At 38.4% G+C, this 62061-nt stretch overlaps 5 protein-coding genes across 5 annotated transcripts; all 5 read right to left on the bottom strand.

Moving 5' to 3' along the window:
• Window positions 1-7986: 7986 nt before the first annotated feature.
• On the bottom strand, window positions 7987-8989 carry LOC104817590. Its single transcript, XM_010546840.1, has 5 exons — window positions 8807-8989; window positions 8546-8710; window positions 8418-8471; window positions 8173-8319; window positions 7987-7992 (listed from the first exon to the last, which is right to left on the bottom strand). Exons 1-5 carry the CDS (start codon window positions 8987-8989, stop codon window positions 7987-7989), a joined length of 555 nt encoding a protein of 184 aa, XP_010545142.1.
• Window positions 8990-14357: 5368 nt separating this feature from the next.
• On the bottom strand, window positions 14358-19540 carry LOC104817589. Its single transcript, XM_010546839.1, has 9 exons — window positions 19421-19540; window positions 19051-19215; window positions 18902-18955; window positions 15917-16003; window positions 15488-15724; window positions 15235-15399; window positions 15087-15140; window positions 14844-14987; window positions 14358-14744 (listed from the first exon to the last, which is right to left on the bottom strand). Exons 1-9 carry the CDS (start codon window positions 19538-19540, stop codon window positions 14358-14360), a joined length of 1413 nt encoding a protein of 470 aa, XP_010545141.1.
• Window positions 19541-23813: 4273 nt separating this feature from the next.
• Window positions 23814-26035, bottom strand: LOC104817134. The gene is made up of 7 exons (XM_010546209.2): window positions 25793-26035; window positions 25543-25629; window positions 25204-25437; window positions 24901-25065; window positions 24711-24764; window positions 24451-24597; window positions 23814-24368 (listed from the first exon to the last, which is right to left on the bottom strand). Exons 1-7 carry the CDS (start codon window positions 26018-26020, stop codon window positions 23991-23993), a joined length of 1293 nt encoding a protein of 430 aa, XP_010544511.2. The 5' UTR covers window positions 26021-26035; the 3' UTR covers window positions 23814-23990.
• Window positions 26036-32936: 6901 nt separating this feature from the next.
• LOC104817588 lies at window positions 32937-35163 on the bottom strand. Its single transcript, XM_010546838.1, has 8 exons — window positions 35157-35163; window positions 34776-34861; window positions 34583-34669; window positions 34242-34472; window positions 33746-33904; window positions 33615-33668; window positions 33385-33531; window positions 32937-33308 (listed from the first exon to the last, which is right to left on the bottom strand). The coding sequence occupies exons 1-8, from the start codon at window positions 35161-35163 to the stop codon at window positions 32937-32939; spliced, it is 1143 nt and encodes a 380-aa protein (XP_010545140.1).
• A 14465-nt stretch (window positions 35164-49628) lies between these two features.
• On the bottom strand, window positions 49629-50712 carry LOC104817586. Its single transcript, XM_010546836.1, has 5 exons — window positions 50566-50712; window positions 50349-50435; window positions 50007-50234; window positions 49735-49905; window positions 49629-49658 (listed from the first exon to the last, which is right to left on the bottom strand). Exons 1-5 carry the CDS (start codon window positions 50710-50712, stop codon window positions 49629-49631), a joined length of 663 nt encoding a protein of 220 aa, XP_010545138.1.
• Between the last annotated feature and the right edge of the window lie 11349 nt (window positions 50713-62061).

Here is a 62061-nt window from a genome sequence, read left to right as displayed (position 1 = left end):
AAACCGTCGCTAATGTTTGAACACGTGGCCATTAGCGACGGAGTATCTTATTTAACGACGGAATCTATCCGTCGCACATGGATTTTAAAATTTTCAAAAAATTTGCGAAAATTTCAGAAATAAAGGGCGGAAAAATACCGATGGATACCGACGGATAATATCCGTCGCAAAATAGAAAAATAATTAAAATAAATTAAAATAAAAATACACACATTACATAATTAATCAAATGAACCATACGATGATGTTTCCGTTGTTTCGGGATTGGTGTCTTCACTGCTATCGCCTTCTTCATCGAGGTTTCCAATTTCTAGTTCTTCAACTATCCCTTGTTCGGGTACATCCATCTACAACAATTGCATAATAAATCTACGTATCCATTCATATACATAATTAAAATCATATAGACAATATTAATGTATATACGTACCTAAACTGAACTGGACCGCCGAGTTTTGCTTCTCGTGGCAGATGAATTGGCAGATGTTCCATCACATCAAAAAAAGATGGTGGGAATATCTTCTCTAAATTGCACAAAATTAGAACAATATTTTGCTTCATCAACTGGACGTCTTCATTTTTCAATGTCCGACTACAGATTTCCCGGAAAAAGTTACTAATTCCTACGGTTCAAAAACATGAGGTTATAAATACAATATCAACATATAACTAAATCACACGTGTAAAGATCTTAAGTAATATTAAAATCGCTACTACGAAACAAAACATACCTGATATAGCTTGGTTGACATGTTCTGGAAGTATCTCTGCAAATGCAATAGGTAACAATCGTTGCATGAAGACGTGACAATCATGACTCTTCATACCTGTTAACTTTTTTCGTCCGAGGTCAACACATCGCCAAATATTTGACGAGTAACCATCAGGAAATTTCACATCTTCCTGTAACCATCTAAAAAAGTTCATCTTCGCTTCTCCAAACACACGGAAAATTGGTACCGGCGCCTTTCCATCAGGTGTAAGTTCCAAATCCTTCCTCGAACAAATCAACCCTATATCCTTCCTTGAGTTGATATTGTCTTTTGTTTTCTGAACAACGTTCAACACTGTATTAATGATGTTATCGAAAAAATTCTTTTCGATATGCATAACATCAAGATTGTGTCGTAATTTATGATATCTCCAATATGGCAATTCCCAAAATATACTCTTCTTATGCCAGTTGTGATAATCACCATATCCTTCAATCGGTAAATGACCGTTACCACAACCACTGATGTAGTAGATAATCCATGTGACCGAACACATTCTTCGATTCGTTCAAGTAAAATTTCATCCCCGGTATGTTCAAGTGGCGCAGAATCAACAACAACTATATTTCTTCGAAAATTCTTCTTGTTGCATCGTAACACGTGATTTCTTGGTAGAAAAAATCAAACCAACTCATTTTTCGTCCGTGCAGCAACCAAAATGCATCAATTTCATCCATACAATATGGACACGCTAGACGACCATGTGTTGTCCAACCTGACAACATAGAGTAAGCTGGAAAATCACTAATCGTTCATAAAAGAATTGCTCGAAGCAAAAAATTCTGCCTCACCGACACATCGTATGCAGTGACACCTACACTCCACAACTCATTCAACTCTTCTATCAACGGTTGAAGAAACACGTCTAAACTTCTTCTAGGATGTGTAGGTCCTGGAACCAGTACTGAGAGGAACAAAAACTCTCTACTCATGCACATTCCGCATGGTAGGTTGTACGGTGTTAGAATCACCGGCCACAAAGAGTAGTTCCGACCCGACATTCTAAATGGATTAAACCCATCTGTGCATAACGCTAGATAAACATTTCTAGCCTCTTGAGCAAAATCAGGAAATACCTGTTGGAAATGTTTCCATGCTAACCCGTCTGATGGATGATGCATTTCCCCATCTGGAGTACAATGTTCATCGTGCCACCTCATATGTGATGCGGTTTTCTCAGACTGATATAATCTCTTCAATCGATCTGTAATAGGCATATAAAACATTCTTTTCAATGGAATCAACTTGCCTTTTTTGGATGCTTTTCGTCGTGGCCGATACCGATCCTTCCCACAGAACCGACATTGCATCAATCCTTCGTCATCCTTCCAAAAAATCATGCAGTTGTTTTCGAAAACATCAATCTTTTTATACGGTAGCCCCAACTTCCGCATCAGACTCTTCGTCTCATAATACGATTCTGTTGCAGTATTACCTTCTGGTAGATATTGTTTGAACATCTGACTAAATCCGTCCATACATTTCTCCGGAATATTGTAATCAGTCTTCATGTTCATCAATTGTGACGACAACGACAATCTCGATAGACCTTCAATGCATCCTTCATATATTGGAGTGCTCGATGTATTAAGGATCTCGTAGAACCTTTTAGCCTCGAAATTTGGCTCTTCTTCCTCCCCGTAAGACGGTTGACCGACATTGGGAAACGCATCAAACACCATTTCTGAATACGGATTTCTTTCTCCTTGTTGAAATTCGTTTGGCTGCTCATCGATAATGACTTGATTAACTACACCATATGAAGACGTCGTGTCCAATGTTTCTCCGTGAGCTAGCCAAATAAAATAATTGGACATGAACCCTCTTCGATATAGATGATTCCAGACTTGTTGAATACACTGCCATTTCGTATTTTCACACTTCACACACGGACATGGAAGTTTCGACCCTTCGATATATGACGGTTGAGATGTAACAAACATCATAAACGCTTGCAACCCTTCTTCAAAATCTTTGTATATTTGATTTGTGTATAGATCTATTCTTTCATACATCCATCTTTTTGCATTGAAAGACATTTTTTTTGTGTTTTTTTTCGTTTGGTGGGATTTTTTTTTCGCTTGCTCGATGGTGATCTAAACGCGTGGGGTAATATTCTTGAGAATTGCGACGGATGTGCGACGGACTTGCGACAGATGTCGGCACACGTTTTTCACCTAACCCTACGACGGATACCGATGGACAACCGAACCAACGACGGAATGCGACCGTTTGCGACGGACATTCTGAGCAAAAAAAACACGTTTCTTACCTAACTATACGACGGAGACGGTGCGTCGTATATCCGTCGCTAAAAACGACGGACTGCGTCGAACTTTTCCGTCGTAACACTTGCGACGGAGAAGACGGTCGGTATCCGTAGCCAATAGTTACGACGGATAGTCCGTCGTATACTTCTGTCGGAAGTCCCTCGTTTTCGGTCGCAAAGATTTTGCGACGGAATAGTCCGTCAAATTCCGTCGTCTTATGTTGCGACGGAAACCTACAGATCAGATTGTTTTCCGTCTGCATTCCGTCGTTAGCCGTCGTTAATTTTAGTGTGACGGACATATCCGTCGCAATGTCCGTCGTATTTTAGCGCTTTTTTTGTAGTCATTCTTGGTCATAAGTCACCGTTTGAGATGTTATTCGGCTCTTATCCCAACAATTCCAAACTCCGCACCTTTGGTTGCTTATGCTTCCCTTGGTTGCACCCGTATTCCACTCACAAACTCGACCCTCGATCATCCCCTTGTGTCTTTGTCGGTTACTCCTTAACACAGAGTGCGTTCTTGTGTCTAAACCCAACCACTTCTCGAGTCTATACCTCACGACATGTGACCTTTTATGAATCCACATTCCCTTTTTCCAACCTATCATCACCATCAACCTCTTCTTCCTCACAAGAATCTGACCCGTACATCCCTATTTCACCTCACTCATTGGTTCCTTGTGGTCCACTCATATCGACATCTCTCCCGACTGCGCCCCTGGCTCAAGCTTCTTCTCTTGTCGATGCAACACCATCACTATCAACGTCCATACCTGCGTCTTCACCAACCTCAGAACCTATGTCTGTTGCTCACTTCGACCAAAACACAAGCAACCCGTCAAATACCACTATTCAACCTATCCACTCCACCGGCGACACCATTGAACCAGACACATATCCTCAGCCTATATCGATTTCTTCATCCCCACGCAACAACCATCCCATGACAACCCGGTCAAAAAATAACATTACCAAACCCACTACCAAATACGTTCACCATTCGACCGTTACCTCCCATCCCGACATAGAACCCACAACCGTGTCCCAAGCTCTTAAATCTTCCCATTGGAGGCAAGCTATGACGGTGGAGTTCGATGCTCTTGTCAAGAACGGCACGTGGGAATTAGTTCCATCGGACCCTTCCTATAATGTCGTCGGATGTAAGTGGGTGTTTCGCATTAAACGTCATTCTAATGGTTCTTTTGACAGGTGCAAAGCTCGACTTGTGGCAAAGGGATTCCATCAAAGACCGGGAATTGATTATCATGACACATTTAGCCCGGTGATCAAGCCCGCTACCATTCGCCTTGTTCTAAGCATTGCCATCACCCGAGGATGGACTTTACGTCAACTAGACGTAAACAATGCCTTCCTACAAGGTACCCTTCATGATGATGTCTACATGATTCAACCTCCCGGTTTTGTTGATCGAGACCGGCCGTCTCATGTTTGTAAGCTGCACAAGGCACTCTATGGTCTTAAACAAGCACCAAGGGCATGGTACACCGAGCTACGAACATTTCTACTATCCTCGGGATTTCACAACTCATTGGCCGACACATCTCTCTTTGTTCTTCGGGATCGTGATATTGTGCTCTATGTTCTTGTCTATGTTGATGATATTGTCGTCACCGGCAACAACACATCCCAATGCCAAAAGTTCATCAGCATGCTCTCGGACCGCTTTTCTATTAAAGACCTCGGGGATTTGACATTCTTCCTTGGCGTCGAGGTAACTCGAACAACCGCCGGTCTGCATCTTTCTCAAAAGAGGTATATCTTGGATCTTCTTGAACATACGCATATGGCAAATGCTAAACCCGTAGCTACTCCAATGTCTTCGACCACATCATTGGTTTTGAACTCGGGTGACCTCTTGGATGATCCATCCGAATACAGAAATGTTGTGGGGAGTCTTCAATATCTCAACTTCACTCGCCCGGATATTGCTTTTGCCGTGAATAAGTTGTCCCAATTCATGCATCGGCCCACAACCGATCATTGGCAAGCGGTTAAGCGTGTTTTGAGATATCTTGCTGGATCATCATCACTTGGCATTCTTTTGATATCAAACAACTCCATGCATCTCCATGCTTTTTCGGATGCTGATTGGGGTGGGAACAAAGATGATTTCACCTCGACTAGTGCTCATGTGGTCTACCTTGGCCGTCATCCCATATCATGGTCTTCGAAAAAGCAACGCACGGCTGCGCGGTCCTCCACCGAATCTGAATACAAGTCTGTCGCCTCTACAGCCGCTGAATTACAATGGCTATCCTCTCTTCTCTCGGAACTCGGCATCACCTCGCTACCTCAACCGGTAATTTACTGCGACAATGTCGGTGCAACTTACCTTTGTGCCAATCCAGTTTTCCACTCCAGAATGAAACATGTCGCCATTGATTATCACTTCATTCGCGGGCTAGTACAGGACGGTTCTCTACGTGTGACACACGTCTCATCTCAAGACCAACTCGTGGATTCTCTCACCAAGCCGCTGCCTCGAGCACGTTTTGATCTTCTTCGGGTCAAGATTGGTCTCGCACACGAGCCACATCTTGCGGGGGCGTAATGGAAGAATATCTTCCTGATATCTCTTTGATATTTCTGTTTCTATATTGCATCCTAATCTCCTCCTTATTTTATGTCGTTTGGTTACCTTAAGCGTAACATACACATGTGTATATATGTCCTTCTTGTATGTATCACAAATCAATGAATTTCATTCTTCCGAAACCCTAAGTCGTTTAGTGACTTCTTGGGTGTCATGCGCAGCAAAGATATTTGAAGAAGACATATTGTCCGGCGAATATTGCACAGATTAGGCGGTGGAGATGACAAGAAGAGATGATGGCGCCGACAAAAAAATTAGGGTTGACTCTGATACCATATAATCAATAAAAGGAAGCTTGGTATTATTAATCACATATGAAGGTATTTATACAAATAGGTTAACCTAATAATACACATGTAAAAATACATATTTATCCCTCTATACAAAAAATCTATATCATCACCACATCAACACCATGTCATAAAAAAATACAAGGTTATCAAAATATATCAATGATATCACGTCATTAATTAAAAATAAATTAATAAAATATAAAAAAATATTTAAAAATACAAATTTCAAAAAATAAAAAAATAAAAAATTTGTTTAGTTTTTTTTTAATTATAACTATACCATTAAGTTCGTTATAAAAAAATTAATTTTTATAACAAAACATCTAATAGCATATAACAAAACATTTGAAACTTATTAGAATCCAATAGATCATCCATCTTCTCACTACTCCAACACAATCTTCTTAATTCTAGAATTTTAATTAATATTCAACCACCTACGCCAAGTTAAACTCCTGATAGTATATAACATTAATATATATACATGTACTTATATATATACATGATATATTGATATGTATAAATACATATATACACAATATATATTTATACGTATCAATGTTTAGATATATATATATATATATATATATATTTATAAACAAGCATATATAAAATATATGTATTTAAACATATATATTCGTATACATATTTTTAAATTTATTTTTTCAACTAAAATCTAAATTTTCAATCGATATTCGTTGGATTCCATTGGAATTTTTTTAATAAAAATTTCCAACCGAAATCCGTTGAAATTTTTTTCTAATTGACATCCTTTGGAAATACCGTTAGAATTTTCAACCGAATTTTTCAATTGAATACGTTGAAAATCCATTGAAAAATTTTCAACAGACAATCCATTGAAAAAATCCGTTGAAAATCTGTGATTTTCTTTTTGTAGGGATGTTATATCAATTTTGATTTTGACTCACCATTTCCTTCAAAAATATTATTAAAAAACAAAATAGATATATATACATATATGTATATATTATGTATATATATACACGTATACGTATATATATATATGCATGTGGATATTTCTATTTCTATTTCTATTTATTTTGTTTTTATTGATTTCTTTTGAAATTTTTAATTTTTTTAAAAGAAGAATATATGTATTTTGATCATAACATGACAGTTGATGTGGTAAGTTGTAACCTTCAGTGAAAGTCCAAATTGACACAATATGGTTCGTAAAATACCACGTAAACTATGTTGGTTAAATATGATTTTTATTTTGATAGTTGAGGTTTTATTTTGTCAAATTTGACAAGTTCAAATATTATTCTTCTTATTTTCCTCTCTTTTATTATAAGTTTTATAATCTAAATTATGATGAATTTAAGTGTAGGATTTCTTTTTGCATAAGTATAATTAATTATGATTTTTTATAACCCCACAATATTTTCAAGATTTAGTTTCAAATATTTCGAGATTTAAAACTATATGCACCAGTTGTATCATATGCTATAAATTTTTAATTTTACGGATTGTCAAATGAATTTAGCGACTAGAATTTCCGCAGTAGCCATGGATCCATGGATGGGTATTGCAGATGAAATATGTGAACAATTATGCAATTAAAGCTTTTGTGATTACATTTTTATTACCGTGGATGGAGTTACATATTGAAATAATATGATAAAATGGTTTATTAGATCGGTTCGGTGAGGAATTGGATCAAAGGAAGGAGAATAGTAGACCTAAATCCCCACCAACATATATATATATATACACATACATATATATATATATATATATCCCTTATATCCCTTATAATTACGATAGATGTGGTTATGTGTTTGCGCAATTTAACAAAGAAAGTGGAAAACTAATACAAGCTTTTATTATCCCTTTTTAATACGGTAGATATGGTTACATATTGAATAATATGATCAGTGGTCCGTACAGAGTCCTCATCATGGGCACTCTGAACTTTTGCCCGGACCTCCGTAGTGGTGTGTTGTCCCTTACCTTCATTCACAATCTCACCTCCAAATTCAATCCTTTTTGCAAAATCGCCCATTCCCTTTACTATTTCTGTGGTCCAGTATCCCACGGGTACCCCATTAAACACCAACCACCATTGTTTGTTTACAGGATCCTAATTACAAGAGATTTTACTATTACTATTACATTTGCATGACCATGCAATTTGAATTGATGACTACGTACGTACGTCATAAATGATATCTTTTGGTAAAAAGAAAAGGCACTTACCCTTGAGATTTGGAGTATGAATTCTTGTTGATCACCATCATAGATAGATATGGGGCTCATGACAGCACCTATGACGAACTCTCTGTTCGTTAGGACAAATCCGGGACAATTAGCATTGTAGCAGCCCGTTTGATTGTATGAATCATCCTGTTTTTGGTAGAATGTGCTTGCTAATTATACATCTCGTTCGAGATAAAGATATATGACAATGGAACGAAACATTTGACTCGTCTAGTGAAACTTACTGTCCAAAATATGAAGAAATGTGGCTCTGTATCTCCAAACCCATACGGGTACACCTGATATAAGAACATATAAGAAGCAAAAACATGTTGATATTATGAAACAAATATTTTTGTACAACGAGAAGTACCTGCCAGCCAGCTTCCAAGGTGCTGACACCATTGGCATGATCCTCACTCACGGCCCACATCTGAGCTAAGCTGAATTCGTCTCTGCCCCACTCGACATAGGGTTTCCATACTGCTATGCGCACCTTTCCTCCAACAAGTGGACCCCAATTGCGTAGTATTGCCCACTAATGCCCCTCGAACAGGTAAACATTCAAGTTCCAAATGGAGAATGAGCAAGTAGTATAGATATATTTCATGTGCGTGTGTATGTATATGTATACCTCATGTTCGCTTAGATCATCGGCAGCATAAGATATGTTTTGTGGTGGAAGCCGCTTCTTCTTCTTAATGGAAACTTCTCTTAACAAATCTTCTCTTGTCTGCCGTATGATTGGAACGGTGTTCTTCGGGCATTTCCCATCCTTTCGCCAAATATGATTCCACAACCCCAACGGTTCGTCCATTTTGCGGTAACCATCTTCTTCTTTGAAACTATTCATTAGAAAGGCGCTTGGCCTCATCTATTTATAGTATTGCAATCAACACAAAGAAACATGAGATTTGAATGATTAGCTTATGAGAAAGGAGTTTTGAATGGTAACACCTTAAGGACAGCACAACACAAACCGCATTGTAAAATATAAGAGAAATGATTAGCTTTTGAAAAATCCCAACACAACTAAAATTTGATTTAGAACTAACTTGGACGGTGTGGTTTCTGAGCAAAGGATGATCCAAACCCGGTTGATCCATGATATGAACACAATCTATTATTCTTCCATCTGGACCCTGTCCGAAAGTGAACGACAACAATTACACACACAACATTACAAGTTGGTTACTGATTTTTTTTCTTTGTTTATGCATTTTATATATCGTGAAATATATATGTTTGCTATACTTTTGTATACATATGTGTATGTATAGATATACCTGGATGGATTTAAGAGGAGTTTTGTTGCGTTGTTTCAACAATCTTTGAATTTCTTCTTCGGAGATTTTGTGTTTTCCTGCAGAATCTACGATTACATTTGCTATAATCACAAAGGCCAACAAAAAAGTGGCTGTCCAATTATTCATGATTATAACAAAATGCTAACGATATTCAATCTTTCTCTGAATAATTTTCCATTGGCTGCGGGTTATATATACAATGTAAGTGTGCAATATATGGAATTGAATCTTTATGTTTTTAATATAGGGTTATATAGATGTAAAGAGATCTGATTCTGATAATCAGAATAGGTACGATAAATATGTAAATATTAAGAGATTCAATGTGCATTTTACAAGAGTTCAATAAAAAAAAATGAAAAAGGTAATTTCTCTTTCCGTAAAATTAACTATCTTAACAAAAATATGGAATTGAATTTTTCTTTCTTTCTTTTTTTATTCTGAAAAAAATCAAGAAAGACGAACTATCCATTGGATCAAATGGAACAAAATTTCCCTTTTGTCTCAACAAATATAAATTAGTTGTTGCGCCGCGTGATTTATTTTGTAAATTACCTTATGATGAATTTTATGATTAATTTACAATTGGGAATATCCTAAAAAAAACTTTCAATTTTGTAAAAAAATTTAAAAAAAAATTGTCATTTTTATCAAACACCACCACACAGTCTAATGTCGTTCGAAATTTGAAAAATTAATTATTAATACAATTAAAAACTAAAATTTAAAATTAAATATATAATATAATATAAAAACCAAAACAATAATTTAAAAAAAATAATTATAATTTATAAAAAAAATTAGTTATAAATATATTTAAAATTTTAAAATAAAATCTAATATAAAAACAAAAAACAAAATTTAAAAATCAATTATAATACATTTAAAAATAAAATATATATATATATATATATAGATACATATATATGTACATAAATACAACACATACATATATATACACATATACATACATATGCATGTATGTATGTATGTATGTATATATGTATCAAGAAGAGCAATCTGATAATCTCAAGACGAGTAACGAGACCAAACCTTCAATTCCAACACATTGTTTTTAGCCTTTGATGACGAGTCTTGTCTTGCATCGATGAGAAAACGTTCGCTCCGATGGGTTTATGCCTTTCTAGAAATGTAGTCAACTCTCATGTTTCATTCGTCTTAATAGCCTTAATCTCCCCATTCGTGGACGTGTTCCACTTTTCGTTAATGGTTCAACAAAATCGATATATCGGTTTTGTGTCTGCAAAGAGACATCCTATTGTGCTCAGTATGGAAAGGTTAGTGACCTTTGTATGCAATTCTCTTCACAGTACTTCTTGAACTCATTCCACGAAAACTCACCGCAACGATCAGATCTTACGAATTTAATATCAAAACCGCTTTGTCTTTCAATAAGAATCTTGAATCTTTTGAGTGTCGAAAACACTTCCATTTGAACAAAACCGGCACATCCCACTCAAGATTGGGTGACTCAACTGGTAAGGAAGGGAGCAAAACTCCTTCTCAACTCGGGTTCGAGTCCTCATTTGGGAAGGAACATTCACATGCGTTTCCCTGATTCTCTAGGAGATGTAGCTGGGCCAAAAATCCTGTGAACTTTCATATTATAAAAAAAGGCGGATACATCCCTTTGAAAACACTTCTATACATCTCGTTCCATATAACAGATAGATGACAAAGGGCGAAAAGTTTGACTCGGTTCATAGAAACTTTCGGTCCAGTATATGAAGAAACGTGACTCATTATCTTCGTATATTGTTGGGGAAATCTGACACAAGAATACGTCAATATGAAACAAAGATGAAAAATGCGACGAGATAGCCTAAAATTGATATTTACATTCAATTGCTTTTTGTAAGAGTTCACTGTAAAATGAAAAAACGAACCTTACGTTTACTAAAATTAAAATGCAGTATAATTTAGGGATCTTGATCTAACCAGAATGAGTTTACAAGAAATGTATTATAATGTTCTTTATACAATATATAAAGCATAGGTACATGGATATGATTTCAGTGTATGTTATCACTTTTCTAAAAACGTTTTTTTTCCATATACTAACACATAGATCTCTGAAACACTCTTTTTATTTTCAATGGATCGTAATCCAACGAAAGAGACGATGTCGAAATGGGGTTGCAAATAAACCATCTTTGTGGGCTATACAACATCCATGACGAATCTCATAACCACGTGTTATTCGAGTGCCAATACTCATATCCTCTATAGTAGAGTGGCCATTTCGGTTAATAACCGAATAACCGAACCGAACCGAATTGAATAAGAGCGGTTTGCTTAATAACCGATCGGTTGAAGAAGTTTTATAACCGTTCGGGTTCGGTTCGGTTAGGTTAATAACCAAATAACTGCGGTTATCCGATCGGTTATGAGGGTTTTTTATAAATGTTTTAAGTTTTAATCTTTCCTCGTTACTTTTCTTACAGCTCGCTTTTAGTCTTTTACCATCCCTCTCTCAGACTCACGCGACCATCTTCGACAAGCTCCGTCTCTCGTCTCGTCGTCGCTGTCGCCGTCACCGTCGAGGGTCTGAATCGCCGTCCCCTCTCGTCTCTCTGTCTCCTCTTGTCTCTCTGTTGCCTCTCGTTTCGGATTCGTGGGTAGGTTGCCGCTTTCTTCTCCAGATTGTCGTCGTCTTCCCTCCGTCGTCGGTAGTCTCATCTCTCTCAGTCTCTGCCATGGCTCTCCATCTTCTCAGGTTCGTTGCCTCTCAATCTTTGTATCGAATCTGTTGACTGGTCCGTCTCTTTCAGTCTCTGTCATGGCTTCTCCGATTTATGTTCCTGAGTCTCATCGGTGGTCTCATCTCTCTTAATCTTTGTATTCCTGAGTCTTGTTCGTCATCTCTTTTGTGTTGTTGTCTTTCGGTATGATATGTTTGAAGTGAAGTTGCCGTTTTTTTAAGCAAAACCTCATAAAGGGAAAACACTTATGGAGCATAAAACACCGAGGGACAGGCAGTTGGGCGTGGCGTAAGCTTCTCAAATTGCGTACACTTGCTGTCTCTTTTCTGAAGTGCAGGGTTGGCAACGGGGACACTTGCAAATTTTGGTTCGATAATTGGCTATCAATTGGACAGTTGTTATCATTCACCGGTGAATTGGGGCCTCGCATGCTGGGAGTTCCTCTATACTCCACGGTTGCCGAAGCCTGCTCTTCCTCGGGTTGGTTGTTGCAACCTGCTCGGACAGATGTAGCAGCTACAATCCATCAGTCCCTGCTGCAACATGCTCACCCTTGCTCCAATTCTGATGCCGACAGATTTTTCTGGTCCGAAACACACTCAGACGGCACCATGCCGAGATTCTCAACCAAGAAGACCTGGTCTTGCATATCACCTCAGTCACCGCAAGTGCCTTGGAGCAAGGAGATCTGGTTCCAACATTCTGTTCCGAAACACTCGTTTATCACTTGGCTGGTGGCTCGAAATAGGCTACCCACTCGTGACAGGGTAATCTCTTGGGGAAGGAATTCACCAAGCAACTGCTTACTCTGTCAAGTTGGCGTAGAGTCAGTCGACCACCTCTTCTTTGTCTGCTCGTACTCCTCCCGAATTTGGCAGCAGGGATTAGCTCAATCGCCCATTCGCCCGTCGTTCCTAACTACATTCTTGGAGACCCTGTCATGGTTGAAGACTTGTACTACCTGCAGGCTTCTGAGAATCATGGTACTACTATTTTTTCAAGCATCTGTGTACTATATATGGCTGGAACGAAATTGCAGGGCACATGACGCGTCTTCTAGGCCGGCAGAGGTTATCCTTAAGGATATTCTCAGACATACTAGACGTAAAATATCATCCTTTCGACCTGATTTCATGGCTAATCCTGACGGTGATTCAATGCTGAGTATTTGGTTCCATTACTTTGACCGATTGTAATCCGCTTTTGATTTTGCGTATCAAATTGCGATGTAACTCGGAATTCTCTTCTGTATTTGGGCAGCGTACATATATACAAATTTACCGTTTAACAAAAAAAAAGAAGTTGCCGTTTTTTATAACGAAGTTGCTGTTTTTTTATAACAGAATTGTGGTGATGGAATTTGAAGTTTTTGTAGACTTTTTTGTCATTTCTTAAGGATTAATCATTCTGTAGACTTAATTTGGGATTTGATCATTTTGGAATACCTCATTTTGGAGGGTTATATTATGATGAAATTTGAAATTTTTGTAGATTTTTTTGTAATTTTTTTAAGGATTACTCATTCTCTAGACATATTTGGATTGATCATTTTAAAGTTTTTGGAAGATTAACAATCTTTCTTTTTTAAATTTATCATAACCGAATCGAATCGATCTAAAACCGAACCAAATAAACCGATAGATTTAATTGTTTGGTTATAATTTAATTGTACAAAACTGAACCGAACCGAAACCGAATCGAACCGAACTGATTAAATCTATATAACTGTTTGGGTATGATTTCTTTGTAACCGAAATAACCGAACCAAAAACCGAAATGACCATCCTTCCTCTATGGATAATGTTGTGTAAGAGATTTGAGAGCCTCAATCCCCCTAGACATTGGGATCAGATTCTCCGGTGCCTCTTCGGGTCTTGGCCCACTAGGTTCCACAATCACCTTTCTGCTGATGTGATTTCTTTGTTTGGTGAAGCGGGCAAATCTCTTGGAAGAAAACTCGTAGCTCTAAGACTTACTAAACCTTCTTTTGCAAGTGAATTGTCTCCCATCTATATTTTGTAGAAATGATTACACGATCTGAACTCTCTCTTGTACATTTTTTTTATTACTAATACAAATATCTTTACCTAAGAAAATAAGACAACGGAAAATTAGTACAAGCTTTTATTATCCTTTGTCCTTACGATAGATGTTGCTACGGGCACTCCGATCTTCTACCAGGACCTCCATAGTAAAAAAAGGCTCCCCGACCACCAGGACGACGGTCCACCGTCCCACCAATCAAAGTATAACAATTTCCGTGAGTGAGTAAAGGAATGAGATTTTCGGCACCGGAGCGGGTTTGATTCGATGTGTCGATTGTCTGTATATTCGAGAAATAAGCAGCTCTTTTAAAGCCTTCGTCGGGCAAATGTCCACTTCCCATCTCCGTAGTTGTGTGTTGTCCCTTACCCTCATTCACAATCTCACCTCCAAAATCAATCCTTCTTGCAAGTTCTCCCATTCCCTTTACTGTTTCCGTGGGCCAGTATCCCACGGGTACCCCATTCAATGCCAGCCACCACTGTTTGTTTACGGGATCCTAATTTACAAGAGATTCGATTATTACATTTGCATGCCATGCAATTTGAACATGACGACTACGTAATAAATGTTATCTTTTGGTAAAAAAAGGACTAACCCTTGAGATTTGGAGTAGGAATTCTTGTTGATCACCGTCATAGATAGATGTAGGACTTATGACACTACCTAAGACGACCTCATTGTTCGTTTGGACAAATCCGGGACAACTATTGTAGCAGCCCGTTTTAACGTATGAATCATCCTGTTTTTGGTAGAATGGGTTTGCTAGTTATACATCTCGTTCGAGGTAAAAGATTTACGATAATGGAACGAAACGTTAGACTTGGTTAGTGAAACTTACAGTCCAGTATACGAAGAAATGCGGCTCTGTGTCTTTATATAGAGCTGGGTAAACCTGATATAAGAACATATAAGAAGAAAACATATGTTGATATTATGAGATGAATATTTTCGTACAACGAGATAGTTTAAAAAAGAAAGAGAAGTACCTGCCAACCAGCTTCCAAGGTGCTGAAACCATTGGCGTGATTGTCACTCACGGCCCACATCTGAGCTAAGCTGAATTCGTTTGTTCCCCACTCGACATAGGGCTTCCATACTGCTATACGTGCCTTTCCTCCAACAACTTCGCCTTGACTTTGTATTAACGCCCACTACCACCCCTCGAAAATGTAAACATTCAAGTTCTAGATCGAGAATAAGGAAGAAGTATAGATATATTTGCAGTGCACTTGTATATACCTCATGCTTATTTGAAATGCCACCATAAGATCTGTTTAGTGGTGGAAGCTGCTTCTTTTTCTTAATGGAAACTTCTCCTAACAAATCTTCTCTTGTCTGTCGTATGATTGGAACGGTGTTCTTCGGGCATTTCCCATCCTTTCGCCAAATATGATTCCACAAACCCAACGATTCATTCATTTTGCGGTAAGCATCTTCGTCTTTGAAACTATTCATTAGAAAGGCGCTTGGTCTCATCTATTTATAATATTGCAATCAAAACAACACAACACAAAGAAACATGAGATTTGAGTGATTAACTTATGAAAAAGGAGTTTTGAATGGTATTACCTTAAGAACAATACAAACACAAACCGCATTGTGAAACATAAGAGAAATGGTTAGTTTATGAAAAATCCCAACACAACTGAAATTTGAATGAGAACTAACTTGGACGGTGTGGTTTTTGAGCAAAGGATGATCCAAACCCGGTTGATCCATGATATGAACACAATCTATTATTCTTCTATCTTGACCCTGTCCGAAAGTGAAAGACAACGATTACACATACACAACACCACAAGTTGGTTACTGATGTTTTGTTTTTAGTTTATGCATTTTATATATCGTGAAATATGTTTGCTATACTTTGTCTACGTACATTTGTGTACATATAGATATACCTGGATGGATTTAACAGGAGTTTTGTTGCGTTGTTTCGACAGTCTTTGAATTTCTTCTTCTGAGATTTTGTGTTTTCCTACAGAATCTACGATTACATTTGCTATTATCACAGAGGCCAACATAAAACTGACTGTCCAATTATTCATGATTATAACAAAATGCTATTCAATCTCTCTTTGAATAATTTGTGACGGGCAGGGGGTTATATATGCAATGTGATCGTGCAATATATGGAATCGAATCTTTATGTTTTTAATATAGGGTTATAAAATGCAGAGAGATCTGATTCTGATAATAAGAATAGGTAAATGTTTAAGTATCGAGATAAATTCAATGTCCATTTTACAAGAGTTTAATGAAAAAGCTAATTTCTCTTTCCTTTAAATTAACCATCTTAACAAAAATATGAAATTCAATCTTTCTTTATTTTCTTTTTTAATTTTGACCAAAAAAATCAAGAAAGAGGAACCATCCATTGTATCAAATGGAACAAAGTTTCTCTTTTGTCTCAACAAATATAAATTAGTTGCTGCTCCGTGTGATTTGTTTTGTAAATTACCTTATGAGAAATTTTTATGATGCAGTTACAATAGGGAATGTCGTAAAAAAAAAGCAAACTATCTAAAGTTTTCAAATAAATAAATAAACTTTTCATTCCGTAAAAAAATGCAAAAAGTTTTGTCATTTTTGTCAAACACCACCACATAACCTAATGTTGTTAGACATTTGAAAAGTTAATTCTAAATATAATTTAAAAAAGCTAAAACTAAAAATTTTAAATATAATATAATATAAAAACGAAAATAAATTTATAAAAATTTAAAAATAATAATAATATTTTAAAACTTAATTATAAATATATTTAAAAATAAAAAGTAAAAAATCTAATATAAAAAAAATTAAAATCATCGTTAGAGGTATTATTAACTTTCAATTAGATCACATCTAACTTTTTTCGATATGGATAATTATAATATCATATTAGAAATCGCTTATGATTTATTAATCGAAATTGGATCTTGGGTTTACATCCGCCTAAAAGGTCAAACACATGGGATTGACGTGTACGTGCGAAAAGGTTGGACAGGAAAAAACGGATATTTCCATGAGTTTACAGCTAGTTCTGAACAAACTAAAGTGAACCATGGGATGGATGCTGTAGATATCTCAATTTCGAGGATTCAAATTGAACCATCATGTGAGATTTCAGTCATGGATAAAATCCAATGACAATTTCACGTACAGATGATCATCCATCAAACCTCATATTAGTCTTAATTCGTCATTATTTCCACAATGACAAGCAACTAAAGAGTTTCATTTATAAAGATCTATGGATGCCATTATTTATCAAATATACAAAACAAATCAATAATGAATAAAGAATGCATTCATCAAATGAATTCATCATAACAATAAAATTTTTTATATGGTACGATCATCATAGAGTATCAAAACCATAAATCTGAATCCTCTCTTATACAATTTTTATTACTAATACAAATACCTTTACCAATCGTATCCATATTTGCCCAATAGATACAATTTGCTCATGGAAAAATTTCATATGGATTTGATGTATTTTATCTTCGACAAATGGACCAGCATTCAATGCGGGTAGAAGCATATGGTTGACCGATTGGTTAAAATCTATTAATGAGGATAGTAATTCATTATTTGCCTCCACATCGGGCAAATTGGGTTAATTATTTATGATTGTATCCGCAATAATATTCTTTTTTAAAATAAAAAAAGAGGTATGCATTGTTATATCCCCTGTTGCAAGATTATTACCAATATAATCACTAAAGGTAAAAGACAATGAAAAATTAATACACGCTTTTATTATCCTTTTTTCTTTACGATAGATGTTACATATTGAATAACATGATATGTGGTTTTGTACGGAGTCCTCGTTATGGGCATTCCGAACTTCTATCAGGACCTCCGTAGTAAAAAAAATGCTTCTAAACCACCATGACACGGTCCACCGTTCCACCAATCAAGGTATAGCAATTTCGGAACGAGATTTTCGATACCATAGTGAGTTTCATTCGATGTGTCAACCGTCTGTATGCTCGAAAAATAAGCAGCTCTTTTAAACCCTTCTTTTGGCAAATGCCCACTTTCCATCTCCGTAGTTGTGTGTTGTCCCTTACCCTCATTCACAATCTCTCCTCCAAAATCAATCCTTCTTGCAAAATCTCCCATTCCCTTTACTGTTTCTGTGGGCCAATATCCCACGGGTACCTCATTCAATGCCAGCCACCACTGTTTTCTTTTCGGGATCCTAATTTACAAGAGATTCGGTTTACATTTGCATGCCATGCAATTTGAAGAATGTGGCAACTACATAATATATGTTATCTTTTGGTTTAAAAAAAAGGACTAAACCTTGAGATTTGGAGTCGGATTTCTTGTTGATTGCCGTCATAGATAGATGTAGTATTTATGACACTACCTAAGACGATCTTATTGTCCGTTTGGACAAATCTGGGACAGTTATTGTAGCAGCCCGTTTTTTTTTTGTTAAAACGTAAATATTATAAATCTGGAAAACAAAAATTACAAAGGAGTATCACAGTTCATGATCATCCCCATTCATAGATTTCCAGTACATAAATAGCAGTCCGTTTTAACGTATGAATCATCCTGTTTTTTGCAGGATGTGCTTCTAGTTATACATCTCATTCGAGGTAAATGATTTATGGTAATGGAATGAAAAGTTTAACTCGGTCTAGTGAAACTTACACTCCAATATATGAAGAAATGTGGCTCGCTGTCTTTATATAGTGCTGGGTTAACCTGATATACGAACATATAAGAAAAAAAAAACACGTTGATATTATGAAGCAAATATATTCGTACAACGAGATAGCTTAGAAAAGAAACAGAAATACCTGCCAACCAACTTCTAAGGTGCTGAAACCGTTGGCGTGGTCGTTGCTCACGACCCATATCTGAGCTGAGCTGAATTCATTTGTGCCTGACTCGACATTGGGCTTCCATACTGCTATACGTGCCTTTCCTCCAACAAGATCGTCGTGACTTTGTAGTAACGCCCACTACCACCCCTCGAAAATGTAAACATTCATGTTCTAGATAGGGAATAAGGAAGAAGTATAGATATATTTCCAGTGCACTTGTATATACCTCGTGCTTATTTGAAATGCCAACATAAGATCTGTTTAGTGGTGGAAGCTGCTTCTTCTTCTTAATGGAAACTTCTCTTAACAAATCTTCTCTTGTTTATCGTATGATTGGAACTGCCTTCTTCGGACATTTTCCATTCTGGTGCCAAATATGATTCCACAAACCCAACGATTCATCCATTTTGCTGTAAACATCTTCTTCTTTGAAACTATTCATTAGAATGGCGCTTGGCCTCATCTATTTATAGTGTTACAATCAAAACACCACAACCCAAAGAAACACGAGATTTGAATGATTAGCTTATGTAAAATGAGTTTTGAATTGTATTTACTTTAAAAAAGGCACAACAAAACCACATTATGAAACATAAGAAAAATTATTAGCTTATAAAAAAATCCCAAAAAAGCTTAAATTTGAATTAAAACTAACTTGGATGTGTGGTTCTTGAGCAAATGATGATCTAAACCCAGTTGATCCCTGATATGAACGCAATCTATTATTCTTCCATCAGGACCCTGTCCGAAAGTGAAAGACAACAATTACACATATATACACAACAACACAAGACATTTTACGTATCGTGAAATATGTTTGCGGCGGCCGCCGTCCGCCAACCCAACTGCATCGCAATGGCTCGGAAAAGAAAACCCAATCCATCATCAACCTCCCAGAAGAAAGGTACTGCTCCCCCTAAAGCTGGATCTGGCCAGAAAAATGAATCTGGTGAGTTCATCTCTAGTAACATACTGGTTCCCCTGAATCTGGCTCCTTCGGAACGCAGCCCTTCTGTCACTCTTCCACCGACCTCCTCTACATCGGAGGACGAACCTCAACCTACTGACCTAACGGAGGCATCGCCTACTGAGGTCGGGCCTCAACACCCTGCTCTAGCAGAGATACAGACGGCCCCGAACGTAGCGACTCCATATTACTCAGAGTTTCCTCCCCTGCCCACAGTGTCGTCCTTGGGCTCAGGCACCTCTGCTCAGAAGACTCATCTGACAGGTTATACTCAGGTACAACCGTCGACCTCTCAGACCCATACCACCTCCCCGGGCAAATCTTTCCCCTGGGCACAACGTCTTCGTGCATCCTCCAGGAATTTGAGTCGAGTGGCAACTCCCAAAATGTCTGCGGAAAGCACGCCAAGAATCCGTGTACCTAGCTCGGTACTGATTGAGGCCTCTAGAAATTGGAACGGCTATTTGGTGGGACACATCTACGGTCTTGCTCCGACAGGCTCAAAGCTCTTCCAAATTCTGAACCCGATATGGGGAAAGCGGTCGAAAATTCATGTTCGCCGAATTAACGATACTTCTTGTCTTTTCCACATCCTAGATTTGGCGACCAGGGAATGGGTACTTGAAGTCGGGCTCTGGAGGGCTGCACACGTAATGTTTATGGTTGCAGAATGGTCGACTACAGCCACCCTCCGAAAAACAACCTTCACATCGGCTCCAATATGGGTGAATCTTACCAACATACCGGCAGAGTTGTACTCGCTGAAGGGAATCAGCTATATTGCTTTGGGTATTGGTGAGCCTTTACATACTGATAAGATGCGACTAGACCCACTAAATGTTGGCCAGACAAAGGTTAAAATCGAGGTTCAGCTTGACGCTCCGCTTCCTGAGATCGTTGAGGATGAACAAGGGTCGGTTGTTACGATAAATGCCGATAACCCATGGATCCCATCGAAATGTATTAGATGTGGGGAATTTGGCCATGGGGTTCACCGTTGTCACTTAAAGGAGATAAAATCTAAGGAAGTTGTTGTAGACCCTGCGGGACTAACCGCAAATGAGGACGTGGCCACCTTGGTTGAACCTCAGCCAGAGGTAGGCTCGCCACAAACAGTTTTACCAACGCAGCAGTTGTCTGCACAGCGGATAGTTGATACTAGCACATATACACCACGACATACTCCGTTGGTTTCAAATCCATCGCAAGTCATTCCATCTCAGCCGACTTCTATTCCAGAAATTGAGATTATCCCTGAAACATCACAATCCCCTCTACCTTGTCAACCCGTCCTTCCATCACTTCCAACTCACGTTTCTCCGCATAGGGAATGCATGCTTGACTCGGAAGAAGAACTTGTTGAAGGCAGTCAGCTAGTTTCAACCTCACCCTCTCCGCATAATCCAGACCTTGCGTCGCCTACTTCCACCAACCACATAAATGGAAATACTATTTGTCCAAAATTCCGTTTTGACTCAGATGAAGAACTAGTGGCAGAAGCACAAAGAATTCTACGAGCTCGTTCCTCCACTGCTGCTAAAGTCCAAGGAGCTCAGCGTGTTCTACATCCTCGTGCTGTCAACATACCTCTAGATCCCACGGATTTCACACTGGTCGGAAAAGCTCGAAAGGGAAAAGATAGACTTTAGTGTCTCTTACCATCCAACATCAAACACTTGCGACCCACATTGCTCACTTTCCGATGCCGTACTATTTAATTTTCAATCTTTTTTAGTTTATTATTCTCGTTTGCTATTATGAATTCTAATATCTGTATTACCTTTTGGTAATCTCTTTGTACGGTCATTTATATATATAATATTTACCATTACCAAAAAACAAAAAAAAGAAATATGTTTGCTATACTTTGTCTACATATGTGTATGTATAGATATACCTCGATGGATTTAACATGAGTTTTGTTGCGTTGTTTCAACAATCTTTGAATTTCTTCTTCGGAGATTTTGCGTTTTCCTACAGAATCTACGATTACATTTGCTATAATCACAAAGGCCAACATAAAACTGGCTGTCCAATTATTCATGATTATAACAAAATGCTAACGATATTCAATCTTTCTTTGAATAATTTGTCAAGGGCCGGGGGTTATATATACAATGTGGGCGGGCAATATATGGACTTGAACCTTTATGTTTTTAATATGGGATTATATAGATGCGGAGATCAGATTCTGATAATAAGAATAGGTAAATGTTTAAATAAATAAGAATAGGTATATAGATGCAGAGATCAGATTTTGCATCAACAAATATAAATTAGTGGCTGCTCCTCGTGATTTGTTTGTAAATTACCTTAATATGTTGCTCGGCTATATATATATACTATGGACTTCTATAGAAAAACGCTTACTAATGAAGCTAATCACACTATTAAATGTATAAATTGACGCAATTTTTTTTTTCTGTGTGACAATATGGACTGAAATCCATTTATATTTACGAAATAGTAATAACACTTGGTATTTATCTTATGTGAATATTTATCATGCAATGTAAACTTAAAAATATGGTAAATTATCTATGGCGGACCTACTTATACATATAAGTGGTGTCACTTGCCCCCATTCACATTTTAAAAAAAGAAATATTACTTATAGTTTTAATTAAATTGTAACAATGCCCCACTAAAATTTAAGTGATGAATCCTCCATTTTTTTTAAACCTAAATCTTCTTTTCAATTTTTTCTTCAACCAATTTCACATTTCCCTTCATTTTTTTAAATTTTTTTCCAGCTCCAAATTAATTCTATTTAATCTTTTATCAAATAAAAAAATTAGAAATTCAATAATAATCAAATCCAAAAAACCGAAACAACCAAAAATATGTAAGTATTTTGAATTTTATTTTAAATAATTTTTTTACATTTTATTCATTTGTTTTTATATTTTTATCATATTAATAAATTTGTTTTTATATAAATCTCATAATTGATTTAATAGAGAAATCAATTAATAAATTTTTTAAAAGAAATTTTACAGTGTCAAAATTTAATGATTTATTTAACGAGATATGTTTAAAATTGTTCACTTATATGGTAGCTTTGAGTACTGTTAAAACAGTTTTGTGCAATCGTATTGATGATAACTTTTTGAGTGATTGTCTAATTTGTTTAATCGAAAAAATATTTTTAACCGTTATAAATAAATTTTTTATGGATAGATTTTAAAAAATAAAAAATCATAGAATTTATTTGTAAAACGATGAATATTTTTCTGATGATATATTTTTCTATTTTATGTAATATTTATAATTGTTGACTCCATTGAAAAATTTTCTGGATCCGCCATGACTAAAAAGGATAGCTATTCACTTGAGGAGAAATGCATAAATCCAGCTATCATTGCAGCAGATAACTCTTTCAATTTTGAATAAATATTGGATAGACTTCAATGATACCCGGAAACTCGAGACCCGACCCAAATCCCTCAAAATGCTGTATTAGTTTGATTTTTATGCAGGTACTGATTCGACTTATTATATATTTATTTATTACAAAACACAGGATATATATATATATATATATATATATATATATATATACTCATCTCCAATCTATGAGACTTGCTCGTTTAGCTTGATTCGAGACTATAATGCTTGGCCACTATCCGGGGTTTCCGATATTTTAGCCACCAATCTCGGGTTATCAGTTATGGAAGTTTTTTTTTAATTTAATTTAATTTTACGTGAAGTATTAAAGGAGCCGAAATATGAGGAGAGAAGGCACAATAATGGGAAAAACAAAACATAATCACACATAAAACGCCCGTATGGCATGCAAAGTTCAGCATTTATTCGACGACAAGTCCAAACGTGGTTTGGTTATTACAAGACATCACACCATACAAATATTCCGCTCTCTGGATATAATTCAAAGAGTACATGCACGTTTTACATGTGCGACCATATAGATGCATACATTTCTTTCTCATGGGCAGCTAGGGTTTCTACCAGGACCACCGAAGTAGAAATAAGTCCCCCACGTTGCGTTTGTGGTGCCGACGCGGATATCGTAGCAATTCGGCCTCGGGGCGAAGGTCAGAATCGTTGGCGGATTTACGAGAGCGCGAGAAGCATCGACTATCTGAACGTTCCTGAATAAGGCTGCCCTTTGGAACCCTTCTTCTGGAAATCGCCCGCTTCCCATATTCGTAGCTGTGCTTTGCCCATACCTTCTTTGGTTCAGAACTTCGCCTCCCCATTGTACTTGCGTCGCTCTACCTGCTAGAGTGCTGAACAATGACGACGGCCAGTAGCCGACGATTATTCCGTCGAATTGGAGCCACCAATTTCCTGTTGGTACGTCCTAGAATTAAGAAAACGTTTTCTGGTCATCGATGTATGCATCAAATTTTGATGTTTATGTAGCAAAAGAATCCGACATTTACCTTCCATACTAGCAGATTGAAACTGTATTGGGTACTTCCGTGCTCGGATATCCGATCGATGGTTCCACCAAGAGCGATATCATCGCTCGTCTGAATAAAGCCTGAGCACCGAAGATCGAAACAGCCTGTGGTTTGGTAATTGTCACGCTGTTTTCAAGTTTCCAAATTTGCGTAAGAAAAAAAAATATAGTGAATATAAATAAATCGATATGTCAATAAGAAATAAGATATAAAAACACAACTGTTAGAAAAAATCTTACTGTCCATGAAATAAAAAATCTCGTGTTATAGTCACCATACAAGTTTGGATGGACCTGTGTATATATATATAGATATTAGCATGTGGTAAAGGAAGAAACAATGTATGATTATTAATCAGGACTATAAAGATATATAACTTAAATGTGAGAAAACTTGTACATAATTCATCGTGGTGAATTAGAATAAGACCTGCCATCCAGCTTCGATGATGTTGATATTAGAACCACTTCGGGCGATAACCCAAGTCTGGGCCGAACTAAACTCATCAGGTTGTTGGACAAAGGGATTCCAGACATTGATAACGGATCTCGAACCGTAAAAATCGCCAGCCTCCTCCGTCTTGATAATGGCGAGCTAAAGCAGCTCCAAACACAAAATGCCAAATCAGGATTAAGAAATGAAGACACAGTCAATCAAATGTGGGCGTCGCGCGCGCACACACACACACACATATATATATATATATATATATATATATATATATGAATATACCTCACTGAGGGCAGCACCTAGATCACTTGATACCACTTGCTGGATGATTTTGCTATTCTTTTTTCCGAAACTTTCCAGGGAAGTTGATCTTAAGAGATCTTCTTCTTTCGTTCTTCTGATCGGAACAGTGTTTTTTGGGCACTCTCCATTCCTCCGCCAGAGCTGACGCATAGCCTTTGGTTTTTTCCCGGTGTTTAACGTAAGATCGCCTTCTGGTTCCGAGCTTGGCCTCATCTGCTCAAATTAATTCCAAACAAAAAAAAAAATAGCACGCACTATGGATGCATATTGGGAAAAGCCAGCCGAAAAGGGAAGAACAAGTTTAAATTCTTAAAAAACCTGGATGACGTGGTTTCTCAGCAAAGGATGATCAAAAGCTGGTTGGTTGGCGATAGGAACGCAATCTATTATATCTCCATCAGGACTCTGCCCGTACACATATGAAAGAAAAAAAGAATGTTAACCTCGAGGGTTTCAAGTCTTGAGCGAGAGTTTCATGCAGTGGAATACATACTTGGTCATAGAAACCAAAAAAATAGAAACAATCGTAAAAAGCAATAGAACAACGTTAACGTATGGCTGTACGGACCTGGATAGATTTAACGGCGGGCTTGTTAAGTTGCTCCAACCGTCCACTTACTTCAGCCTTCTGGACATTGGAGACTTCAGCTGCTCCGACAGAAGCTGTGATGATGGCGACAGCCATTACCATAACCTGTAAACCGGTCACCTTAAGATGAGGAGCCATTACTAAATCCAAGAACTCAACCCGATCTTCCTTTGATATGTCCTCACTTAACTCTCTTGCAAAAACCATTGGAAAGGGTGTGCTGTATTTATAGGCATGGAGTGCTTGATTTTACACAATGTGAAAAAACAGTTAGTATATTCATTTTTTAAAATTATAAAAAAATATACCGCAGTTGGTGTATGTATTTGCAAATTTATCTTTAGCCATATATTTATTTGAATATATATTAATTGAGTGTTTTTGTAAAGCGACTGCTTGGATATATATGTAATTTAATTGAATTTAGGTGGAGCATTAAATGGCTGAAATAAAAGTATTGAGAGCCCACCGTATGGCTACATTCCACATATTTTGGCATATGTTAAGCATTCAACCTTGAACAAGTCAAGACCATTCCATCCTCGTTCTTTCATAAATCATCAAACCCGATATATGTAATAATATCATCACTTAGACTAAAAATATTCTTATGAGATATAAATTTTATGTGCATATATTCCTTCTTGTACCTATTAAAACGCAAGATATCACGTAACGAATTTTAGCATATTCGTATAACATAACCTATATTAAATCTCTATAGTTATATATACAGAACAAAAACGTAAATTATCGAAGCTATTTCTCATGCACGTTTTAAAGAAGCAAACTACTTTTCGAGAGTGAGGTCACAATAAATACGTGTGGCTCTTACTGAATGATACTATATAAACTTTATCGGTGTATGATTAAATACGTTTGTTTTATATTTTTGTTGCAATGTGGACTGAAAGAACACGTAGGTTTTGCTCGTTGTCCATGTTTCTGGGACCATATGTGTGTCCATGAATAATCCATATGGCCAGCCTTTCTATCGAATAACTGTATATTATGTTTAATAACAGAAGGCATATATATGTGATATGCAGCATAATTAATTCTTCGATATGTTAAATCTTAAAAATGTCACTAAAGAAACATTAATGATCATAAACTGACAAAAAATGAATAAATTATTACTAAGGGATATAAACTATATACAATAAGACAAAAAATGTGAATTTTCGTAACTTAGTAATTCTATTTCTTGATCTAAGAATCTCAAACAACGTTCGGCGTTATAACCTATAAGATTTAACCAAACAGATGTTTAGATTTTGGCCGACGATTTGGTCCGCTGGATTATCATATGTATAACCAACTCGATAAAAAAAATGGCCAAACAAAGGCGTATGGGGCAATTCAAAACTTATTCAAAAATAATTTAATCGATGGCATGTCAAAGACACGGTCTAGTTGCCAGATGAACAATTTTATATCTTAAATATGGAGTTTCCAATTGGTACAGTTAATGATCTATTTTTTTCCTCTCATTGTGTAGTTCAAGCTTGTACGTAACAGTGCAAAATGGTCCACCCATTCGCCGCCCCTTCACAATGAAAACGTGCAAAACGCACCAGCGAGCAGTAGTTTTGATTATATACGTAAACTAACATAATTGGTTGTAAATAAACTCGTTCAATAAAAGTTTTAGATTATATATGTACATAAATGTAATTATAACTTCTATGACAATTGGTAAGTTATTGAGCAGTAGTTTTTTATAATAGGTTTTTTTTTTTTTTATAATTATAACATATTCAAAAAATCACAATGTATTATAGTTTAGATATGGATATGCACTACTTGTACACTACATGTGCACTACTTGTACACTACTTATATACCTTGATTGATTTAACAAGTTTGTTGATTAACTTCTCAAGTATATTTCAATCTCATCCTAAACTAGTGTGGATACAATTGTTGGTTCATTTTACTAATAAGTTGATTGGAATGTGAAAATAGTAAGGAATATTAGGAAAATGTAATCCAAGTTCAAGATAAACAATAGTATATTTTCCATATGAATCCGATAAACGTTTCTAATAAAATCAATCAATTCCATGCATATATATATATATAAATATAAAAGGATAGATTTTACCGCACGTTTATTTAGTTGATACAATTTCCTAAGCATTTTGGCCTTTCGCACACCAGCTCCGACAAAAACTTGGAGTATAGCCACAATCATTACCATAATATATAAGCCAAATTAGAATAAGACCTGCCAACCAGCTTTTATAGTGTTGATCACAACCACTTCTGGAGGCAACCGATGTCTGGATCAAACCAGACTCATCGGGTCGTTGGACTAAGGGTTTCCAAACATTGATGATGATTTCTTACCGTAAACCTTGTTGTTCAATGCTTACATTGTTCTGTGCTAAAGCAGAACTAAAAACAAAAACGATCAAATGAAGGTTAAGTAACGACTGCTGCCTCGTGGACAGAAACACCTAGACCACTTGATATAACTTGTTGGATGCTTCTCTTTTTCTCGAAACTCTCGAGAGAAGTCAACCTAAAGAGATATCCTTCTTTTGTTCTTCTCACCATAATTGTGTTTTTCGCTCACTCTCCATACATATGTCACAGCTGACATATACCCTTCGCCTTATCATCAGTGTTGTCTACAAGGTTGTCTGCAGGTTCGAAAGTTGATCTCATCTAATAGTTAAAAAAACCATTTCTAAGCATATTCAACCGCCATCTGTGGTATTAGTATATAAAATCATTGGGATATTTATTTATTATTATCATTATTTGATGTAATATTTAGGATCCATGAAAGTTTTCCACGACATCTAAACACTCATAGAAATAAATCAACCAATATGTAATATATATATATATAGTTTAGTACAAAAATATTTTATATATTTAGTTTATGATTTGCAAATACTCAATGATCAAAAGTGGGTTGGTTATATATATAAACACAATATATTATAGTTTATATATGGTTGTGCACTACTTGTGCACTACGTGTACATACTACTTATGTACTTTGATTGATTTAACAGCGGGTTTGTTGTTTAGTTACAAGTATCTTTCAATCTCATCAGAATCTAGTGTGGAAGAAGTTGAGATCATCAACATCATGATGTAAGAAATCAATAGCTTTGAGATTGTTGTTATTTTTCGGGTGACTTAATGTTTTGGATTTTTAGGCATACAATTGTTTGTTCATTTTACTAATAAGCAGAGGCGGACGTACGTGTAAAGGAGTGAGGTCCCGTGCCCCCACTCAAAAAACTTAAAAAAAGTTAATGCATTTATAATTTTTACAAGGTTTCAAGAGAGTTAAAGAGTGACCCCGTAAATTTTTTATGTGGGCCCCCTGCCATCTTTTTAATTTCTATTTTTGTATTATATTTTTATAAAAAAAATAGGTTATGTATTTTTTAGTCACCGCGGATTTTAGATCTTTTACTTTTATTTTTTCTTTTTTAATTTAAGATTCTTTCCTAATACAAAATTATTTTGAAAAGTATTTTTCTCATACAAAATTACTTTAAAAAATCACAATTATAAATATAATATTTAGTTATAGTTTCCATTGTTTCTGTCTATTTTTAATCTTCCATTTTTTTTCTCAATTCTCTTCAAGATTCTCTAAATCTGGTATTTAATCATATAAAAAATAAAAAACAACTAAATTAAAGGTATATAAGTGATATAGTTTTTATTTGAAATAATTTTATTTTTTATTTATTCATCAATTTCTATATTTTGACTATATTTATAAATTTGGCTAATATTAGAAATCTTTCTCGTCTCATGGTGAAAACAAAAAATATCTTTCATATGTATCAGAAATTTTAAAATTGATATAAATTTTGTTCGTTGTTACCGCGACTGTTGAAAGATGTTTTCTAATAATGAATTTTGTAGTGATAGTTTTGTGCAACCGGATTGGTGATCAATTTTTAAGTGATTGTTTGGTTTGTTTTATCTAAAAAAAATATATTTTTACAAATAAAATTTTTATGGATATATTTCAAAATAATAAGAATCATATAATTCAATTTTAAAATATATATATTTTTATGATAATATATTTTTATTGATTTTTATATTATATATATAATAATATGCTCCCAGTGTAAATTTTTTCTAGATCTGCCACTGCTAATAAGTGGATTGAAATGTGGAAATAGAAAGGAATATTAGAAAAATGTAATCCAACTTCAAGATAAACAATAGTACATTTTCCATATGAAGATTCCAATAAACATTTTTAGAAAAATCAATCAATTCCATGCACATATATATTTTTGGGTATGATGATTTATTATAGCTCCTGTATTTTCCACACATTACATCCGTTGTTAAGAATACCGCATAAAATGTAGTGGGCTTCTTATAGGGTGTATCATCCATTTCATTGCATAAGGCCCACATTTTAAGGGCCCAATAATTTATAAGTAAAATAGTAATTTTAATTCTTTACAAAAAAAAAAGGATTAATTAATTTTAAAGGATCATAAAAATTTTATAATTTAATATTTATTATCTTTGGCGGTTTGTTATCTACATTTTCTATATGAATAAGAAAGCCATCCTGGGAAAAAAAGTAAGAACAATCTTTTGAAGATAAAACAAATTATTTTACCTTTCAGTCATTGACATCTAAATATTAGTCATAATTTCATGATGGAAAAATATCTTATTTTTTAAAATGTTTAATATTTGTTTCTAAATTTTATGTTTCTGATAAATAAAAAAATTAATGCAGAGAAACCTATTATTATTTAGTGTTTCTAACAAAATAATTTTCAATTGGATTACAAAGTTATTTAAAATACTATTATTCATATTAATTTTTTTACAATATTCAAATACAATATAATGTTTCTAACAATATAAGTGCAACAAGATTCATGGTTCACAAAGTGTCCCATGCAACGAGACATCTAAATACGTACAGTTTGTTTGCTTTTTTTTCCCCCGAAAAAAAAACACAAGAAAAATGAAGAAAAGTTTATGTACTAACGGAAAGAGAAAATACAATTTTTTGAAACGGGGAGAAAGAATACGATATCGGTTCATTGCCTTTTTTTTTTTTTGATAAAAAATGTGATTGAATTACTCCCAAAAGAACCGTGTACAAAAATAGTTCGATTACATCAGTCATTATACCAAAAGTATAATAGGAATCCCATGCGCAAACGGGCAAAAGGTTTTATCTGGAGCTAGCTAATTTGATACCAATGTTGAAGGATTTCATTCATGCCTGTAACCTCCGGACGGTGCAAGGAGAAAAGAATATTTCTCATGGATCTGTCGATCTTGAGCTGTAGTTGATGTACCGAATGCCAAATGTTTTGGTGAACTCGTCCATTACGCTCCCTCCATATCTCGTAAGCTACTAGTTGGATAAGCACCTTCCTCAGAAGTCGTAGGTACTTGAATTGTGAATTCCCAACCTGTTGAATCCAATGGTGGGCTTGTTGTATGGCTGTAGGAGGATTCGTAGGTACTTGAATTGTGAATTCCCAACCTGTTGAATCCAATGGTGGGCTTGTTGTATGGCTGTAGGAGGATTCCTTCCAAGCTTCCCTGCAATATTCATTGCCTTTATCATGTAATAACTAAGTTTGACGGTTACTTTACTTTCGTGTGTATCTAAGTATGCATTGCTGTAAGAACACATGTGGAAGGTCTTCAACGAAACCCGCTGGTTCTGGTAGAAGGTCTGGGCGAAGTAGAAGTTCAGAGGCAAAAGGGTAACCTTGTATGGTCATTTAATGAGCCAAAGGGTTAGGGTTTTGCTCAGTTTTTTCCTGGTTCTCCATCTTTGTACGCTCTTGTGTGGCGAGGCGATTCTCGTTTCTCTGTTTTCGGTGCCGCCGTTCGGCAGTTTTGGGCGACGGTCTTTGTCTGTAACCCTATATCGAACACTTTCTCTTCCCGAGATGTAGGTACCGAGGATCTCCTCGATACTAAATCCGTACCTCTCTGTCTCTTTTCGTTCATCTTTTTGTTCTGATCAAACGAGAGCAAATCGGAGTGAGATTGGTGAGGAATCGAAGGCCCGGAACAGGGCCGTCTCATAGAGTGTTCCATTCGTTCATTGGCACAGGTCCCCAAAATTGAAAGGGCCCCATATTTTAATTTGTTTTTATTATAAAAAAATTAATTTGAATTAAATTATATATAACACATAAAACCATTACCAAAACTCTTCACAAATATAAATTATTTATAGTTATAATAAAATATTTTATTTAAGATACTTCTAAATTATTTATTTTCGCTATTTTATTTTAAAATTTTATTGATAATAAAAATAATAAATAATTTAAAATTACATTTTTTTTATCTAAATTTAAATGAAATATAAATATAATAACCTTTAATAATAAAGAAGAGATGTACAATAACAAAAAATTTGAAATATTATTTATAATTTAATATAATTATAACTTATTCACTTTTTTTTTAAAAAAATCATGTTATTATCAAATCATTTTTTATTTTTAGATTATAATCATTTATATTAATATATTAATATTTTTCACAATATGAAAATTGTTTAGGCCCCAAATATTTTTCAGATTTACATACGTCGTTAGAATGTTTCCGATTTTTCAATTCTTACATATTCAAAACAGAGAAAGAGATTTCCTTGAGAGGAATTTGTGAGACTGCGAAAGATTTGTGAGAGTTAACAAAAGGGCGATCGAAAACCGGTTGATTAGTGATAGAAACACAATCAATAATATTATCTCCATATATATACACACAGCAATCGTCGCGATTAGTCTGAAAGTCTTATCTTCACGAAACTAATTAAGAAAAGCGGCGCAGAACACAGTTAACAAAGGCTGGAGATGGGAGCGAGCGGGAAGTGTTAGTTTGATCAGTTAAAAAAAATAACAGAAAGGAACTTATGTTGCGGTGTTCCACATGGGTTATGCGATTGGTATTCGTACTTTTCGGACATAAGTATGTACATTTATATACGTACGCATGTGTGCAATGGTGTGCGTGTGTATATATATGAATATGGTTTTTGGATTTATATTCTCAAAATTAAATGCACAATCATATAGAAAAATATTTCAAGTCTATCATCATTGTATTCGTGACAATGGATAGAGAGTTGATAAGCTCATGGGCACTCTTCGTGCCTGCCCGGGCCTCCGTAGTAAAAACCGGTTCCCTCGGGGAACGTCGAAGCGTACAACGTGTAACAATTTCCGTTAGTGACTTTTGGTGTGAAGCTTCCGAGATCGTCGTGGATGTCATTCGACAAGTCGACGGCCTGTATGTTCAAGAAATAAGCCGCCTTACCGTACCCTTCGAGCGGAAAGTGACCGCTCCCCATCTCCGTGGACGTGTGCTGTAGCTTATTCTCATTCACAATCTCGCCTCCCAAATCAAACACTTGTGCACCTTGGTCCATTTCCGGTACTACATCTCCGCGCCAGTATCCTATGTGGTGCCCAGCCATTAATAGCCACCAGTCTCTGGTTTCGAGGTCCTAATTCACAAGAGATTCGACGATTCCGATAATCCATTCTTTATATACATATACATATAAGAGAAAAGGAACTTACCATGGAGATTTCCAAATCGAAATAAATATCCAAACCATCATAGACGGATATAAGTGGTAAGGCGCCGCCGACGATCATTCGGTAGTCGGTTTGAACAAAGCCGTAACATCTCAAATTGTAGCAGCCCGTGCTTCTGTATGCATCAGCCTGTTTTTCTTGGTCGAATTGTAAACCGCCTTTGGTATAAAAGATAGATGACAAAGGAAGTCCGTACGTTTAGATAAACTTACTGTCCAGTATGTGAACAAATGCGTTCGATCGTCTCCATATATTCCGGGGTAAACCTGATACAAGAATTCATGTTAATATGAAGCAAAGATGACAATACAAAGAGATAGCCAAAAACAAAAACAAAAACAACCTGCCAACCAGCTTCCAAGGAGTTGGTGATCCGCTGGTCACTAGCGAGCCACATCTGAGCCAAGCTGAATTCATTTGCGCCCGCCTCGACCTTTGGGTTCCATACTCCTATACGCGCCTTTGCTGCCATGAATTCTCCTGTAGTCCCCATCACTGCGTACTAAAGCCCCTCGAAAAATGCAAACATGCAAGTTACTGAGTGTAGGATATGTTGGTACTGTTCCGTGACTCAGAAACTAAAGATATATGATGAAGCGGTTATGGAAGAAGTTGCAAAGGCAGCGGTCACGGAAGAAGTTTGTGCGTAGTTTTTGTTGGTTAGCGTTCTATATAAGAACAAGTGTCGGATGTTGTGGAATTTGTTTCAGTGTTCATTTACTGTCGTATTGTAATGTACGTATATGCATTGTAATGTAAATTTGTGTAATGTATGTGAGTTATGAATGATTCTAATAAGCAAGATATATATATACATACATATATAAATATATGTATACCTCGTGCTCATTTGGGTCATCTTGCGCAACATAAGATCCGTTTAGTGGTGGAAACTTCTTCTTCGGCAGGGAAGCTTCCCTTATCAAATCTTCTCTTGTCGTTCTTATGATTGGAATGGTGTTCTTCGGGCATCTCCCGTTCTCGTTCCAAAGTTGATTCCACATGGCATCCATTTTCCGATCCGAATCCACATGTTTGGAATGAGTTTTAGGTAAGGCGTTTGGCCTCATCTATTTATGGTAGTATTATGGTTAAAAACAAAACAACATAAGGAAACATTAGGGCCAACCTCATTATGGAAACTAAGAGAAATGATTGCCTTACGAAAAAGAAAACTAACTCGGACAGTGTGGTTCTTTAGTAAAGGATGATCCAATCCCGGCTGATCCATGATATGAATACAATCTATTATTCTTCCATCTTGACCCTGTCCAAAAATGAAAGACATCAGTTTATACACAACACAAGTTGGTTACTGATGTTATATATATATATATATGCATATACATATGTATGTATGTATGTATGTATACCTTGGTGGATTTGACAGGAGTTTTGTTGCGTTGCTTCAATAGTCTTTGAATTTCGGCTTCGGAGAGTTGGCGTTTTCCGGCAGAACCTACGATTACATTTGTTATTATCATAAATGTCAGCATAAAACTGGCTCTCAGAATATTCATCATTATATCAAAATGCAAACGATGCTCAAACTTTCTTTGAATAATATTGTCATTGGGGGTTGGCTATATATATATAATAGGATTTGTATATGAAAACGCTTAATATTGAAACAAATCGGAATATTAAATATATAAATAATTAACAATTGTTTTTCTATAAGAAACATAACATATATGGAAAACAATAATAGTTATTATTAAATCCATAAGTTTTATTTACAAATACGTAAGTACATGCCATATTTCTTATATGAATATTCATCATACAATATACACACACAATAACATTTTGTATGGAAAAATCTTTATAGTGAAACTAATCTCATTACTAAATGTATAGTTATTCAAAAATATTTTTTTTCTATAACAAGAATAAAATATAGGGAAAACAATAATAGGGATTCGTATCCATATTTTTTTATTCATTTTATTTACAAAATAGTATGTAAACATTTATCACGCAGTGTAAAATTTTAAATGGTAAATTATATATTACTAAAAAGGATAAATTAAATATTTAGGATAAATGTATTCAACTATCATTTTGTAAGATTTCAATTCTGACAAATATTGGATAGACTATTTGATCTATCTTATGAATAATTCATCTGAATATATGGAATGTAAAAAAAATAGTAAAGTAAGGAAATATATATCTGATAAAAATGGATAATTGTAAATTTATGGGAGAAAGCATAAAATAGAAGTATAATTTCAAAAAAAAAAACAATAGCTATCTCAATTTTGATTTTTACAAAGATACTGACCCAAAATTATCATATAGTTCTTTCACAAGGACCACCATAGTAAAAGTAAATTCTGAAAGATTTGGTATACCCTTTTTCGCGAGTTAATTGTTGCAACTATGGTTTAGCCCTTCGGGGCCAGGTCAAGTGGCAGAAGGCAGGGGGGCAACTCCTTGAGGTGGGGGGATCGATTCCTTCCGCCGCTCCTTCTTCCATCTGACCTGCTCGCCTGCCAGCCTGTCATAACGGGCTGATTTAGTTTAGCCCTTCGGGGCCAGGTCAAGTGGCAGAAGGCAGGGGGGCAACTCCTTGAGGTGGGGGGATCGATTCCTTCCGCCGCTCCTTCTTCCATCTGCCCGCCCCCCCTGCCAGCCTGTCATAACGGGCTGATTTACCTCCCACGTGTGTGTCGCAGGCTCGTGTGCGTGGGCTTGGGGTTTGATCTGCAGGCGCCTAAGCCTGATAGCATACATGGACATACTCAAGATATGGAACATGGATGCGATACTCAGACAAGGCAAGACCAATCTCACATCATGGAAAGTGGAAGATATGCTGATAATACAGGAAATCGGCATACTGGAGCACACACAATATTGTCAAATATTGCTGATTGATTCTTTCCCTTCTTTACCCAATAGGTTAACGTTAGAACAATGTTTATATAGACCCTTGTATCATAGGAAATATACACAGAAGAGAACAAGTTTTGTTCACTGATTCATCTCCTCTCAATACTCTGTTTTCGATATTGATCTGAAAACTTTCATGGTATCAGAGCAATGACGAGACCAGTTCCTTTTCCATCGTTTTTTTTCCCTTCTCCGTCTACACCATCTCTTCTTGTCTCTATTCTCTGGTAGTTGCTGGCCATTCCTCTTCTGCCGAAATGGAATCTCAAGCCAAGCTCATTCCAGTTGTCCTTCATGGCGATAATTATTTTTACTGGTCCAAAGCCTCCAAGGCTGTCCTTAAGAGCAAAAGGCCTTTGGACACACATCCTCCAATCCGAATGGACACCAACGCCTATTATGGCTCCTACAAATCCTGAGATGCTGGCTCCGGTGGTTGATCACACTGGTGAACGCAGCAAATGGAATCAACAAGACCAATTGGCACTGACAATTTTGCAAAGCTCCTTGGATGAGCACATTCTCAAATCCTTCATTGCCCCGGAAACGGCCAAAGCTCTGTGGGACGCGTTAGAAAAGGTTTATGGTAATCAATCCAACCTCTGTCGTGTTTTTGAAATTAAGAAGCAAATGACTAACTTGCAGCAAGATGGAAAACCATTCAACATAATTCATGGGGAATTTACTGCCCTATGGACTGAACTGCAAGATCTCCGTCCTCCATCTCCCGATGTGGAAGAATTCAAGAAGCGAATGGAAGAAGATAAAATCTTCTCTATTCTCTTGACCCTTGACAGCTCGTTTAACAACATGATCTACCACATTTTGCGCCAAGAGAAGCTGAACTCTTATGATGAGATATGTATGCTGATCAAAAGGGAAGAGGGAGGGAGGAATCTCTTTGGTGGCCCCAGTGAACTTGCACATTTCAGGCAGAACATCAACCCGACTCCTGCAAATGAATCTGCACATTTTCGACAAACCAACAACTCCCTTACTACTCCAAGAGAGAAACGCAACTACTTCTGCGATCATTGCAAAAAAGCGGGACACTCAAAAGAAAGGTGCTGGTTACTTCATCCACATCTAAAACCAGCAAAGTTCAAAGACAATACCTCTGTTCGTGGCAAAGCTCACTCGGCTGAATCGGTCACACTCACCCCATCTGACATGACAGAACTGAAGCAAATTCTCCTTGCCTTAAAAGACAAGGAGGCTGGTAACTTCTCTTCTTCCCAATCTCCTCTCATGCATTCTCTTGTCATTGATTCTGGAGCTACTAGTCATATGATAAGCAATCAAAACCTGTTGCAGAAACTGAAAAGGATATATGGACTTGTGACAGTAGCTAACGGAATTCATGTTCCTATTAAAGGCAAAGGAATTCTCAATCTGTTTAATAAACCCTGTTGATGCTTTCCATGTACCTGATTTCAATACTAATCTCCTGTCTATTTCAAAGTTAACTACAGATTTCCCAACTGTTTCTGTCACGTTTCATGCTGATAAAGTCACGTTTCAGGATATTGAGACTGGTATCACCCTTGGAGAAGGCACCAAGAAGGACAATCTCTACCTGTTACCAGATCATTTTTTCTCTTCCAACTCTGTTTTTTCAGTTTCTGAAACGATTTCTCCTACGATATGGCATGGTCGATTAGGTCATTGCCATTCGAAGGCTTTCAATTTACTCTTTCCAAAAACTCGGTTTGATAATAAAAGCTGTGAGGCTTGCATTCTTGGCAAACACTGTCACTCTGTCTTTCCTACCTCTGCTACACAGACTGCTTCGTGCTTTGATCTCATACATTCTGATTTATGGACATCACCCTGCACTTCTCATGATAATTATAAATATTTTATCACATTCATAGATGACAAATCCAAATACACATGGATTTACTTTCTGATGTCCAAAGCTGATGCCTTTGATGTTTTTAAACGTTTCCATGCTTATGTACTAACTCATTTTAACACCAAGATTAAGATTTTGCCATCTGACAATGGTGGTGAATATGTTAGCACGAAATTTCGCGAGTTTACAGATTCTCAAGGTATCACTCATCAGCTTACTTGTCCCTACACACCCCAACAAAACGGCGTTGCGGAACGGAAAAACAGGCACTTACTCGAAGTGGCTCGCACTATTATGTTTGCACGCAACGTCCCAAAGCAATACTGGACAGACGCCGTGGGCTTTGCTTGCTACACGATCAACAGGATTCCCACCAGAATCTTGGATGACTCATCCCCATATGAGGTATTAAACAACAAACCACCCACCATTGATCATTTAAGAGTTTTCGGATGTGTCTGTTTTCCTCTTATACCAGATAATCAAAGGCAGAAGCTCGATCCAAAGGGGGTCAAGTGTCTCTTCTTGGGTTATCCCGTAAATCAGAAGGGCTACAAGTACTTCAACCCCACAACCAGACGCCTCTATATATCTAGGGATGTCCGGTTTCTAGAAGACCAGAGTTACTTTCCTCTAGAACCTCCTGTTGATTCAACATCATCTTCTCCACTGGTATCCACTTATAACATGTCTGTCATGCGTCTCCTGGCTGAAGCATTACGTCCCAACACTCCTTCCAATTTTCTGCCAGACACTGACCCACCACAGTCTCAAAATGAACAGCAGCAAACGATGTCTGAGGTATCTGTACTCCCTGAATCTTCAATCCCTATTGTTGACTCATCCATTGCAGGTCCTTCTACTCTAGCTTCTGTCCTTGTTCCCGACCCAGCCCACGATCCTATTCCACCATCGATAGCACCGCCTGAGTTGGTTATTGCCCCTGCACCTGCCCCTGCCATACAACGCAGCGAACGTCTCCACGCAAAAGCACTCCAACGAGAAGCTGCCGGTATTCAAACTCTTTCTGAACAACTGGCTGGAAAAAGAAATCATGCCACCATTGCTGTAACTACAGCTCTTCCGGACATACCTAAATCTCTCAGTGTAGTACAATATCCTATCCAATCTTGCTATTCACTTCAACATTTACCCACTGATGAGTTGTGTTTCTTGAGTAAGATTTATCAGGATATTGAACCTACATGTTACACCCAAGCAAAGAAACATCCAGAATGGCGCGACGCAATGCAGACAGAACTTTCTGCCTTGGAGAAGAACGGTACCTGGGAAATAACAGATCTGCCTATTCACAAGCAACCTGTGCGCAGCAAATGGATCTTTAAAATTAAGCGACGTAGCAATGGTGATATAGAACGCTACAAGGCACGCCTGGTTGCAAAGGGATATACACAAACGTTTGGGGAAGATTACAGTGACACATTTACACCTGTTGCGAATTTAAAATCATTCCGTGTTATCCTGTCTCTCGCAACTAATCTAACCTGGGATCTTTGGCAGCTAGATGTGAAAAACGCGTTTCTTCACGGAGATCTCGATGAAGAAATATACATGGTGCCACCACCTGGTCTTCGCGATACTCTTCCACCAAACAAAGTCTGCAGGCTGCGTAAATCATTATATGGCTTGAAACAGTCCCCTCGAGCCTGGTATCTCAAACTTTATCAGGCCCTTACCCAGTTTGGTTTCCATCGATCTGAAGCAGATCACTCTCTGTTTTATTGTCGCACAAACCAGGGTATCATTGTCTTACTCATATATGTCGATGACATAATCTTGACAGGCGATGACAGGGCAGGAATTACAGAAACAAAACAATTTCTGCAATCTACATTTGAAATTACAGATTTAGGTGCTTTACATTATTTCCTCGGCATCGAGATCATTCGATCTACTAACTCGTTGTTCCTGTCTCAGCGGAAATACACTCTAGATTTACTCCGTGACACCGGAAAACTCGCCGCAAAACCGGCTCCAACCCCTCTTGAAACTGCATACAAAGAACAACGCGAGGGGGAAGCTTTCGCGGACATTGAGCAATATCGGCGAACAGTAGGTAAGTTGATTTACTTAACTATAACCCGTCCTGACATCTGTTACGCTGTGAATCAGGTCTCCCAATGGATGCATAAACCGACGTTACACCATTGGCGCATGGTAACACGAATTTTACAATATCTGAAGGGAACACCCAGCCATGGACTTTGGATGACGCAGAACAGAGACATCGGAATTACAACATACTGTGATGCTGACTGGGCCGGAGACAGACTCGATCGCAAATCCACTACCGGCTACTGCACTTTCGTCGGCGGGAACCTAGTGACATGGAAAAGCAAAAAACAATCCGTCGTATCACGCTCTAGCGCAGAGGCGGAGTACAGATCCAAGGCTAACACAGTTTCTGAGCTCCTGTGGCTCCGAAATCTCCTTACTGATCTCGGCTGCTCAGTCACTTCCCCTATTCCTCTCCACTGTGACAATCAAGCAGCCATCCACATTGCGGCAAACTCGGTTTATCATGAGCGCACTAAACATATAGAAGTTGATTGCCATTTCATCAGGGAGAAGATTCAACAAGACATAATCTGCACCGTGTTCACCAAGAGTTCGGATCAACTAGCTGATATGTTTACTAAGTCTACCAGCTCCTCTGTTCTTGCTGCATTCCTCAACAAGCTTGGTCTCGCTGATAATCGCGGTCCAAGCTTGAGGGGGAATGATAGCATACATGGACATACTCAAGATATGGAACATGGATGCGATACTCAGACAAGGCAAGACCAATCTCACATCATGGAAAGTGGAAGATATGCTGATAATACAGGAAATCGGCATACATCCAGCACACACAATATTGTCAAATATTGTTGATTGATTCTTTCCCTTCTTTACCCAATAGGTTAACGTTAGAACAATGTTTATATAGACCCTTGTATCATAGGAAATATACACAGAAGAGAACAAGTTTTGTTCACTGATTCATCTCCTCTCAATACTCTGTTTTCGATATTGATCTGAAAACTTTCAAAGCCCAACTACGGCCCGAGCGTTAGGCGCGCCTGGTGGCCAGGTCCGGCGGACTGAGGTCCATGGGGACTGTTAGGCGTGGGTGGTGGCCAGTTCGTCTCCGTTTGTAAGGGTAGGTAGTCACAGGGGTTCCCCAATGTATCAAAAAAAAAACTATGGTTTACCACTGTCTATGGATATGTCACTTTTAACCTTGAGGCCCGGAATCCGGTCCGAACTCACTAAAAAATGACCCGGTTTAGATTCGAATTTATAGGCCTGCAAAAAAATTAAACTTTCGGACCGGAGATAGTGAATTGTGTGTATATATATGGATATTTTTTCGATTTGTATTCTCGAAATTAAATACACAATCATATCGAACTGAAGTTGAATTCAATTTGGCAATAGAATCTGGGGAAGAAATTCGTGAAGGATGATGCAAATTAACTCAGCTAAAATAACAGCCGTTTTATTATCATTTACTTGAGACAATGGATAGAGAGTTGATAAGATCATTGGCATTCGTCGTGTCTGCCAGGACCTCCGAAGTAGAAACCGGTTCCCTCCGGGAACGTCGAAGCATACAACGTGTAACAGTCTCCGCGACTGATGAACGGCGTGAAATCTTTGATATCGTCGTGAACGTTACCCAATAAGTCGACAACCTTTATGTTGAAGACATAAGCCGCCTTGCCATACCCTTCGGTCGGAAAGTGCCCGCTCCCCATCTCGGTGGACGTGTGCTGTTGCTTGTTCTCGTTCACGACCTCACCTCCCACTTGAAACATCTGTGCACCTCGGTCTATTACCTTTACTACGTCTCGGTCCCAGTATCCAACGGGTTCCCCAGTCATTAATAGCCACCAGACTCTGGTTTCGAGGTCCTAATTCACAAGAAATTCGATGATTCCGATATTCTTCACATGATATGTATATAAAAAACGAAAAAGGGACTTACCATGGAGATCGCCAAATCTAAATGAAATTGTATGCCATCATAGACGGATGTAACGGGTAAGGGGCCACCGATTACGACATGATGGTCGGTTTGAACAAAGCCGCGACATCTCAAGTTGTAGCAGCCCGTACTTCCGTATGAATCAGCCTGTTTTTTTTTGTCGATTTCTATGTAAACCTCCTTCGCTGTAAAAGATAGATGTGTTACATATCAAACTCCCTCCAACTCTCTGTTTTCGGTCTAAATATGAATCAAGAACTCTCTTAACTTCAGTCTGAAATTTTCCAGAAAGCTTTTCATTCATACATAGAAAACTTACAGAAAATAACATACATATACAGCACTTCAGAAAACTGACTAAAAACAGTTATTGAAAAAAAACCAACATCTACATAACTCCAACACGTCCCTGAAACTGAAACACATAAACCAGCTTTAAGTAAACCGAAACTAAACCATAATCTACCAACTCAAATCAGCATTGACTTGAGTCACTCACTTCTGCCAACAATCTCCTCCTTGACTCGAGGCTTCGCAGACATTCCAATCAAACTTCGAAGAAACTCAAATCTGTTTGGATGAAATGCCTTTGTAAACAGATCTGCAATCTGATTTTCAGTTCTGCAATGAGCAATCTTCACTTCCCCTTCTTCTTGGACTTGTCTCAAATAGAAATACTTCACCTTTATGTGTTTTGTTCGACCATAGAACACCGCATTTTGCGAGATAGCAATGGCAGCTTGGTTGTCGACCAAAATCTGCGTTGGTCCAGTACAAGACAGAGACAAATCCTTCAAAATCTTTCTGATCCAAATAGCATGGTTTGCTGCCACTGTGGCAGCTATAAATTCGGCTTCTGCTGTGGATTGAGCCACCACTTCCTGCTTCTTCGAGCTCCACGAGAAACACCCCGTTCCAAGTTTAAAACAGGATCCCGAGGTACTCTTCATATCATCTAACGATCCTGCCCAATCGCTGTCAGCAAAACCGCTTAACACCAGCTCTTCTCCCTTTTTGTAACTGATCCCAAAGGTTGGTGTTCCTTTGAGATACCTGAGAATTCTCTTCGCTGCAACCATGTGCTCCTTTTTAACACAATTCAAAACCTTGATAGTGTATTCACTGCAAACAAAATGTCAGGTCTTGTTGCAGTTAAATACATTAAACAACCTATCAAACTTCGATAAACTCCTTCATCTGAAGGTTCAGAATCTTCGAGCCTCTGGAACTTCGCTTCTGATCCATAGGAGTTCTTGTGCCCTTACAAGAATCCATCTTAAACCTTTTGAGAATCTGCTTCAGATACTTTTCCTGACAAATGAAGACTTTATCAACACTCTGTAATATCTCGATGCCAAGAAACTGAGAGATTTTTCGCAAATCTGACATTTCAAACTCAGAACTCAATTTCATCTTTAACTCCTCAATCTTCTGCAAATTGTTCCCTGTGATCAACAAATCATCTACATAGAGGGAAACAATAGTCACAACTTCCTTTTCAGCTCTTACATAAAGCGTGTACTCACTCAAACTTCTTTCAAACCGACACTTCTGTAGATACTCATCAATCCGCCCATACCAAGCTCTAGGAGCCTGTTTTAGGCCATATAAAGCTTTCTTGAGCAGGTACACCTTCTCCTCCTTTCCCTCGACATTAAAACCTGGTGGTTGCTCCACATATGTCTCCTCCTTAAGCTCTCCATTTAGAAAAGCAGATTTGACATCCATGTGGAAGATTTCCCACTCTTTCTGTGCTGCAACTGACAGTGATGACATGTATATATTAGTGTATTTTTGTATATTATATACATTATATTATATGATATTTATACGATTATAGGCTTTATCATGTACAATTTCACTCCGATTTCGATGTTTCTATATTTTGTAGGAAAGAACGGAAAACGAGCTTCACCAAGATACTTTCATGGGAATCAAACGAAAACGTATGATCGCGGAAATCGTTGGGCACAGGAGCGAATGTCTCAGAATAATCTATGCCCCAAACCTTAGCATACCCCTTCAGAACAAGTCTAGCCTTGAACTTGTGAACAGACCCATCTGGATTTAGCTTCGTTCTATAAACCCACTTCACACCTATAACTTTCTTGTTCAGAGGTCTGTCAACTAGAGTCCAAGTGCCTGTTTTCTCGATCATTTTCAGCTCCTCCTCCATTGAATCTACCCATTTCTGATCCTTGACAGCTTCCTCAAAACCTGCTGGTTCCAGAACAGCTACATTACATCTTGCATAGATGTCATTAAGTGATCTAGTTCCTCTCACAGGCTGATGATCAAACTCTCCTTCATCATCGTCTTCTTCTCCGAAGGGTTGGTGAGGTTCATCAAGAACAGGTTGTTCAGGTACAACATCAGTTCGAGATAAATCCTCGTCTGCAATATATTCAGAGATTCTCTCCTGCTGATTAGTCTTGGACCAATCCCAGCTTTCTTTTTCACTAAACTTCACATCTCTGCTCACTATCACCTTCTTTTTATCAGGGAGATACACTCTGTAAGCTTTAGAAACAAGACTATAGCCCACAAAGATTCCCATTTCAGCTTTATGATCTAACTTATCTCTCTTTGGATCATCAACCAATGCATAACAAATGCAGCCAACCACTTTCAGGTTTATGACAGAAGGCTTTTTACCTGTCCATGCTTCCAAAGGAGTTTTATTGTCAAGAGCTTTGGTTGAAAGTCTGTTCTGCAGAAAAATTGCAGTAGAACATGCTTCAGCCCAAAACATCTTTGGTAATCCCTTCTCTTGCAACAAACACCGAGCCATCTCCACAATTGATCGATTTTTCCTTTCACTGACCCCGTTCTGTTGAGGAACATAAAGTACAGAAAAAATGATGTTTGATGCCAGCTTCTTCACATATGGTTCTGAATCTACCAGAAGTGTATTCAGAAGCATTGTCAGATCTGATTACCTTCATTATGCGACCACTCTCTGTCTCAACTTCACTCTTGAATTTCAGAAAGGTCCCATCCACTTCAGACTTCTGTTTCAGAAAGTAAATCCAACACAATCTCGAATAATCATCAATAAAAATGATGAAATACTGACTTCCATTCAGTGAGTCGATAGGCATAGGGCCACACACATCTGTATGGATGAGCTCAAGCTTATCTTTAGCTCTCCAACTTGAGGACTTGAATGGTAGCCTTTTTTGCTTTCCCAATGAACATGCTTTGCAATCTGCAACTTCTTTCTGTAAATTTGGAAAACCCTCTACTAAACCATTCTTAATCATATACATGATCCCTTGACCATGAAAATGTCCCAACCTCTTGTGCCAAATCTCTTCTTCTAACACATTTCCACTAAATGCTGAATGTTCCTCGTTTCCAAATGTAAACGAGTAACTCTTGTTCCTCATTTTGATCCTGAATAACGCTTCTTCTGTATCATTGCCAATGATACACTCATTTTTGTCAAACAACACCTTAAATCCTTTCTCCACCAGCTGTGGAACACTTAACAGATTCTGATCAATCTGAGGAACATAGAGAACTTCAGATAAAACTCCACTTTTTCCATTCAAACCTCTGATCAGCACATCACCCTTTCCTAGCACATCAATGCACTCTCCATTTCCGATCTTAACCTTGGTTTTCAATGATGTATCCAACCACTTAAACAAGCTCCTATCATCAGTCATGTGGTTTGTACAACCACTGTCAACCAGCCAACCTCCTTTTACAGGATTCACATTAAAGCAAGAAGCCACAAACAAGTTTTCTTCATCACCTGTTTCAGCTGTCTTTGCTTCAGCAGGCCTTTGATCTTTGCTGCGACAAAACCTTTCAATATGCCCAAGCTTTCCACATTGCCTGCACTTAACATTCGGATTCCTCCAACATCTCCAATGAGGATGGTTCACCTTGTTGCAATGCTTGCAGGGTTCATGGAAGTTTCTGCTTGAATTGGCTTCTTCAGATGAACCTTCCCGCTTGTTTTGATTTCCAGAGTTCTGCTTCTGTTTCTGCTTCCCTTTTCCAGCATTACTACCGTTAACCTTTGCCTTCAATGCTCCCTCAGTAGTTTCTTCCTTTCTCATCATTCGCCTCTGCTCCTGAGCCTATCTCAGACAGTTTCAGTTGTGCAAGATTCTTGGTGTTCTCCAATAAGGCTAATGTAGCTTCGAACCTTTCTGGCACCGAAACCATAACCTTCTGCACTATCTTCTCATCTCCCACATCAGTACCCAAAATTCTGATCTGATTCACGATTCCAACAAGCCTATCAACATACTCCTTCACTGTCTCACTAGATTTCATTTGTTGTCTCTCGAACTCTCAAAACAAGTTCAAGACCTTCATACCTCTTATGTGATCATCCCCTTCATACTCTTTTTTCAGAAAATCCCACATTTCCTTGGCGTTCTCCAGTTTCATGATCTTGGTAAAGATCGACGGAGAAACAGCCGAGAATATGCAAGACATGACTTTCGCTTTTCTGGTAACCTTCTCCTTGTGTAATCTGATTTGGTTCAAAGTAGGATTTTCTCCCAATGTGTGACACCCGTAACCCCGTATCCCGCTTACAGGTTGTGCCACGTGGACAATAAAATCACAATCGGAAAATTTCGAAATATAAACTCGCGGGAAAGTTAAAACGATCCACTTTAAATATAATACAGCGGAAGACGTTATAAAATACATCAATACGTTCGCACACGCTTGGAACGGTACCAGTACATAATACAAGTGGTGTGAAAACTATAACACAAAAAGTTCGAAAATCACCACTCTTTATTTTTGAAAACAGAATGCGTTAAAGATAATTATACATGATCAGGAAGTTTAGCTGTCACCGGGTCCCGTGTCTGCCTCAGTCACTGTTGCTGCTCACGACCTGAAACGTTGCATAACAACGTCCTAAGCTACGTGCTTAGGGAGGAATTCGGGTGTAACCCGAGATTTCTATTTTTATTGAAAACGGCCAAGCAATATAGTCAATAATATACATATACATGCGACGAGATATTTCAATAAAATCAATCATCATTGAATCAATCAGCATTCTCAAACAATGTCCGTCAATCGTCTCTACGTGTATATCACACGTAGGTAAATACAACAACTCGTTCATGCCTGTGTCGAACACGAGGCGCAACAGTCCAAGCAAAAATCTGCTAACTCCCCTCGCCGACCATCCGCCTCGGAAAATACTCATCAGACTCGAGCTCAAATCTTTCAGAGTATATCCGTACCACCTCGCCGGGGGACACACGCAACTACCCGGGTCTCAGGTTTATTTGCCAGTCAACGGGTGACACACGCAAACCCGAAGTCCGTTCCATGGCCAATGGAACGTTGGCGCGGTTGCCAAAGAACCGTACTTCCTCGTCACATATTCGGGTGACACACGCAAACCCGAATACGTGAGTCACAGGTTGCCATAACCGTTCGTCAGGGAACGATGGCGCGATCGAAGATCGCCACAATCACAATCACATCTCCACGGGATGATAATCGATCCGGATCGAATATCATACTGCGAAGATTTACAATCAAGACAATCATCGTGATATCACTCAAGTACCCGTCTACAATCACACATTGAACAATACCCGAACCCATCCGAGTAATGTCAATGCTATGCCATCTACCCTGACAAGATTCCCCAGTCACAAACGGTCATGCATTATTACTTACTGTACACACGGTCAAACATAATTTCTTTTAAGTTTATTTTTACTTATTATTATGTTTTATTAAATCTTTTAAATCTTCGGTCTGATCAAACTAGGTTCCGGCCCGTCCAGATTACCAGTTTGGCTCGTCCCGAGATTGGTACTTACCCGGTCATGTCGTTTGGTTCGTATGGTCCGATTCGAACCGAGTTTAGTAATACCTTGGTTAAATTTAGGTTTTAAGTTTAGACCGAGTCGGTCCAATTTCTGAATCGTTTAACCCATTTATATTTTTTTTTTTTGATTTATTTATTTATTTATTATTATTATTATTATTTTAATCATGATTATTATTATTATTATTATTCTTTTGACAGTACGGGTTGGTTCAATTTCTGAACCGTCTAATCATTTTCTTTGATTTATTTATTTATTTATTATTATTATTTATGTTAAAAATATTTTTTTTTTCTTCTTTTTTTTTTTTAGGATCGGGTCGGTCCGGATTCAGACCGTCTGATCCAGAATTCATCATTCATTATTATTATTATTATTATTTTATCTTATATTTAAATTTTCGCGTTGATTTATTTGAAACCTCAGTCGGGACGGTGTGGGACCCGTCCGACTCGGTCCAGACTTTGAACGTTATTAAAATATTTAAATCAACACAATAATTCATGCATATAGAACAATCATAAATATTCCACGAATACGAATCAATCAACAATTTTACACATATACACACAAACTCCGAAGACAATAAAAATAGAAATTTCGAATCACATCCAAATTCACTCACCGGGATTATGCCGATTATTTTCCGCGATGGTATTTTTCCCCAGATTGATCAAAATTATTTCTTAATATATATATTTATTTTATTTTTATTTTATTACTATATTTATTTTTATTTTTATTTTTTTTTTTTCACTCCTTTTTTTTTTTACTTTCTCCCTCTTTCTCTCTCGCGTGTGTGTATTTGCAGAGGTGTGAGCCTCCCCTTTTATAGGGAGGTTTGAGTTTTTTTTTTTAATTATTATTTTATTTAAAATTTTTTTTTTTGGGTTGGTGGTCAGGTTGGTGGCTACCGCCACCTCTCTTTTATATTTTTTTTATTATCTCTTCTTTTTTTTACACATGGGCGGCGATTTAGCCGCCCCTTCTTCTTCTTTTTTTATTTATTTTTTTTTAATTGATTAATTAATATATTTTTTTTTTTAATTGGGCTAAGGCCCATTTTATTATACAATGGAAGAACTTCATAATCTTCTTCCACTGATTCCCACAAGTCTGAACCTTTCAGATACACCGTCATTCTCACTGCCCAAACTTGATAGTTTTCACCATCAAAGATCGGAGCAGGCTGGATTTGAATCTGAGATGAACTTGCAGCATCACCTTGATCCATTTCGACAAGCTTTCTCCACAGATCCCTCTAAGAACAACTTATGCTCTGATACCACTGTTACAAATCAAACTCCCTCTAACTCTCTGTTTTCGGTCTAAATATGAATCAAGAACTCTCTTAACTTCAGTCTGAAATTTTCCAGAAAGCTTTTCATTCATACATAGAAAACTTACAAAAAATAACATACATATACAGCACTTCAGAAAACTGACTAAAAACAGTTACTGAAAAAAAACCAACACCTACATAACTCCAACACGTCCCTGAAACTGAAACACATAAACCAGCTTTAAGTAAACCGAAACTAAACCATAATCTACAAACTCAAATCAGCATTGACTTGAGTCACTCACTTCTGCCAACAAGATGACAAAGGAAGTCCGTTTCAGAGGAACATACCGTCCAATATATGAACAAATGCGTTCACACGTCTCCATATATTCCCGGGTAAACCTGATATAAGAACACATGCTAACATGAAGCGAAGATGGTGATGCAAAGAGATAGCCGAAGACAAAAGAACAAGTACCTGCCAACCGGCTTCCAAGGTGGTGGTACTCTCGAGGTCACTAACGACCCACATCTGAGCCACGCTGAATTCGTTTGCGCCCGTCTCGATTCTGGGATTCCATACTCCTATACGCGCCTTTACTTCCTTGAATTCTCCTTGATCTCCCGAATAAGCTCCCATTATTACGTGCTAAAGCCACTTTAAAACGTAAACATGCAAGCTACGGATATATATATATATATATATATAATAGGCAGAGATATGTTTCATATATACGTCTATATGTATACCTCGTGCTCATCTGGGTCATCATCGTCAACATAGGATCTGTTTAGCAATGGGAACTTCTTCTTAAGGGTAGCTTCTCTTAACAAATCTTCTCTTGTCGTTCTTATGATTGGAATGGTGTTCTTCGGGCATCTCTCGTTCTCGTTCCAAAGCTGATTCCACATGGCTTCTGTTTTCCGATATGCATCTTCTTCTTCGGAACGACTTTTAGGTAAGGCGCTTGGCCTCATCTATTCATGGTATTACGGTCAAAACAAAATCAGACAAAGAAACATTAGAGCAAACCTCGTTGTGAGAAAAAAAAACTAAGAGAAATGATTAGCTTAACGAAAAAGAAAACGAACTTGGATGGTGTGGTTCTTGAGCAAAGGATGATCTAAACTCGGTTGATCCATGGTATGAACACAATCTATTATTCTTCCATCAGAACCCTGTTCGAAAGTGAAAGGCAAGCAGTTACATACACACCAACCAAGTTGGTTTATGTTTTTTTTTTTGCATTTTATATATCATGAAATATGTTTGTAATACTTGTGTGTATATATATACATGTATATATACCTGTATGGATTTGATAGGAGACTTGTTGCGTTGCTTCAATAGTCTTTGAATTTCGGCTTCGGGGACTTTGTGTTTTTCAGAAGAACTTACAATTGCATTTGTTATTATAACAAATGTTAGCATAAAACTGGTTTTCCGAATATCCATCATTATATCAAAAATGCAAATGATGCTCAAACTTTCTTTGAATAATTATATTGTCACGGGAGATGGCTATATATACATATATATAACATGGGTTTGTATACGAAAACGCTTAGTATTGAAACAAATCGGACTATTAAGAGAGACAGTAAGAGAGACAGGCGATTATTGGCAAAACCTAGCTCCATCCCGTGACAGGCGATTATACAGATCTGGGGAGAGAGAGTGAGAAAGTAAGAGAGACATGCGATTATTGGCAAAACCTAGCTCCATCCCGTGACGGCGGGGCCGACCGCCGTTGCATAGGAGCCAATGGGGAAGAAAAAAAAAGGGAGTGGTTCTCTTCAGATACTCAAGGTAAATCGCACCAATCTCCTGCGGCTTCCCCTATTTCAAAATCAGATCCACCTCCTTCCTCTCCCTTAGTTGAATCAGGGGCCCCGGAACCCACGTCTCTCCCAGTTCAGCGAGATTCATCATTACTTAGCCAACTTGTCACAAACTCAGAGGCACCGCCACCTGCTACTCCAATCTCGGCTCTGGCGGACAAGGCTGTCCACATCCAAGGTTTTCCGGCCGAGGACTTCCCTCCTCTACCTCGGGCTCCCTCTCGGGTCACGAGATCTACTACTCCATCGCCAGTTCCAGCTTCTCAGGCCCCGCCTCAGACTTATCCCTGGGCACAACGACTGAAAGCTTCCTCTCGGAACCTCAGCAGACTCGCCACCCCATAGATCTCGGAGAAAGGCACTCCAAGGATTCGAGTCCCTAGCTCTGTTCTGCTAGAAGCCTCACGCAACTGGACGGGTTACCTCGTCGGAAATTTTTTAGGAATAGCGCCTTCAGGATCGAAACTATTCCAAATATTAAACCCGATCTGGGGAAGACGCTCAAAAATTCATGTCCGCAGGATTAACAACTCCTCGTGCCTGTTCCACATCCCCGACCTAGCCACAAGAGAATGGGTCTTGGAGGTGGGTCTTTGGAGGGCGATGGATGTAATGTTCTCAGTCGTGGAATGGTCAGCGACAGCCACACTCCGGACCACTACCTTGACGTCCGCTCCGATATGGGTGAACCTAACGAATATTCCAGCGGAACTATATTCATTGAAAGGAATCAGTTACATAGCTTCGGGCATCGGCGAGCCTCTCCACACGGACAAGATGCGATTGGATCCGTTGAGTGTTGGTGAGGCAAAGGTCAAAGTGGAAGTTCAATTGGATGCTACTCTGCCTCAAGCTATAGAAATTGAGGATGAACAAGGCTCTGTAATCACGGTTAATGCCGCTTATCCTTGGATCCCCCCGAAATGCATCAACTGCGGGGAATTTGGTCACAAGCTCCAAAGCTGCCCGGTTCGTCAACCCTAGCCCCCGAAACGTGTGGTCGAAACATGGACTTCCATTGAGACTCCAAAGACCGTAGACAGTCAACTCACAGTCAAAGATGTGGCGTCTGCTTCTACATCGACTCTACCCACGTCTGTAACTTTGGCCCCCAACACGACTAACGCATGGGATCCTCAAATAGCGGACATGAATGCAGGTATTCAACAACCTGATATACAACCTACAGGTCCCCATTCCCCTTTACAGCAAACAACCCAACCGACTATACTACCAGTAAGGACAGAAACTAAACTCGTGGCCCAGTCAAAGAAGACAGTTAAGAATTCTCAGCGTAAATTTCATTTCGACTCGGAAGACCAGTTCATTCTTGAAGCACAGCGAGTACTACGATCTAGAGCTATCTCAACCTCCCGAGATCCCTCCGACTTCACGGTGGTCGGCAAATCTCGGAAGGGGAATGGCCCTTTGTAGTGATTACACAGCTACCAGGAGATTTTTTGGTTTTTTGGGTTTTGGTATCTTTTTGGAAGAATCAGATGAAAGTTTTTTGTTGGAATACACGTGGCCTCAATGGTGTACGAAAGCAGCGAGCAGTCAAGGATCTGATCTCATCCCACAAGCCATTACTTGGAGGGTTAATTGAAACACGCGTTTGTGGTGAATCTCAGGCTTTGCGGATTATGGAAAATCTGGCCCCGAATTGGAAGTTAATACATAATTATGTCAGCTCCGAACTTGGCAGAATCTGGGTAATTTTTGACAGCTTACTTGTGGTGACTCCATACTTCTATTCCGACCAGATGATAACTTGCGGTGTATTCAATCCCCAATCACAAACCTCCTACACGGTATCGATTATCTATGCCCGAAATACTGCAGCGGAACGTCGAGGTCTGTGGACCAAAATTTGTAATTTGGAAATTCATCCTGTACTCTCATTTAGCCCTTGGCTGGTTCTTGGCGACTTTAATCAAGTTCTTCGACCAGTTGAGCATGCTTCGCCAACCTCACCCTTCGTACAACACGCAGGAATGTCAGAATTCCAAGAATGCCTTCTTAATAACGGTCTTTTTGATCTCTCAGCCTTTGGACTCTATTACACTTGGACGAACTTCTGTTTGGAAAATCCAATAACTCGGAAGCTAGACAGAGCTCTTATCAATGACTACTGGTTAATGGACTTCCGAATTCGCATGCGATATTTGATCCACCCGCTCCTTCGGATCACTCGCCTTGTATTGTCTACATTGATAATCCGAACCACAGGAGGAGGCGCAAAAATTTCAAATTCTTTATGCACTTGACTAAGCATCGGGACTTCAACCGGAAGGTTTTTGAAGCTTGGAACAACACAAGGATCCAAGGTTCACAAATGTTCCGGTTGACACATAAATTAAAGACTCTTAAGTGTGAGCTAAGGGAGTTGAATCATACAGGTTTCAGCGATATTCAGGTGCGAACTGAGCAAGCCTTAGAAGCCCTGAAGGTTGCTCAACAAGACCTTCTCCATCGTCCATCACTTGAGTTAGCACAGTTAGAATCTGAGCTACGCTCCAAATGGGTTTTTCTTTCAGAGGCCGAGGAAGCGTTCTTCAAACAGAAGTCCCGCATTCGTTGGCTATCAGAGGGGGATCAGAATACTAAGTTCTTTCACCGAATCGCAGCTTCTCGTCAGTCCACAAACGCCATCAGATTGCTTGTGAATGATACATGAGTTCGGATTTTTGATGAGCTTGAATTTAAGCGTATGATCGTAGGCTACTACAGGCAGATTCTGGGAACTACGGATGAAAACCTCTTATGTTGGTCAACTCAACAACTGAAGGATTTACTACCGAACAGATGCAATACCTCTTTGATGTCGTCCCTTGCACGTATTCCTGATGAAGCAGAGATTACGAGTGTTATCTTCTCGCTTCCAAAAGGTAAAGCCCCTGGCCCAGATATCCCCCTACAGAGTTTTTTACGGAATGTTGGGACATTGTGGGCCAAGATTTGGTTTCTGCTGTGCTGGAATTTTTTCGGTCGGGCTCTCTACTAAAGCAGTGGAATACTACACAAATAACCCTGATTCCAAAGGTAAAAAACGCTGATAAATTGCAGGACTTTAGGCATGTATCCTGTTGTAATACAGTTTATAAAGTTATAGCGAAGGTGCTTGCAAACAGATTGAAGAAGGTATTACCAGACATCATAGCCCCAAACCAATCAGCTTTCATTCCCGGCAGATCTCTTATTGAAAATGTGTTGCTAGCGACTGAATTAACAGCGGGTTTCAAAGCAAGAGGCTCTCCATCGAAGGCACTTCTCAAGGTCGACCTTAGCAAAGCGTTCGACAAGGTTAATTGGTTGTTATTGATCAGGATTTTGGAGGCTTTAGATTTTCCCCCGCGATTCATGCTATGGATTGAGGAATGCATATCTTCACCGATGTACTCTGTAGCATTCAATGGAGAGCTAATTGGTTTCTTTAAAGGAAAAAGGGGGTTACGACAAGGGGATCCGCTCTCCCCTTATCTCTTTACCTTGGTGATGGAGGTTCTCTCAAGGTTGTTGTATACTAGAGATTGAACGCTTGTGCTCAGCTTTTCTTTGGACGGGAGCACCCAACTCGGCCAGAGGTGCAAAAGTCTCATGGTCAGTTGTATGCTCTCCCAAAAGCTCTGGGGGACTCGGGTTGAAGAGGTTAGCTGACTGGAACTCAATATTGTGCTTGAAACTTATATGGTTGCTATTTACGAGAGGGGGTTCACTGTGGGTTGCTTGGATCACTCGACACTTAATAGGACCTTCCTCTTTTTGGGATCTACGGCAAAGAGGGAAAGGGAGTTGGGCATGGCATAAATTATTGAAAATCAGAACTGTTGCTAGGAGATTTCTGAAGTGCCAGGTTAGGAACGGACTACAATGCAAATTCTGGTTGGACTCTTGGCTACCTCAAGGCCCGCTGATTGGATTTCTCGGCGAGGAAGGTCCACGCAGATTGGGGATCCCGAGAAATGCACTTGTAGCTGATGTCTGCTCTGTCGATGGTTGGTCGGTCCCACCAGCGAGATCAGATGAGATAGTTTCACTTCATTTGGCCCTCACGAATCTCAATCTACCTCTTAATTCTTCTCGACAGGATATGTTTTACTGGTCAGACTCCTACTCTTCGGTCGATCTTCGGCCATTCACAACGCAAAGGGCTTGGCAGTTACTATACACTCCTCCACCAAGGGTTTTTTGGCATCAAGTCATTTGGTTCCGGAAATCTGTCCCCAAGCATTCTTTTATCTCTTGGTTGGTTGCTCGTAACAGGCTACCAACGAGAGATAGAATGCAAAGATGGGGATTGCAAGTGTCACCGAATTGTCTGCTTTGTGATCAGGCTCATGAATCAGTGGACCACTTGTTCTTCCGTTGCACATACACAACTCACATCTGGAGCTCGCTGTTGGAGCGCTCGGGACTACGCCTCACGGAGCAGACTACACTCGCAGGCTGGACTTGTTGGTTGGACCAACTCTCGGTTGATCGCTGCTTGAAGCTTATGATTTTACTGCTATTCCAGGGGGCGATTTACAACATCTGGCGGGAAAGGAATGCACGACTACATAGATCGGAATCCAAACCTGGCCAAGTTCTAGCAAAGGAGATTCTACTACAAACAAGGAGACGATTAACTTCTATCAGGGACACGTGGAGATGCACACACCAGACTGACTCACTGCTCTCGATTTGGTTTCGCCACTTTGAGATTATCTAACTGTATTAGCACAGCTTTTACTCCTGCGTAACTGCTTTGGTATCTTTGTCTTCTGAGAGAGAAATTAAATCTACTCTCTATGTAGAACACAGTTTTATTAATAGAATTTACGTTTAACAAAAAAAAAATCGGACTATTAAATATATAAATAATTAACAATCGTTTTTTTCTGTATGAAAAATAACATATATGGAAAAAACAATAATAGTTATTAAATCCATAAGTCTTATTTACAAATATGTAAGTACAGCCACATATGGTTTCCATGCTATTGCGTAAAACCGGTGGCTTTATTCCCGTATCCAAAGGGGAGTTTTCCTCCCTTAAAAAAAAATACATACCATATATATCTTATATGACTATTCATCATACATATGCACACGATAAAATTTTATATGAAAAAAGCGTTATAGTGAAACGAATCTCGCTATTAAATGTATAAATATTGATGCGTCGCGAACTAGGTTCGGATTTATCTAGTTTTAATTTCCTAGACACGACTTCCGCAAGCATACGGATCAGTTATAGTACCTAGGGTCGAACTCTGGGGACTCGTCGGGAATCACCGGAACACAAATAAACACCCTCACTAGCTATGCGGTTTGGATTTTCTACTCGGTTTCAGTCGGTGGCGATAATGTGGTGGTGGTGACACTAAATCCTAATGCAGGAAACGTAAAGGGTGGATATATATATATATGGAAGATAGATATCATGGGTCTGAGAATTTTAGGTTGTATAAGAATTATTTTTACGGGTTACTTATCATTTCACTGGCTTGGTTTGGAAAATTCAAGGTCATTTATCGAAGATTACCCTCTCGGGTCTCACCTCTCTTCTTAGACGCCTACAATCTACCGATCTCTCGATTCCTAATAGATTGAAGATTCTAAAAGCATGAAGATTCCTATCATAATTTCTAGACAAATTCTTTTATTTTCCAATAGTGATAATCATCTATATGTCACATTTTCTAGATGATATCTCTATTTTCTGATACAAGTTTTGTCTATCCGGGTAAATAGTTTCGAGGTTTAATTTCATATCACTATGTAAATTAAACCCTAAAATCATACAATTCAAGTGATTAGCAAGAATTGATATATTAAGAATCATTCACTCAAACCAAATATCAAACCAGTAATAATCAAAATACCCACGCATAAATAAATCCTTAATACAAATTTAAATTGAAAACCTCATGACGGGAGTTCAACACACAAACACAACCAGAGAGAATAACAAGATATCGCACGGAAAAATCCCAGAGAAAGAATAGAGAGAGTTAGAGAGGCTTAGGAGTTATGGGCAGCGTGGTCTTCCTCCTCATCTCCTTCTTCTCCTCTGGAACCTCCGTGCGACGCTTGGGTCGGACCTGCCGCTCCTCTCTTGGGTGAAGCTCTCTGTCGATGGCCGTCGAAGCTCCCTCTGCTCTATTCTCTGCTTCTCCTTTTTAAAGAACGCTGTCGTTCTCTCCTTTTTGTTTTAGTGGCGTAAATCAAGGAAATCATGTCTTTCTTTTCGGACGATCGCGATATCGTCGGTGACGATCGTTCGATCGTCACTAGAAAACACAGCTCAGTGGCGGACACGGGCTCCATCGTCATGATCGCACATTTTTGGCCCACGATCGAGCCATCATGTTACCACGATGGGTCGATCGCATTTCTGAGAAAATTTTGCGCAGATTTCAATGCACGATCGCCCTATCGTGTGGCTACGATCGCGCTATCGTTGTTGGTTGACACAGTTGTAGTATTTTGCTCATAACTTTCTTCTCCGATGTCCGATTGGAGTGATCTTGGTGTCTACGCGTAGCTACTGAAAAGAGCTTTCCAATGACATATAGCACATGTGATTTGGGGCTGTATTGAGAAAGTTATGGAGGTCGAAATGTATAACTCTTGCACATTTGATCTGTCCAACTTAATTCCCATGCAAATGACTCGTTTTTGTCGATTTCTCCAATTCTCCTGCAAAACAACATAAACATCGAAATCAAAGCAAAACTGTATAAAGGATATCTATAAATGTATAAATATCGTGAAATTCAATAGATATCCTATATCAAAATATAACGTTATTTACATGTCATCAAACTCCCCCAGACTTAGCGTTTTGCTCGTCCTCGAGCAAACTAATTCTAGAAAAGATTGATGAGTAACAGATACTGCTAAAAATAGAATCATACAATCAGATTATAAATCAGACATAGTGCTTACTGCGAACGAAATCAAAGACATCGCAACATGGCATTTCTATTTTAATGACAAACCTAGTTAGCAATGGGGTTTATTTCATCATTCAGAACTCTTCCAGACTTTTAACGTTCCTAACAAGCATTCTCAGAAAAATTGTATTTTCATTTTTTTTTCTTTTTTTTTTCTTTTTTTTTTTACTCTACTACAATCTCTCTCTTTTTTTTTAAAAAAAAAAGGTATCCCGAACTTCTAGGACGTTGAAGTCGTCGAGCATTTTTTTTTTTGAAGTTACTCGACCCACAACTTAGACCCGAGTCATTTGGCACTCATGTCCCCGAATGATGTTCATTAACGAGATAAAGACAGCGGAGTGTCAGGATTTATTAGTAGAGATTTTTATCTTTAAAAAAAAAAACACAAAAATGAATAATACGAAAAAAAATGTGATGCTTGATTAAGATGGTTAAAAATCTTTCTGTCGTTTCGAATAGCGATCGACCCCACATTCTAACTAAATCTATCAAAAAAATTCGATATACCAAATTTGATTACCTCCAACAATTCGTTAGAAACTTAGGATTACCTAAGACAGTTCACAAATATGCCTGAAATCAATCTAACTATACTGATTCGAAAACTTTTTTTTTCGTATATACATATGCATTTATACACACAAATATATGTACAATGACTACACGCGTATATATACTTATATATGTACAAATGATTGCTGATGAATATGATTATCGAATCCTTCCCCCAGACTTAAACTGAACACCGTCCGCGGTGTTAGCTCTTTTATGCAGGGAAAGAACTGATACTATGTATGCATGGAGAAGTAGAGTGGAGAAGAGGTACTTAACTGTTCGTGTGGAGCTTCCTTTGAATTTTTCATGTTGTTCCTATCGAAGAGTATTTGTGATGTGTTCCTCGTCTGTGTGAGCTCCCGCAGATTTTTTTTTTATCACACCAAAATATAAAAAGGAAACTAATAACACAAAACAAATGTAACAAGTCTAAAACAAACATAAGTATGGAAATAAAAAGATAGAGATAGAAATGTGAGAGGATCACTCTCTAGTATCCCTCGGAGTATCATCGTGGTGGTCCATGGGATCGGATGCCGGTGGCGGAGCGGCGGACTCACCCTCAATTGGGTATCTCGAGGGTAGAGGAACCAGAGGTCTTCCCGCTAGCGTGAAATGTAATTGTTGAAGACCATGCAACACTTCTGTCTGAAAGTCGGTGTGCTGGCGCTGGTAGGTGTAGTATGCCTCCTGGGCTGCCCTGATCGCCTGTAGTTGCCCTTCCTGTCGGGTCCAAGACTGCTCCTGTCGTGTGCGGTAAGCTGTGTACTGCACGTTGCGTTGAATCTGGTGCTGAAGCATGGCACAAAGTTGCTGCTCTTGATACTCCCGAGATCGCTCCTGCTCTTGTCGGAGTGTCTGCATGTGGTGCTCCATCCTGTCAAAATATGCACTAAAGCTCGGTCCTGTATCTGAATGTGTGGCATCCCTCATAGGTGGTCGCTCATCGTGTACCGGGGCATCAATGTTGTGTGTTGTGCCCTCTGCGTCATGACCATCTTCATCGTTAGTCGTTCCTTCACCGTCAGCCTGTGATGCAATCAGTGCAACTGGCTCATGAGGCTCCGCGAGTGGGAATGCAATACCCTCAAGTGTAAGGGGAGGTACAGTGTTCCTCGATAGTCTGCTCTTGTAAGTGGTCTCATCTCTCTTCCGGAACCAATAGAAAGTATCGTACCTAACCCAGTCAATGTAGCTCTTGTGCTTAAGCATAAGAAGATCTAACCTCGTCTCTCCCTCAGCTATGTCAGTGAAGATGCCGAGGTTGATGCCGACGTGTCTGGCAATCATAGAGACGATCCCTCCAATGTAGATGGGCTTCGGAGACTGTGCTGGAATCTTCAGGAGATGCCTGAAGTATAGTGCAACCTGAGAGGCGAGATCCACCTCTCCCATCCTCCAATCGTCATCCTCAAACAAGTCCTTGAGGGCGAGACGGATGTATAGAATGTCCGTCTTCGTGATCTTCCCCGCCGCAAATTTGGCGAAAAGGCAGTTAGACATGAACTGCTGCAAGTAGCGGAGAGATGGGTGGTATACGCTGGTCGCTTGCCCTTTGCTGGCGTTGTAGTCTCCGTCGGCTATAGCCTTCCAGAAAGGCTGCATCTGCTCCTTGATGTCGATGTCAGGGAGTTTCCATGTCCTCCCTCGTGGCACAGCAAGTATCTCTGCGAATTGCCCCATGGTGAGTCGTACCTCGGTGTTGCACAGACGGAACTCCATGTAGGCACCCTCAATATTCCCGTTCCTCGGGAAATAACAGTCGTAAGAGGAGAGAAACTCCAAAGTCAACCTCGTGTAGGTTAGTTCATGTGCAGTGAAGAGCATTCTCCATCCGAGTCTCTCGAAAAGCTCTCGGACTTGATCTTGGATTCCGAGCTGTTCTATCTCGGGACTGACAAATCGGGTTGGCCGGACCCCTTGTCTCTCTAGTCGTCTGTATAACTCGGCTTGTGTTTCATCTCGGGGTGTTATTGTTGTTGGCTCGCCATGTACGGTAGTGATTGACATCAAAGGTGTGAGCTCGATAATTGCGCCTGGTCTCGGTGCACGTGATCTCTCAGGAACGGATCTAGAAGCAGTGGTACGTGTACGCTTGGTGCGAGAAGCCATTTTCACCACTGTTACCCTCTGATCCTGCGCATCAAACATAGAAGAAAACAGAGGAAAAGTTTAATAATAAAAAAAAAAAACTGAAACCGAACAAAAATTTCGAATCGTATCACTAGTGGATTTATGATATCGTTCTGGTTTTCTAAGTATTACGTTAATTCCGTTGAGTCCCCGGCAACGGCGCCAAAAACTTGATGCGTCGCGAACTAGGTTCGGATTTATCTAGTTTTAATTTCCTAGACACGACTTCCGCAAGCATACGGATCAGTTATAGTACCTAGGGTCGAACTCTGGGGACTCGTCGGGAATCACCGGAACACAAATAAACACCCTCACTAGCTATGCGGTTTGGATTTTCTACTCGGTTTCAGTCGGTGGCGATAATGTGGTGGTGGTGACACTAAATCCTAATGCAGGAAACGTAAAGGGTGGATATATATATATGGAAGATAGATATCATGGGTCTGAGAATTCTAGGTTGTATAAGAATTATTTTTACGGGTTACTTATCATTTCACTGGCTTGGTTTGGAAAATTCAAGGTCATTTATCGAAGATTACCCTCTCGGGTCTCACCTCTCTTCTTAGACGCCTACAATCTACCGATCTCTCGATTCCTAATAGATTGAAGATTCTAAAAGCATGAAGATTCCTATCATAATTTCTAGACAAATTCTTTTATTTTCCAATAGTGATAATCATCTATATGTCACATTTTCTAGATGATATCTCTATTTTCTGATACAAGTTTTGTCTATCCGGGTAAATAGTTTCGAGGTTTAATTTCATATCACTATGTAAATTAAACCCTAAAATCATACAATTCAAGTGATCAGCAAGAATTGATGCATTAAGAATCATTCACTCAAACCAAATATCAAACCAGTAATAATCAAAATACCCACGCATAAATAAATCCTTAATACAAATTTAAATTGAAAACCTCATGACGGGAGTTCAACACACAAACACAACCAGAGAGAATAACAAGATATCGCACGGAAAAATCCCAGAGAAAGAATAGAGAGAGTTAGAGAGGCTTAGGAGTTATACAGACATATTATCATAAAATACTACGACTATCGATGATGGATATAATGCATGGAAAATGGAGTGGAGAAGAAGTTCTTAACTAATGGACCTTTCTTCGTCGGATGTGTTCGTTTTGCTTCTCTCAATTCAAGTTCTCTTGCGTTTGTGCAACTCCCTGCTTTTTAAACAAAAATAAAAATTTACATAAAACATAAAATAAAACACACTTTATATACAAGGATAGAATCAGATTCTCTCCCGATAAAGGCTCGTTTAAAGTCGTGAGCTTGACCATCTCGGTTCAGCACTCCTTCCGATTAG

The sequence above is a fragment of the Tarenaya hassleriana genome, unplaced genomic scaffold, assembly GCF_000463585.1.
Source record: "Tarenaya hassleriana unplaced genomic scaffold, ASM46358v1 Cleome27, whole genome shotgun sequence".
NCBI classification, from domain to species: Eukaryota; Viridiplantae; Streptophyta; class Magnoliopsida; order Brassicales; family Cleomaceae; genus Tarenaya; species Tarenaya hassleriana.
This window is presented reverse-complemented; position numbering and strand designations above follow the sequence as displayed.

Coding starts and splice junctions, on each gene's coding strand:
- LOC104817590 (XM_010546840.1), bottom strand. CDS start 8,989: ATGGACGAACCGTTGGGGTTGTGGAATCATATTTGGCGAAAGGATGGG. Junction 8,711..8,806: donor ATGATCTAAGCGAACATGAG/GTATACATATAC, acceptor GAGGGGCATTAG/TGGGCAATACTACGCAATTG. Junction 8,472..8,545: donor CCTTGGAAGCTGGCTGGCAG/GTACTTCTCGTT, acceptor TTCTTATATCAG/GTGTACCCGTATGGGTTTGG.
- LOC104817589 (XM_010546839.1), bottom strand. CDS start 19,540: ATGAGGCCAAGCGCCATTCTAATGAATAGTTTCAAAGAAGAAGATGTT. Junction 18,956..19,050: donor CCTTAGAAGTTGGTTGGCAG/GTATTTCTGTTT, acceptor TTCGTATATCAG/GTTAACCCAGCACTATATAA. Junction 15,141..15,234: donor CCTTGGAAGCTGGTTGGCAG/GTACTTCTCTTT, acceptor TTCTTATATCAG/GTTTACCCAGCTCTATATAA.
- LOC104817134 (XM_010546209.2), bottom strand. CDS start 26,020: ATGGTTTTTGCAAGAGAGTTAAGTGAGGACATATCAAAGGAAGATCGG. Junction 25,630..25,792: donor CCGCCGTTAAATCTATCCAG/GTCCGTACAGCC, acceptor GTGTACGGGCAG/AGTCCTGATGGAGATATAAT. Junction 24,765..24,900: donor TCATCGAAGCTGGATGGCAG/GTCTTATTCTAA, acceptor ATATATACACAG/GTCCATCCAAACTTGTATGG.
- LOC104817588 (XM_010546838.1), bottom strand. Junction 33,905..34,241: donor ATGACCCAAATGAGCACGAG/GTATACATATAT, acceptor GAGGGGCTTTAG/TACGCAGTGATGGGGACTAC. Junction 33,532..33,614: donor ATTTGTTCACATACTGGACA/GTAAGTTTATCT, acceptor CAAGAAAAACAG/GCTGATGCATACAGAAGCAC.
- LOC104817586 (XM_010546836.1), bottom strand. CDS start 50,712: ATGGATATTCGGAAAACCAGTTTTATGCTAACATTTGTTATAATAACA. Junction 50,436..50,565: donor CTCCTATCAAATCCATACAG/GTATATATACAT, acceptor ACTTTCGAACAG/GGTTCTGATGGAAGAATAAT. Junction 50,235..50,348: donor TCAAGAACCACACCATCCAA/GTTCGTTTTCTT, acceptor TACCATGAATAG/ATGAGGCCAAGCGCCTTACC.